Source organism: Notechis scutatus, chromosome 1 (genome assembly GCF_049901735.1).
Source record: "Notechis scutatus isolate UNSWTSFEM ecotype Mainland chromosome 1, rNotScu1.2, whole genome shotgun sequence".
Classification (NCBI taxonomy): Eukaryota; Metazoa; Chordata; class Lepidosauria; order Squamata; family Elapidae; genus Notechis; species Notechis scutatus.
This window is the reverse complement of record NC_142009.1, coordinates 156,811,938-156,884,026: the sequence shown is the minus strand read 5'-3', so window position 1 is coordinate 156,884,026 and position 72,089 is coordinate 156,811,938.

The window sequence follows — 72,089 nt, the reverse complement described above, 5'->3', positions numbered from 1 at the left end:
AAGACATTTTTATAGGATAAGTCCTACTTATTCATATACTAACTTCTAATTATTGAGTAGAGAGATTTATGAGAACAGTCCAACAATTGTTGGATTCTCTATATGTTTTTGTGATGTAGGGCAGAATAATATAAACCTATCATATCTATACTACATCTATGAGGTTTCAAAATACTGCATATTGCTTACCGCTTTGGAAAATTTCCTTTCCTTTCCTTCCCTTCCCTTCCCTTCTTCCCTCCTTTCCTCCTTCAAAATCAGCAAAAGAGAAAATTATTGTAAAGAGGACAGAACCAAACCATGCATGGATCATTCAATACTTCATATGCCATACATGCTGCAGAATCCCCATCCATCCACAGATCTTTCACACAGGCATACAAAGGTAAACTCTAAAATGTTGCACTTTGTCCCTAGAAATGGACAGCAGTCCATTCTCTGTATGAAAATGGCTCTGTCGTATCAGTATACAGGAAGGAAAATTCTACCATTCACATAATTGTGCATGGGAGTGTCAAAGTTTGGCCCACCAGTACCTCTCCTGAGAGACAAGGTTATCATGAAATAGATGATAAACCAAAATGGATTCTTCACTCAACACACATTCATTCATCCTTTGTTCATTCATTCATTCATTCATTCATTCATTCATTCATTCATTCATTCATTCATTCATTCATTTTAAGTTGTTTCATTGAAACCCCACATTTTGAATGTTTAAAATGTAAACCCACACCTCTGATGATCTTAGAAAAAGATGCACATAGACAAAAGATCAGAAAGGACAGATGGAATGACTCCTTACCAAAAAATCTGTGCTGAACAACTGCTCCCCATCTTCACCCAGATTTTTAATAAATCACTGGAGATGTGTTATGTTCCATCTTACTTCAAACACTCTACCATCTTCCTGGTTCCTAAGAAACCCTCCATTATATAAAACCAGTATAAAACCTTACTTTTCTTTTCTTTTTTTCTTTCCTAAGTGTAAAACCTTACACTTTTTCTTTCCTAAGTGTAAAACTTTCCTTTCTTTCCTAAGTGTAAAACTTTATTTTTCTCTACATAGGAGGAGCCCTTCTATTCTACCACCTCTTACTATATACAACAGCACAATATCAGCAATAGAGTCTTTCAGGTTTTGGGGTTCTATATTTCCCAAGATGCAAAATGGACACCTAACATTAGAACCATCATTAAAAAGGCACAGCAAAGAATGTTCTTCCTGCGTCAACTCAGGAAGTTCAGACTGCTCCAAGAACTCTTGATATAGTTTTACAGAGGAATTATTAAGTCTGTCATTTGTACTTCTATAACTGTCTGGTTTGGTACGGCAACCAAACAAGACAGGTACAGACTCCAATGAATAGATAGGACTGCAGAAAGAACCATTACAACTAGCCTGCCTTCCATAGACAATATTGGGCTGCTCAAGAGTTGGCTTGTTTGAGGTCCCATCAATTAAGTAAGTCTTCTCTGTAGCTGCATTTGCCATTTGGAACAGCTTCCCTTCAGAAATTTGTACACCCCCCTACCTTAGCAACCCTTAAAAATTCTAACCTTGGGTTAGGATGAGGATATGTGAAAAAATGGTGTATTGTTCCGTCAGATAGACAGTTGTTTCAATATAATGTTGTTGTTTTAACTTGTGGAGTTGGGTGGACTAGAAAAGAGAGAGAGAAAGGTGTGTGTGTGTGTGTGTGTGAGAGAGAGAGAGAGAGAGAGAGAGAGAGAGAGAGAGAGAATTTAAATGGATCTGCATTTGTTATGAGAAACAGTGTATGCCATATATAGATTTCAGTCAGTACATGAGATTTTGAAATGGAACAACGTGAAGTGATTTGGAGATCTGTCAAGTAGAACATTATGATTCCTCCAGCTCCAAGTGTTAGGCTGACATTTGAGAAGGATCATAATTGAAGCAACTGATGACTTACAACTGCTGGGAAAACTTGAAGCATGGGTCAGTTTGTGGAGAAAGAGGGGACTTGTTAGATATTGGTGGTACATGATGAGAAGACTGCCCATTTTCACTGCCAAACCAGGAAGAAAATTATCTTTTTTTCCCTTTCAGTCACCTGAACGTGATCTGTAAAGGAGAGATACAAGAGGTTTTAATGCATGATCATACACATACATGCAGTGTCCAAATACAAGAAGACTTGTATTGCTCAGCATTGGGGAGAGTCTGAGTTGTGGCTCTCTGAGCCACACCAATGAGAGGCACCAAATGGTCTCCACTTCACCTTCCTTCTTGTCCAATACTGGAGATATTTAATGACAATGGGGAGATTGATGGTTCTATTTAGAGCTGATTTTTGACCCTATCATGTTCCCAATAGCATCGGTGAGAGGAAATGATAAATGTGAAGTAATTACAAAACTCTGGCTTCTCTACTTCAAAATGCATATTACCTTTCTTCTGGGTTAATCTCATTGGGAATATAGCAAGGTGGTTTAAGGGGAAGAGATTGGCATTCTTTCTGCCCTGTTCTGTATAAAAAAATTGAGTGTGATAAGGGTTTTGGATTAATTAATATGTCTAGTTTGCATATATTAGTGTGGTTTCTTTTGGGCTTTGTGAAAGTGCAAAGTACCCTTTTTGCAAGATGCCATCCTGAGCTTTCAGGAGGGAGAAGTAAAAAACTGCTGACAGGAAATCATGAAGAAATTCAGGATTAGAGCATTCCTGCTTTTCTACCTAGCCAGCAAATAAAAAGTAGCAGCAAGGGCTGCAAGATTCCACCCCGCAGCTCGGCCCAACTCTGTGTTTTCATATGAAAAAGTGAGTTATGGTTTGTCACATTTTTCAGCTACCAGAAATGAGCCATTCTTGTAGGCAGTTCAGCAGAGGAAAAAGCTCTAGAAGAAAAATGTATTATGAGAGGTGCCCGACTCCAAGAAAGTGATTTCACTAGATCTGGCTTCACTAATGAACATGGGGGTGAATGTAATAACAGTAACTCTGAAGCTGATCCTTCCACTGAAGCACAACTTTCTCTGCTATTCTTCCAGTTTTCTTTTCTTTTTTTCATGTAAGAAACTTGGTTAGTCTTCCAATTAGTGCGACTCAATCTGGAAACAGCTGGAAGAGACAAATAATCCCTAGTAAATCCAAGAGACTCTTATTTCATTGTAGCGATCCTTTATTACACCCCAAACTATATATAACCGTAAGCAAAAACAGTAGTTCACGTGAATATATATTTTGAAAAATGGGTTTGAAACATAACTGTATGTCCATATATTACATATTGTGCTACAATCCATGCATATTAACATAACAAAAGAAAACATACAAAACAACCCAATCATACTAGATAATGTTAACACTCATTTGAAAAACAGGACCCAAAGCAAAGAGCTTTTCACATGATATCAGAAAGGATTACAGTCAGCACCTCAACTGCTAGGTTGGCAGGAGACTCACCCCACCACATGGCACTCGGGTCTCAAACCTGGGCTGCTGGCTTTCCAGCCGACAAACTCAGTGTCTTAACTGCTGAGCCACTGTGCCGTCCCTCCAAAGGTACATAAAAGAAAAGGCACAACATGTTTTACTTTGGAGGGAAGGAGAAGTACAGGGTGAGTACAAAAAGCATGGCATTCTATCATGGAGGCTCGGCTGTAATTCTTTAGGTACCCTGATCCTTCCAGTGAAGCACAAGCAGTAGATACCACTGTCAGGCATAGGAGCAGTGTGGTAGTTGGGGAAATTTGGCATTCATCCTTCCCACTAGCAAAAAAAATGATCTTGTTTGAAATTTATTTAAATTAAGCTTCATTCAAATCAGAGCACCAACATTCAATTATCCCATCATCTGTAATGTGTACAGAATATACTGATCAATGAGTTAGTTGACTGCAGAGCCAGAACTCATAGATACTGGAAACCAAACAAATCACAAACAAAAATTTAATTTGTATCTCACTCCTGCCACTGCAACCCAATCCAACCACAATCAAAATTAACTACTGTTAAAAAAAACCTGGCAACCAAGCCTGACAGCAATGACATTAATATACACCATGATATATTTACATTTGTTTTTTTGACTTACACCTATAAATATGGTACATGCAGAATCTGCCATATATAATGAATAACTTAGGATCTAAGATAAAGAATTGCAATACAATTGGTGAGAAGATAGATGGTCACCCTGAACCACATTTACTTCAGTAAATCAAGATATTAGCAAGATAATAAAGAATCGCCTCACCTTTTGGATGGGTTAGATGTTGAAATGTTGGGTAATTATAATTACCAAAAATAATTTTTAAAAAATAACAAAAGACATACCTATGATGTGGAAACCATAATAATCACACATGATATCAGTTCTATCCATTATTTTAGTTGCTACACATTTCTTTAGACCTTGAAGATGAGCAAACAAGGGAATCCTCAATAAAAGATAACAATATGACCAGTGAGTCCTGCTTTAATATCACAAACATTTCATAAAGTGTCCCTTGGATCACTGACACCAACAGAAGATATTTAACCTGTTTTGGAATGTCTTGCTTGCTTCTAAATTTAAAAATACAGTTTTGGGGTATAGTCTGTACTTTCTCTGGGGGTGTAATTGTCATGTACATATTAATACATGCAAATAAAATCAGGTTCTGTAGTGATTAGTTCTCCAATGATTAGACTGTCTAATTAGACCCCAAGCAATTAACTCAGAAAATTTTTATTCTATTTTTTTGCCTCCAAAAGGCCTTCTATTTTCTCTTTAAAACGCAATAGAATAAAAATTCATTGCTTCCTTCTTGTCACATGCTATTTTAGATGGCAGCCACTTGAAATTTTATAAGTACATAAGGATAGTTACACTGTTAATAAAATTGAAGCATCCCTCATCATTTTGACACTTTAAATCCCTTGTTACTGATTGATATGACTAAGGAATGAGCAGCAACTGGCCTTTGCCTTTTTAAAAAAATTAATAAATGAAGGAAACTCTTTCAATGTTGAAATTGTTGCCCTCACAGAACATGCCCTAATTTAGATAGGCACCATAGTGATAATGGACAGGGGAAGATAAGGCAGGAGACAAAGTGGACTACACTCAGGAAACAATCTCTGTGCCTTGTGCCTTGTCTCTTGGGTTCTGCACCACTGCCTCATCACTAGACCTTTAGCAGACCAAACCTTTGATTGTGGCTACTGTTGACAGGTCAACCTTCTAGTAAAGCTTCCCTCACTCAGGATCTAATTACAGATAACAGGGCTGACCTGGCTTGCATCATGAAAGTCTGGATGAGCATGGAGGACATGTTTCTTCTTGGAAGTATGTGTGCTACAGTTTAGATGCAGCATAAAATGAGATGCCCAAAGCAGGGGCAGAGGGGTTTCCAATCATCCAACTTTTTTGAAGTGCTGTCCCACAGATGTGAGACCCTATTTGTATACTTGGACTTTAGGCATTGATTGGGGATGCTGCTCTGATGTCAGTCTCCTTTTGGGGAAAGTTATTGAGAGAGTGGTTGGTATTCAGCTTCAGAGGATCCTGGATGAAGTGGGTTATCTGAACCCTTTTCAGGGTTTGGGTTTTGATTGGGGTACAGTATTGAACTGACAAGGAATGTGGTGGCTCAGTGGCTAAGATGCTGAGCTTGTCAATCAGAAAGGTCAGCAGTTCAGAGACTTCCGGTTTGGGCTTCTTCGGTGATGGACCGAAATTGTGATCGTGTGCGGTTTTGATCCATGCTGCCGCTGGAGCACCCCGAGCCACCCGGATTCAGGGCTGAAGCCACCCCGTAGAGGTGGTGAAGAAGGGGGAGCCATCAGCAGGGTTGAGGAAAGCTGCATCTCTCCTCCTCGGCTGGCCATTACTCCCTTTCCCAAAGGCGGTTGCAGCAGTGGTCAGAAATGGCCACCTCAAAGAAGAACCCGACTAGGCAAGATTGTGCAGGAGGAAGTTTAAAGGAAAAAGTTTGACTGACCAGGTTGAATGGAGAACATCTACTTAAGGTACATGGAACCTGAATTTTAAAGTCTAATACTATTCCTAAAAATGATTTTAAGCGGTGAAAGAGAAAGGGAAAGAAAACGGAATTGGCTTTTTTTCCTCTCACATTGACAATTTTAATTGACTTGGAATGTTAAGATGAAGAGATTCGAATAAGAAATAGATACTAATCCACTTTGACATTAATAGGCTATTTCTAGCTGAAAATAAAGTATCAAAGGGATAAAGATTCTTGGATAATTAAAAAAATTTCTTTAATAAAAGAAAGAAAGCAGCAGAGGGAAAAAGGAAAAAAGAGGGCAGAATCTGGAAAATGGAGGAGACCACCTGGAACTTAAAAAAAAATTGATAGTGGAATTTTAACAAGGCTTGCAAAAGATACATTGTAGCTGAAACTTTGTTACAAGATAACAAAGCCCCTGGAAAGAGAAAGTGAGAAAAGAATCAAGAAACAGTTTTGGATTATTGGATGATTCCTGGAACTTTGGATGGTGGATCCTAATGAAACAAAATAAAATCACTTGGGGGTTGTTTAAAATTTTTTAAAATGGCATCAGTCCTTGAAGAGTTAAAAATGAGACTTTAAAAAAAAAAAGAAGCACAAGAGGGAAGAGGACTTTTTGGCTTCGTATTTCAATTTTTAGAAATGGAGACCTTGAACTATGAAAAACAACAAGAAACGCTGGCAGAACAAGAAGGACGGGACAATGAAGAAGCCATCTTTAATGACCAAGCAATTTTAAGCGGGGTAAAAAAGGGAAAGGTGGGGGGAAGGGAGTTAAAAACTTAAGCATTGAAGCAACAACCAAAAAAAAAGAGTAATTTGAAAAGTAATCATAATATCAGGAAGAAGCAGAAGGGACGATCACAGAAGGGACAATAAGATAGAAAAGGGAATAAAAAGGGGAGGGAGAAGAAGAGAGGGAAGAGGGAAAGGAAAAGAAGCTACAAAGGACAGAAACAAGATATAGAAGTACAGGAAAAACGTACAAGAATTAAAGGTATAAACCTATTTAAAAGACACAGAGACAATGGTTAAAATTTAATTTAAGAAGAGGATTCTGCAAGGGTGCATGGGATAGCATTATTATATTAGAAATAGAAAGGGTTTAGAAAATAGGTTAGATGATTAAAGTGATAGAAAAAATGTAGTGGAAAAAATGTGTAGTGGAATATTTGTTTGTAAAGAGAATAAGGCTCTCAATGATTAAAAAGAAAGTTTAAAAAAAAACGAAAAGAAACATGGAGGATTTTTATCAGTTGACAAGATGAACTTGAATAAGAATAATAACTTTATTGACTACTGTTAATAACTATTGTTTGGTTTTTTATTTAAAGACAGTAATAAGTAAAATATGAAATATGATTAAAGTGAAAGACAACTGATATTACTAGGTAATGTTTGTTAAAAGAAATAGAAATGTAAAAGATTGTTATTAATATTAATGACAGAGCTGTACTTCAATAGAATAATTATTCCATTTATTATTGTTATACATATACATATACATATACATATACATATACATATACATATACATATACATATACATATACATATACATATACATATACATATACATATATATATATATATGGATCTTTGGTTATCGGGTTTTCTCCCGTAAGATTCAAAGTATCTGAAGCAGCGTTTGGGCGAGTCCCACTCGCCATCTTCAGGCTGGTGCTTTCGGCTTAGTGCCAGTGCAAGCAGTGTGTGACCGGAGCTGCCATCTCTCTATATATACAAGTGGTGGGGGATGGTGTGCTGGGCTGGTTGGCTGTGCTGCAGCCTCTTGATTGGTTGATGGAGTTGATGTTGGTATAATGGGCTGTGTAATGGCCTTTTGTTGTAGAGATATCCTGGATCTTGTGCTGTCATCTCCTGGGTCGTTAGCCTCTTGTGTTTTAACAGCTTGGGTAATGGGTTGTGTGATGGGCTTGTGAGTTCTTTTGTTGTGGTATCCTGGGTCTTGCGTTGTAATCTCCTGGGTCGTTTGTGTTTTGATCTCTTTTTGATTAGCCTCCTGTGTAGTAACAGCTTGGGTAATGGGTTGTGTGATGACCTTGTGAGATTTATTGCTGTGGTATCCTTGGTCTTGTGCTGTGATATCCTGGGTCATTTGCTGTGTTGTGACTTCTTGAGTTCTTGAGGTGTAATTTCTTGAGTTTTCTGATGTGATGTCCTGAGCGGGTGGCTGTGATGTAGCATTTTGGGTTTTTAATATGGCTTTGAGTTTGGGGTTTGGGTCTGTGTTCGTTTGGCTTGAGTTCGTGGTGGTGCCACATCTTCATGGTGGGGTCAGTTACTTCATGTATGGTTCAGAGGAGTTTGAAGTGGGTAGTGATGCAGCTGCAGTGCGGCTTCTGGTCTGTGGTCGTGTCTCATCTTCTGTGTGGGTGTGAGTCTGATTTTTACGTGGAAGTGTGGTGGTGGCATCTTGTGTGGCTTCATGGGTGTGGGTCTGGTGTCATTTATCATGTTGGGTACTCGTCTGTTCATGGCGGGTTTCCAAATGGCTGGTAAAGCGGAGGTGTCATCTCTTTTATTCATGCCTGTGTGGGCGTTTTTCTATCTCTCTATGGCTTCTCTGATTATTCTGCTGCTGTGGTGTTCAGTTTTGGCGATAGTTCTGGTATTTTTAAAGGTCAATCTCATGTCCTGTGGCTTTGAGGTGTTGGACCAGGAAGAGGTTGGTTCTTCTTTTTGATTGAGTTCTTATGTTCTTCAACGCGTGCACTTATTCTTCTGTTAGTTTGTCCAATGTATGTGGTGAGGCAGGCAGTGCAGGGGATTTCATATACTCCTTGGTTTTCTAACTCGATTTTGTCTTTAGGGTTTCTTAGGATGGTGGATATTTTTCTGTTTGTGCAGAATGCTGTTTTAATGTTGTGTTTTTGGAGGATCTTGCTGATTTTGTCTGTAGTGCCTTTTATATATGGGAGGAGGGCTTTGCCGTTCTCTTGTTCTCTGTCTTGGATTTTGGTTGGGGTTTCTTTTTGGATTAGGTGGGTGATCTTCTTTCTTTGAAATCCATTGGCTGTTAGTACGTTGGTTAGTACTCATCTCCAGAACAAAATGCTTAGCTGATGAACAACACCTAAAAACGAACTAAACACTCTCACCAACGTACTAACAGCCAATGGATTTCAAAGAAAGAAGATCACCCACCTAATCCAAAAAGAAACCCCAACCAAAATCAAGACAGAGAACAAGAGAACGGCAAAGCCCTCCTCCCATATATAAAGGCACTACAGACAAAATCAGCAAGATCCTCCAAAAACACAACATTAAAACAGCATTCTGCACAAACAGAAAAATATCCACCATCCTAAGAAACCCTAAAGACAAAATCGAGTTAGAAAACCAAGGAGTATATGAAATCCCCTGCACTGCCTGCCTCACCACATACATTGGACAAACTAACAGAAGAATAAGTGCACGCGTTGAAGAACATAAGAACTCAATCAAAAAGAAGAACCAACCTCTTCCCTGGTCCAACACCTCAAAGCCACAGGACATGAGATTGACCTTAAAAATACCAGAACTATCGCCAAAACTGAACACCACAGCAGCAGAATAATCAGAGAAGCCATAGAGATAGAAAACGCCCACACAGCATGAATAAAAGAGATGACACCTCCCGCTTACCAGCCATTTGGAAACCCGCCCTCATGAACAGACGAGTACCCAACATGATAAATGACACCAGACCCACACCCATGAAGCCCACACAAGATGCCACCACCACACTTCCACGTAAAAATCAGACTCACACCCACACAGAAGATGAGACACGACCACAGACCAGAAGCCGCACTGCAGCTGCATCACTACCCACTTCAAACTCCTCTGAACCATACATGAAGCGAACTGACCCCCACCATGAAGATGTGGCACGACCACGAACTCAAGCCAAGCGAACACAGACCCAAACCCCAAACTCAAAGCCATATTAAAAACCCAAAATGCTACATCACAGCCACCCGCTCAGGACATCACATCAGAAAACTCAAGAAATTACACCTCAAGAACTCAAGAAGTCACAACACAGCAAATGACCCAGGATATCACAGCACAAGACCAAGGATACCACAGCAATAAATCTCACAAGGTCATCACACAACCCATTACCCAAGCTGTTACTACACAGGAGGCTAATCAAAAAGAGATCAAAACACAAACGACCCAGGAGATTACAACGCAAGACCCAGGATACCACAACAAAAGAACTCACAAGCCCATCACACAACCCATTACCCAAGCTGTTAAAACACAAGAGGCTAACGACCCAGGAGATGACAGCACAAGATCCAGGATATCTCTACAACAAAAGGCCATTACACAGCCCATTATACCAACATCAACTCCATCAACCAATCAAGAGGCTGCAGCACAGCCAACCAGCCCAGCACACCATCCCCCACCACTTGTATATATGAGAGATGGCAGCTCGGTCACACACTGCTTGCACTGGCACTAAGCCGAAAGCACCAGCCTGAAGATGGCGAGTGGGACCTCGCCCAACGTTGCCTAGATACTTTGAATCTTACGCGGGAAAACCCGAATAACCAAAGATCCACATACAAATACCCGCGAGAACCTCAGAAAACAAATATTGCACCTCTACGGGAGGAAACCCACCATCTGACCAGGACTTATGAAAACTTGAAGTCCAAAGAGCTTCCATTTTATGTGACCTCGCATTCCTATGCAACTGCCGAGATCAAAATTTAATTCCCACAAGCTTCCAATTGAAATTCCACACCAACACAGCAGCCACCAAACGCATCCTAAAAGAACAGAATTGGCCCTAATTAGAAATGAACTTCACACAAAAAGATTTCTCCTAGACCAAATCAACAAAGATCTTCTTACACTTCACCTCAGACTCAGCAACAAGATTCACCCCTTACTTTGGGACAAATCCAAACAACTCGCTGTCTGGAGAGCCGAAACACAGACCACCCTCAAGACAGACACACACACCAACAAACTCAGAAAACTACAACAATGCCAGAAACCAACTCCCCCCTCACAGCCACACATGAAACAAACAGTGCACAACATCTCAGACAAGATCCTCACGAAGCCGAAACCAAGGTCCTTTCAAAAGGATTCAACTTTGCTGTTGCTCCCAAACACATCCCCACAGAAACCATCATATGCGGAGTTGAAACCAGCCTGACCAAAACCAACCCTGATGAGGCTAATAGAATCAGACTCGAAATCACCAACATCCTCTGCACTAGCAAACCACCCAAAAGCAACTTATCCAAAGAAGAACAAACTGCACTACGTAACCTGAAAGAAGACACCAGCATAATAATCCTACCAGCAGACAAGGGCAACGCAACAGTGGTTATGAACACATCTGACTACCAAACCAAGTTAACCCACCTACTCCTAGACCCCACATACAAACCCCTAAAGACAGACCCCACCACCTACCTAGAAAAAACCACCAGATCCAAAATAAAAGCCTCCCCATCAGTGAAGAAATCCAGCAAAGAATCATACCCAGAGAGAAATCATCCAGATGCCCTAAGCTTTATGGTCTCCCCAAGATACACAAAGAAGGAACTCCACTTAGACCAATAGTCAGCTCCATAGGCTCACCTCTACAAAACCTAGCCAAATTTCTCGCCAAACAACTACAGCCCTATGCAGAATCCATCAACTCACATGTAAGAAACTCATTCCAGTTCATCGAGATCATAAAGAAACAAAACTTACAACCCAGCGACCTACTAGTTAGCTTCGATGTCATATCCCTCTTCACCCAAGTGCCAATAAAAGAAGCCTTGACAGCCATCCAAAACAAATACAACCCCCAAGCACATCCTAGATCTGACCAACCACTGTCTATCCAATACATACTTCACCTACAATGGACAAAAATACAAACAAATAGAAGGAGCACCCATGGGATCACCCTCTCACCTGTCATCGCAAACCTCTACATGGAACACTTTGAAACACAAGCTCTAGAAAAATATGATCACAAACCCAAACTCTGGCTCAGATACGTAGATGACACCTTCATAATCTGGCCACACGGGAAAGAAAAACTGAACAACTTCCTCACACACCTCAACAGCCTACACCCCAAAATACAATTCACCATGGAAACAGAAGCTAACAATCAACTTCCCTTCCTAGATGTCTTGGTATACAAAAACCCAATGGCTCCCTAGGACACACCATCTACCAAAAGAAAACACATACAAACCGCTATCTACACGCACTCTCACACCACCACCCAGCACAGATCAATTCCGTAGCTGAGACACTCATCTCCAGAACAAAATGCTTAGCTGATGAACAACACCTAAAAACCGAACTAAACACTCTCACCAACGTACTAACAGCCAATGGATTTCAAAGAAAGAAGATCACCCACCTAATCCAAAAAGAAACCCCAACCAAAATCCAAGACAGAGAACAAGAGAACGGCAAAGCCCTCCTCCCATATATAAAAGGCACTACAGACAAAATCAGCAAGATCCTCCAAAAACACAACATTAAAACAGCATTCTGCACAAACAGAAAAATATCCACCATCCTAAGAAACCCTAAAGACAAAATCGAGTTAGAAAACCAAGGAGTATATGAAATCCCCTGCACTGCCTGCCTCACCACATACATTGGACAAACTAACAGAAGAATAAGTGCACGCGTTGAAGAACATAAGAACTCAATCAAAAAGAAGAACCAACCTCTTCCCTGGTCCAACACCTCAAAGCCACAGGACATGAGATTGACCTTAAAAATACCAGAACTATCGCCAAAACTGAACACCACAGCAGCAGAATAATCAGAGAAGCCATAGAGATAGAAAAACGCCCACACAGCATGAATAAAAGAGATGACACCTCCCGCTTACCAGCCATTTGGAAACCCGCCCTCATGAACAGACGAGTACCCAACATGATAAATGACACCAGACCCACACCCATGAGGGGCCACACAAGATGCCACCACCACACTTCCACGTAAAAATCAGACTCACACCCACACAGAAGATGAGACACGACCACAGACCAGAAGCCGCACTGCAGCTGCATCACTACCCACTTCAAACTCCTCTGAACCATACATGAAGCGAACTGACCCCCACCATGAAGATGTGGCACGACCACGAACTCGAAGCCAAACGAACACAGACCCAGACCCCAAACTCAAAGCCATATTAAAAACCCAAAATGCTACATCACAGCCACCCGCTCAGGACATCACATCAGAAAACTCAAGAAATTACACCTCAAGAACTCAAGAAGTCACAACACAGCAAATGACCCAGGATATCACAGCACAAGACCAAGGATACCACAGCAATAAATCTCACAAGGTCATCACACAACCCATTACCCAAGCTGTTACTACACAGGAGGCTAATCAAAAGAGATCAAAACACAAACGACCCAGGAGATTACAACGCAAGACCCAGGATACCACAACAAAAGAACTCACAAGCCCATCACACAACCCATTACCCAAGCTGTTAAAACACAAGAGGCTAACGACCCAGGAGATGACAGCACAAGATCCAGGATATCTCTACAACAAAAGGCCATTACACAGCCCATTATACCAACATCAACTCCATCAACCAATCAAGAGGCTGCAGCACAGCCAACCAGCCCAGCACACCATCCCCCACCACTTGTATATATAGAGAGATGGCAGCTCCGGTCACACACTGCTTGCACTGGCACTAAGCCGAAAGCACCAGCCTGAAGATGGCGAGTGGGACCTCGCCAAACGTTGCCTAGATACTTTGAATCTTACGCGGGAGAAAACCCGAATAACCAAAGATCCACATACAAATACCTGAGAACCTCAGAAAATATATATATATATATATATATATATATATATATATATATATATATATATATATATATATATATATATATATATATATATATATATATATGTTATGTCCCACCTTCTAAAATAAACAGTTAAGGCTGAAAGCAGCAGTCCTTGTAAAGAAAGGCAGCAAACAGGAAAATGTTATGTCCCACCTTTTAAAGTAAACAGATAAGGCTGAAAGCAACAGTCCTTGTAAAGAAAGGCAGCAAACAGGAATTTTCACAGATAGCTCCAATAAGTAAAAGTTCCAACGAACTAAATCCAAGACTCAACAAGATTCTTCAGATCAAAATCCTTCACAAAATAATTCCAATAAGTAGAAGTTCCAACGAATTAAATCCAAATCCCAACAAGATATTTCAGATCAAAATCCTCCAAACTGTGCTCTTCAGTTCTCCTTGCAAATAGACACTTTGTTCGGACAAAGTGCAAAGTCATATCTCTCCCTTTATAGAGTAACTAATTAGTCTAATTGCTGGTCTGCTCTCCTACTGTATCCTCGTTGGTTCCTCCTTGTCAGGAGACGTCTTGTCCTGACATCTACCCAGCAATCATCCAAATTATCATCTTCTTCACCTGAAGATATCATTGGTTCCTCATTATCACCCGTTCCCGGCTGACCACCTAATTGAAGGGTGGAGGAGTTTGAAGGTTCAAGCCGATCTTGCAAATCAAATGCATTCATCTCCTCCTCATCGTTAGAACTTGCTGATTCATATAAGTCCTCCTCGCTGGAGCTGTCATTCAAAAACCTGTAGCAGATGCCGGAATCACAACATATATATATATATATATATATATATATATATATATATATATATATATATATATATATATATATATATATATATATATATATATATATATATATATACACACATACATATATACATATATACTTTTTTCTTTTAAGAATTTAGTGTGTATTTTTAAGGGAATGTACCAAGCAGAATTCGATTGAAAATAGGAGTATGTTATAAAATAGAGGTTAGAAAATGAATATTATAACTGCAAAAGTGTAACTTAAATTTTTAAACAAGATTTGAAAAAAGATACAAAGGTGTTACATTCCAGTCTAGTTATTACAGGGAAAATTTGTTTTATGAGAAAAGATCATATGAAATTGTAAACAGGACAGACGAAAGTATAAAAACACTGATTAGAAAGATTTTAAAAATTAGAAAAAGATATCTAATTGAATTAAGAAAGGAATGAGATAATTTAAAATAAGGCTATAGGAAGTAAAGAAAGGGAAAAGCTATTGAAAAAATTGTGAAAATAGTTATAAGATATGGATTAGAATATATAAGATAAATATGTATTGAGTTTATGTCTGTATGGAGAAGTGATAACCCGGGGCCACACTGTTCTCAAAAAAAAGATATTTTATTTGCATTTGTATGTTTTGTGAAAACTTAAATAAAACTTTTATTAAAAAGGAAAGGAAAGGTCAGCAGTTCAGAGGTTCAAATACCTAGCACCACATAATAGAATGAGCTCCCGTTACTTGTCCCAGCTTCTGCAAACCTAGCAGTTCGAAAGCATGTACAAATGCAAGTAGGAAAAATAGGGACAACCTTTGGTGGGAAGGTAACACTGTTCCGTGCGCCTTCGGTGTCATGCCAGCCACATGAATATGGAGACGTCTTTGGACAGCGCTGGCTCTTCGGCTTAGAAACAGAGATAAGCACCGCCTCCAGAGCTGGAAATGACTAGCACGTTTACCTTTACCTTATTGAACTGGCATTGGTTGTTCTTGCTTATGACCTTTGGATTGTTCAGGAAAGAATAGGAAGAACTTTCCAAGGACTCAGTTATCTGCTTGCTTTCAGTGCTTTAGTGTCCCCACTCCCAGGCCACAGCCCACTACTGGGCCAAGGGCTATTTGCAACAGGGATGCATGAGCTTGGTGGCCCAGCTGAGGGGGAAAGGGAAACCGGGCCGCATGAACAATGGACCGGCATGCACACATGCACAGCTTAATCAGTCAAGCTGCATGCATATGCTGGTCTGTTGCTTGTGTGAGTTGAGCTGCGTACACATGTGTGTGTGTGCACCAGCCCACCACTCATGCAGCCTGGTTCCCCTCTTCCCCCCAGCTGGGCCACCAAGCTGCAAAGGTTTGGAACCACTGCTTTAGTGGTTTAGATTTTAAAAAAAATCTGTGCCTTATTTATTTATTATATGGCACATGTTAGCCAAGGATCATCGAAGTGGCTGGCTGCCTCTGTGAAAGGAATTTTTTTGTTTACCCAAAGGGGCACCTGCATGCCGGTAGGCATTCGGTGGAGGCTCTTTTATTGTCCCTACATGGTTTATTCGCTCACGGGAATCAAACTGCCAAGCTGCCGACCTCAGTGGTACACAGGCCTAGTGTCTTACCACATGAGCCACCGCAGCCCCAATCTGTTCCTGATGAGCATCTTCTAGTTTGGGGGATTGGGAATTATGCATGCCTGCCCAAATATTTCATTCATGGGTTCTCCCTTTCCTGGAGAATACCAAACAGCACAGAAATCAACAATGCCAAAATAATTAGTCCATTAGGTAGAGCTTAAGGCACCATAGGGATGAGCTGAATATCAGCACTGAAAATAATTAGCATTGCTGCAGAACAGAAAAAAAGTTACTCAGTTATTATGTCTTTCCTCTCCATACTTTTTGACTTATTGAAGCAAACATTAGTTGAACAACACAACTACATGAACTGTGAAATTTCCTGTATAACTCACAATGGTTCCCCAGCACTGACATTCCTCGGTCTCATCAATAATTCTCCTGAAATAATACCAAGAAATTTATAGGAAGCACATGCAGAATCAGACCCTTAAAACTCACAAGATTTATTCACATTAAAAATGAATATTAATATTTTAGTAACTTTTTTAGACTTAAAAAATGTAATTTTGGCAATGAATAGTACCAAAATTGCAGCATAGTCACATCTCAATCTCACATATTTATAAGTTGTGATTGCCTGATCCAAAGTCAGTGTCGGGGTCTTCATACAATAGCAATAGCACGTAGACTTATATACCGCTTTACAATGCCTTACAACCCTCTCTAAGCGGTTTACAGAGTTAAAATATTGCCCCCAACAATCTGGGTCCTCATTTTACCGACCTTGGAAGGTTGGAAGGCTGAGTCAACTTTGAGCCTGGTGAGATTCGAACTGCCAAATTGCAGGCAGATGGCAGTCAGCAAAAGTAGCCTGCAGTACTGCACTCTAACCACTGCGCCACCACGGCTCTTTTCATACAAGATGAAAAGAGTCTTCCTGATCAAGTAATGTTCCAGATACCATATCATATACAAAAACATCACAAGCCTTGTTCATTGGAGATGGTCTTCATAGCATCATTGCTTGCCAGACAGCTCATCCACTTCCTCTTCCACCCCAACAAGTATGAGAAGACATTGACAAAAACAAGCTACAATTGTTTCATGATTGGTGACCTCAGTATGTTTTCAGAATTCTATCAGTGTAATTTAAGCATAAGGTCTCTAATAATAATATTCAGAGTGAACATTTCCCAAAGCCACAATTGCAGTTTCTATGTCCAGATTTCTCTTAAATCTCATATAAATTTGTTTTATTTTTGCAGGAACATGTTTTTTTTTAATCATTGCAAAAAGCAAAGTAAACGGCTGATCAATAAAGTAAAATTAATGATAGTGAAATCTTTCACTGAAACTTTTAAAGTTTCTGTTTAAATGCATTGTTTGGTAGCAATTCCATTAGTTCTACTCATTTAAATGAAATAGTGCCCTAAGCCAATACAATTTGCTACCAAGATACTGGACTAGCAACTAGAAGGCCATTAATTCTAATCCTCCTTTAGACACGTAAACTAACTAGGTGACTTTGGACCAGTTAACTTTCTTTCAGCCCAATTCACTTCACAAGTACAGGGAAAATAGGAGAAAAGAATATTAGGTAAGTACAGCAACTCAAGTTGACCCAAAATAAAGATGAGATAAAAATTTAATAATAAATAATGCTGCAGAAATTCGGGTTTGATTATTAATGCCAACATACATAAAAGCTCACAGTTGAAGTACGTGAAGGAAGTGCCGCACAACTGAGGTAAAAAGAGTTGCTTTCTATCCCCTAAATGTTCCTTCTCTCAAAAGCATTATCCATCTTCTTTTTTTAAAGTTTTTCTTGACAACTTAAAAAAAACAACAACCTTCAATCCACTGTTAGTATCCAGGAAAAAAAAAGCAATAGCATACACATCAGTTACGTATAATGTAAATGATAGAAAGAAGATGTCAAACCATTTATTTATTTAGCAAATATTTGGTAAGTCACAGCATGCTTGAGTAAGGTGACCAACTTTTTTACAAGAGAAGGAGAACACAAATAAATTGAAGAGAAAAAAAAACAAAGCCACTTGCATGAGGTGCACTCTTGTGCACGGCGCACTCTCTCAAAACAATTCTCCTGCGTGAAGCACATGCGTCTCATAATCGTGTCTCGCTGCACTGTACCGAGCCTTGATGAATCGTCATGTCAAATACAAATATGTCACATCACACACAACGGATCACCTCACCATCAATCAAATACGGAGATTTACAGATTAGTCTTCAAATATCAAAAAGGAGGACATGTAGGAGGACACTTTTCGAGAGAGGACAGAACTTACAAAAGGAGGGCTGTCCTCCCTAAATGAGGACGGTTGGTCACCTTATGCTTGGGCACCAACTATTTCTGGTGTGAATGCCTTTTGAGGACTTTACATACAAAAATAGATACATTTGAGAAAAGGGCATATAAAATTAATATAATAGAGAAAATGTATATATACTGTATAATAGATACACAGCAGAAAACTAGATATGTGAGATGTATACAAAAGTTTGCTTTAGCGAAAGGTATATTTGAAGATTTTTCTCACATTTTTCATTGCAAAATAAAGCAAGACTGACAGAATGAAGTTTCAGAGCTTCTTCGGCGACAGACAGAAATCTGCGATCGTGCGCGGTTTCGGTCTGGGCTTGCTGCTGGAGCGCCCTGAGCTGGCTGGTTTCGGGGCTAAGCCACCCCGTAGAGGTGGTGAAGAGTGGGGAGACTGCCAGCAGGGTTGAGGAGAGCTGCATCTCTCCTCCTCAGCTGGCCATTACTCCCTTTCCTGAAGGCGGTTGCAGCGGTGGTCAGAAATGGCCACCTCAAAGAAGAACTCGACCGGAAAAGAATGTGCAGGAGGAAGATAAGAAGTGAAAGTTTCGGCTGACCGGGTTAAATTGCAAAAGCAACAAATAAGGTACCCTGGAATTTAACCAAAAGAAAAACAACATTGTTCCCAAAGAAGATTCTGAAGCAGTGAAGGAAAGTGAAAAGGGAAAGGTTTGGGTTTTTTTTCTTCTCTCCCTTTCCCTATACTGACAACTAAGAGACTTAAAGAAGAAATCAGAAAAAAAATTCACTTTGACATCAACAGGCAATTAAGCTAAAAATAAAACAAAATGTCAAAGGGATAATAAAGATTTCTGGACACTAAAAAAATTTTATAAGCAGGAAAGGAGAGAAAAAGAATAAAAGGGCAGGATCTGGAAAAAAGAGAGGAGACTGCCTGGGATTAAAAGGGATCTACAGTAAAACTTCAACAAGACTTCTAAAAGATACATTTCAACTGAAACTTGGCAACTAAATAGCAGAACCGCAGGAATAGAAAGTGGGAAAAAAAAGGCAAAAAGAAACAGCTTGCGTGTATTTAGATTACTTGGTGATCTTTGGATTCTTGGTTATTGCATTTGAATGACTAAAATTAATCGGGTGGTTGTTTAAAAATGTATACAATGGCACTGCTTCTGGATGAATTGAAAATGGAACTTAAAAAGTACAAAGAAGATGCACAAGAAGGGAGGGGTTCTTTTGGCTTAATTTTTCAATTCTTAGAAATGGAGATTTGGAACTATGAGAAACAACAAGAAACATCTGCAAAACAAGAAGACTGGGACAAAGAAGAAGCATCTTTAATGAACAAGTAATTCTATGTGGGGAAGAAAAATGAAAGGGAGGAAAGAGAATGGAGAATTTAAGACTTAAAAAAACAACCAAAGAAAAGAAAAATAGTTCGAAAAATAAGTATAATATTGGAAAGCAACAGAAGAGGGGAATACAGAAGAGAGAAATAGAGGCAGAGAGACAAGGGGGTAAAAGGGGGAGAGAGAAGAAGAGAGGGAAGAAGGAAGGGAAAAGAAGTTACAAGGGACAGACACAAGATATAGAGAAACAGGGCCTATTTAGAGATAATGGGTGAAAATTTAACTGAAAAAGGGATTCTGTAAAGGTACATAAGATTGTATTGTTATATTAGTAATAGAAATAATTTTAGAAAATTGGAAACAATGTACGATTAAAATGAGGGATAAAATAGTTACTGTAATCTAGTGAAATGTTTGTTAATAAAATAAATGAAATAAAATAAATGAGAGAATTGAATTAGGAAAGGACGGGAACATTTTAATTAGTTAATGTTTTATAAAATATAAGTGAAGGGGGGTGATTAATTATGGAAAGCTTATAACTGTTCCCATAGAAGTATGATATTTAATTGAAAAGTAATGTTAAAGAAGTTAAGATTTTAATGAATATTAAAATTAGAATTGAATTGGAATGGAATGTGTTGTTTTAATTACATATATTTATAATATTTGTTTTTTAAGAATATAGTGTGTATTTTAAGAATCTACCAAGCAGAATCCGAATGGAAGTTATGTATCATATTGAATGTTATAACTTTAAGGTGTATATTGAAGCTTAAATAAGAGTTAAATGGATAAAATTAAAAGATATAAAGGTGTCATACTCCAATCAGCAACTACAGGAAAAAAACTTTGTTTAATGAGAAAAGACAATATGAAATTGAAACAGGACAGACAAAAAGTATAAATATAATGACTTGAATTGAGATGAGATAATTAAAATAAAATTGAGTAAATTAAAACAGGGGAGAAGCTATGTAGAAAATGTAAAACAGTAATAAGATATGGAATAGAACATAAAAATGAGCATGAAATTGAATTTGTGTCTGTACGAAGAAATGTAACCCGGGATTACGCTACTTTCAAAAGAGATGTTTTATTTGTTTTGTTGTTGTTTTGGTGAAAACTCAAAATTTACAAAAAAAAAAATGAAGTTTCAGAATTTTAGAATCAGAATAGAGCTGAAAGGGACCATGGAGGTCTTCTAGTCCAGCCCCCTGCTCAAGCAGGAGACCCTATACCATTTCAGACAAGTGACTGTCCAGTCTCTTCTTGAAAGCTTCTAATGATGAAGCAGCCACAACAGAATGCTGGGAAAGCTCCAGGTCCAGATGGGTTGCCAGCGGAATTGTATAAGACTTATTGAATGTTCATCTTCTAGAAGTTATGAATGAAGTTATGTTAATACCAAAAACATGGTCAGAAGTGTACATTACACTTATACCAAAGGGAGGTACAGACCTGCAGCAAGTTAAAAATTATAGACCTATATCTTTATTGAACTCAGACTATAAAATCTTTGCCTCAGTTTTGGCAGAAAGACTAAAAAGATACTTAAATAATTTTATTCATACTGATCAAAATGGATTTCTGCCAAAGAGACAAATCAAAGACAATGTGAGAATCATTTTGGATACTCTGGAATATTATGAAGCACACCCTGAGAAGCAAATGGCCTTGATGTTTTTAGATGCTCAAAAGGTCTTTGACAATGTGAGTTGGCGATTTATTTTACTGCAACTGATACAAATGGTAAGAAATTTATCCAAGGTAAGAAATTGGTAAGAAATTTATCCAAGCCATTGAAACAATATATCATGAACAAACTGCAAAGGTGATGGTGAATGGAGAATTAACAGAATCCATAGATATAAGAAAAGGGACAAGTCAAGGCTGTCCATTGTCACTTCTGCTGTTTGTGTTAACATTGGAAGTGTTGAGCAGGAATATCAGAGAAGAAAAAGAAATAAAAGGAATGAAAATTAAAAAGGAGGAGTATAAATTGCAAGCTTTTGCAGATGACCTGGTATTTATATTAGAAGACCCAATGGAAACAACACTCAAATTAATAGAAAAAATAGAAGAATATGGAAAAGTAGCAGGTCTGAGAATAAATAAAGACAAAACAAAGATATTAACAAAGAATATGTTAACAAGACAAAAGAAAGAGTTGGAAGAAACTTTAAAAATACAGGTCACGAACAAGGTTAAATACTTAGGGATTTATATTACACCAAGATGCTGTTCTCTGAAGGAAGATAACTATGTTAAACTGAAACAGCAGATTGTGACAGACTTGATGAAATGGGAAAAATTGCAACTATCATTGATCGGGAGAATATCCACAATTAAGATAAATATACTGCCCAGAGTTTTATATTTATTCCAGACAATTCCTATTCGATTAAGGAAAGAGTTTTTTGAAGATTTAAATAGAATTGTGTTGAAATATATTTGGCAGGGTAAAAAAGCAAGAATAAAATTAAAGCTGTTAAAAGATGCAAGAATAAGAGGAGGGTTTGCCTTGCCCAATTGGGAGCTGTATTACCAGGCGACAAGTTTGATGTGGGTAAAGGAATGGATAACACTAAGGAACAGTAGATTATTGACTTTAGAAGGCCATGACTTGCTGCTGGGATGGCATGCCTTTCTCTGGTATAAGGAAACTAAAACACAGGGGTATTTTAGAAGACATTATATTCGTGAGGCATTGTTTTTGAGCTGGGAGAAGATTAAAAGACAATATTACTTAAAAATTCCAACATGGATATCAACTATTAAAGCTTTTTCTTATCCAATAATATATAAAAAGGAACAAACAGTTAGATATGGGGAATTATTGAATGAAAAGGGTGAACTTAAATCTATGCAAACGTTGCAAGAACAAGGTGTAAAAATGAATTGGTTTTCTTATTCTGCAAATGCAATCTAGGTTTGATAAAGACTCCAAGGCAGAAGGTATTTATGATAAGTTGACTGACAGATAAAATTTTGATGGGTACTGATGAAAAGGTAATTAAAAAACTTTATGGATATCTATTAGAATTTAAATTGGAGGAGGACCAAGTTAAAGAAACGATGATTGCTTGGCGGGGGGGGAATTTTGGATATGGGATTGATTTGGAAAAATGGCAAAAATTGTGGTCTCAAAATTACAAAATGACAATGTCAACTGCACATAAAGAAAATTTGTATACGATGTTTTACAGGTGGCACCTACCCCCAACGAGACTTGCGAGAATGTTTAAGAATAAATCGGATAAATGCTGGAAATGTCATCAGATACCTGGCTCATATTACCATATGTGGTGGACATGTTCAGACGCAAAGAAATATTGGACTAAAATCCACACATGGTTGGAAAAAATGATAAAACAGCATATAGACTTTAAACCAGAGATCTTTTTATTGGGAGTCATACCAGACATATATAATAAAGAACTGAAATATTTGAACTTCCGGTTTGCAGGCTTCGGCGGTGGCAGGAATCCGTGATCATGCTGCGCTCGCCGCCGAAGTGCCTCTGATCCAGCTGGATCTGGAGGATCTGGTTGCCCCGTAGAGGCAACCGAAGACAGAGGGGATCCGGGTAGGGGCTTGGGGGTATCGCAAACCCCTTCCTCAGCCGGCTAAACTCCTTTTTCCCAAGGCGGTGGAGCGGCGGTCAGCAATGGCCGCCACAAAGAAGCCTGCAGCCGGGTAAGACTGTGCAGGAGGAAGTCGGAGAAAGTGAAAGTTTTTGGCTGAACCGGGATAAAAGGAACTTTTAAACACCCTGGAAAGTTAATCGTTTGAATGATACATTGTTTCCCAAGAAGACTGTAAAAGCGGTGGAAGAAAATTAAAGGGAAAGTTATTTTTTCTCACTCTCCCTCCCCACAGAAATAGCAGATGGAAATCTGAAAAACCTGCTTGGGCATAGAAGGTAACTAAACTTGAAATTTAAAGACAAGGGGATAAAAGATTTCTGAACATTGGAATTAAAAACTATTTTTTTTTTTTTTTGCTATAAGTGGGAGGGAAGAGCTAAAGAACTTATTTTAAGATTGTACTGAAGGAGACTGCTTGGAGTTTATAAGACCAGAAATAAATGGCAATAAGACTTCTAAAAAATTACTTTGGAACTGTGTAATTGAATTTTACCCCAGGAAGAGAAAATATAAAAAGAAGAAGGTGCTAAATGAAACAGTTTGTTCTGATTTGGATTGCTTTGTGACTCTGGGATTTTTGGGAACTACTTCTTGAAAGATTAAAAACATTTGGGTTGTTCTTTTAAAAAAATGGCATTATCTGTTGAAGAATTGCAAATGGAATTTCAGAAGCTAAGAGAAGAGGAACAAGAAAGCAAGGGCTCTTCTGGATCTATTTTTCACTTTTTAGAAATGGTGATTTCTACCTACCAAGAAATACAACAACAAGAGGGCTGGGATGAAGAAGAAGAAGCCATCTTCAATGGACAGTTGATCTTAGTTGAGGAAGAAAAGAGAAAGGGGGAAAAGAAAATGGAGAACTCAGAACTTAAAAAAGCAACCAAGAAAGGGAAAAATAAGATGAAAAATCGATACAATGTCAGAAAGCAACAGAAAAGAGAAATACAACAGAGAGGGAAGATTAAGAGAGTGGAGTTTGAGAGATGGGGGGGCAAAAAGGCTAGAATTGATAAGAAAGGAAGGGAAAAAGGAAAGAGAAGTCATAAAGGTTTAAAACAAGATGTTAAAAAACAGGTTTTTTTCAGAGACAAAGGGTAAAATATAACTTTAAAAATGATTCTGCAAAAGTACATAAAACTGTATTGTAGATATTAGTATTTGAAATCGAGTTAGAAAACTGAAATATTATATGAGTTAATAATGCATTAAAGGGAATGTGTAAACATGTTTAAGATTTAACAATAGAGTTTAACTTCCTATGGAATATTGTTTTTACTATATTATAAACTTAATTATCTTTTTTTGTTTTATTATTCTAAAATGTAGTACTTAGAATGTACTAAGCAGAATCAGTATGGAAAGTATGTATTATTTTAAGTGTTAAATTTAGGGGAAAGATAAAAAGTTGTCATACTTCAACCAGTGATTACAGGAGAAATATTGTATTAGAAAGAAAAGATAAATAGATAATTGAAAGAGAATGGACAAAAGATGCAAGTAGTGAGCATGAATCTGATTTATGTCTGTACAAAAAGATGTAACCCAGGGTAAGCCGCTTTCCAAAAAGAAGTTTTATGTATTTATGTTTTGTGTTTTGTTTGTCTATGTTTGAATTAATAAAACGCTAGAAGAATGTTGGAAGAGAATAACAAAATTGTAAATAAGACAGATAGATGCAATGAATATATACAATCCAAGGCAAAAGAAATATAATTGAATAGAAGGAAAGGGAGAAATAAAGAGAAGTTGGGAAAAGATATCAAGTTGAACAGATAAGATAAATATACATATTAAATTGTGCTTGTATGGAAATGTGATAATTTGGAACTATCCTGTCTTTAAATAAGATGTTTTATTTGTTTTTCAGAAAAGATGTCTTATGTTATTATATTCTACGTTTTGTTTGTTTGTGTAATGTTTTTAAAAATTAATAAAATTTGTTTTTTTTTAAAAAAAGAACTGAAATATTTGATTGTAAATGTCTTAACAGCAGCTAGAATTGTATTTGCGAAGAATTGGAAAAATGACAAAATACCTATGCAGGAGGAAGTTATCAAAAAATTATGGACTCTGCTGAAATGAGTAAACTGACATTTGAAATTAGAGAACAAGAAGATAAGCAAATTTATATGATATGGGATTTGTTTTATCAATGGTTGGATAAAAAGGCATGGTAAAATAATAGACTAGATAATTTTGTGATAGAAATCTAATAGATTGATATAAAACATAATACAGATATATATATCTGGTTGGTCCACTGGTTGAAAGTATAACATAAATTTTAAGATAAAATGTGGAACATCTTGTATAAAACGATGGAATAAATAGTTTAGTCATGGATGATTAATAAAAATATAAACATATGTTAGTTTGACAATGTGAAGATTGATATAAATTGTGAGTAAATGACTACAAAAGTATAGCACAAAAGATACGTAACCAACTGACACACTGTATTTATATAAAATGGAAGAGGATTTTATATTTTTATGTTTTTGTATGTGTATGTTTGTGTTTAAAAATAAAAAAACTTTATCTAAAAAAAAAAGCAGGAGACCCTATACCATTTCAGACAAGGGACTGTCCAGTCTCTTCTTGAAAGCTTCTAGTGATGAAGCAGCCACAACTTTCTTCTTAATTCCAGGCTGTTTGTTTTCTTGATTAGTTTCCATCCATTGTTTCTTGTCCTGCCCTCTGGTGCAGTTAGTACAGAAGTTAGTATAGAATACAGAAAAGGGACGCAGTGGATCAGTGGCTAAGATGCTGAGCTTGCTGATCAGAAAGGTTGGCAGTTCGAGTCCCTAGCACCGTGTGACAGAGTGAGCTCCCGTTACTTGTTCCAGCTTTTGCCAACCTAGCAGTTCGAAAGCATGTAAAAATGCAAGTAGGAAAATAGGGACCACTTTGATGGGAAGGTAACAGCGTTCCATGTGCCTTCGGCATTTAGTCATGCCGACCACATGACCATAGATACGTCTTCCGACAGCGCTGGCTCTTTGGCTTTGTAATGGAGATGAGCACCGCCCCCTAGAGTCAAAAATGACTAGCACGTAGGTGTGAGGGGAACCTTTACTTTACCTTTATACAACACAGATGGATCTATATCACAAGTTCTACTTTTTTTGCCATCACATCTCCCTTCAGAATAATCTCAACCTACACTTCCCCTAAAATTTCAAGCACCATACATAATGAAAGCAATACAGTGAAACTTTGGGAAAGAAAGATTTATTAACTACAGTAAAAGGTCCTTTACACCTCCTCTGGATTTGGTCTGCTCTTCCATAAGAGAGCTACTCAGTGGTGGGCTGCTGCCAGTTTGGATCAGCTTGCCTGTACCGGTAGTTATGACCACAATTTTGGCCCACCCTCCCGCCCGCCCAGGCACTATCCTGTCCTATATATTTCACCTTTTGCTTGTGCGCCCCACCCTTGCAGCCCAGCTGCTTTTCACACCTCACCAATCTACTCACCCTGGCTGCTGCGCGCAGGAAATTCCCTTGGTTTTGCAGCCATGCGAAGGGGGCGTGTGCGTGCACGCTCACATTTTTGGTGAACCGGTTGTTAAAGTATGTGCAAGCCACCTCCGGAGCTACTCCTCACAGCCTGGGAAATCCTGATCTACATGGACAATATCTAGATTTCGGAAACAAGGGATTTCTAGTTTTTTCTGCTTTTTGGATTGTAAAATGACATACGATGCTCCCAAATACCCAAAGAGCATTACTTCCAGTTAAGCAGAAGCTCTATTGCCTCTAGCAAACTTTCCCCGCCATTGGTTACCTCTCTTTCTCCTACAAACCACAGGTTTTTTATTTTATTTCTTTCAGTGAAATACTTGTATGTAGTGGCAGAAAAAGATTTTTGGTCCAGCTGAAGTGGAGTCTTTTGAACTTTCCCAGTTGTATATTGGCACTCACTACTTTGTTGCTAGTCTAGAGCTTTAAAATATTCTACTACATCTTAGCACTATTTCAGAATCTTCATCATTAAGGCAAAATTAGACTTTACTATAGAAACCTAATATTTAAAAAAAAAACTAAAGATGCTTTTGAATTTGCAGGACACTGAATTTGTCTCTCTCTCCTCCATTCCCACTCCCAGACAGACAGACAGACAAATGTTACTTTATCTCTGCAGGATCTTTTGGCCAATCTTGAGGGCATATGATGGGCACTCCCCGGAGTGTCCCCCTTGAACTGTTTATATTGTACATGCATTAGGCTGTCTGCCTCATGGAATATATTTGTTATGTAAATTACTCCAGATTTACATATTACTCAGAACTAATCTTCATTGCCCTCCCTCTTGATGGATCAATTGATAATTTTTTTTCTTTCTGTCACAAGCTTTCATTTTACCCAAATGCAAAATACAATTTTAAAATCCTCTTAATGGGTTTACAACTATTTTAGAGAAAGTTGCTGATTGTCCCACTCTTTTTATTAGTTGTCAAATACAGAGAAGTGATTTATGTAGAAGGATACTGCTTAAGACTAGTATATTATGGAAATCAATACAGTATGTAGAACTTTATTCAAAACAAATTACTAACCAATATGTAATGGTATTAGTCCCAGGCTATTTATAACAGAAGTTCTAGTTTCCATATCTGGACCCCTTTTATATTTTCTTCATTGGAGATGATTATTTGCTAAGGATAAGCTGATCTTATTAAAAAGCAATTCATTTTATTTTAATGGTTCTTTCCCGTCAAGTAAGTTGAAATCAGCCATGGTAGATTTCAAGCTGAATCCATTCTACAATTGATCTGGCGAATCATTTTATGTGTTTGCTTATTTGTTTGATTTCTATAGCTGTCCATTTTCAGTAAATGACTTTGAGCAGCTTCCAACTCAAAAACGTGTATTACAATTAAAATCTTAATAACTTTTAAAAACAATAAAACCATCAAAACTCTAAAAAAAATTAAGCTGTCTAATTCAAAATATATACAAAGCATGATGTCTGTCCAGTACAGCCAGGAGGTGGGGCCTTTGGCACATATAGTAGCCCAGGCTCAGAAGCTTAGTCAGGTTTTTAAAACTTTATGAAAGGCTAAAAGGATGGGGCCATTATAATCTCTGAAAGAAAAATGTTCCCCAGACCAGGGGCCACTGCAGAAAAAGCTCACCTCCTAGTCCCCACCAGCCAATATTCTTTGTCTGACAGGATCTGTAGCATGCCCTTCCATTAAACCCAGTTGGACAGGTAGGGACTCTTGAAAAAAGATAATCCCTCATGTACCCTTGTTTCAAGCCTTGTAAAGCTTTATAGGTAACCACTAGCACGTAGAATTGCATCTGGAAACACACTGGTAACTAGAGGGGCTCACTTATTAATAGTTTGATCATCTAAAATAAAACAAAGTCACTGCCAAACTACACTTCATGGTCCTATTTGTGTAGATTTTTAATATCAGTGCAAAAACAACTTGCCATTGATTTTTTGAGACTTTTTTTATTCCCTGGATAATTGCCATCCATGTATTAACCTGGTCTGACCCTACTTAACTTTCAGTCTGTGACATAAGATAGCTTTCTATGCAGATAACACATTATAACAATGTGATAATGCCCAATTTGGCATTATCTAGTTCTCCAGTTTCACCTGAGAAAAAGCAGGTTCTACATTACAGCATCTGGGTTAAAAGGGGTATTAAGGAGCTGCTTTTCACACATGCATATTTATCTGTGTGAAAAGGAGTTTGAGCAACAAGTTTCTCCACAATCACCATCCCACAGGTAATAAAAATGTTTATCATGAATCATACTATCAAATCATGTCCATGAAGATTAGAACTGTTGTTGGGATTCCATTTAAGTACGAACAGAATGAAAGAGTGGATTTTAGCCAAAGGGAGATAAATATGGCATTAAATCGTTCTCCAAAACCAGGAAGACTTTATTGACGATGTACTTCATTTTTAATAATGCTGTTTCAATTTATTATGGTATCATTAACCAATAAGACATTCTGAAGTTGGTTCTAAATTTCCTACCGTTTCTCATTCCATGTTAGCCCAGTGGCAATTACTGCAGGGCTTAGGCTGCAATATCTAAGCACAGCTGAATTTCATCTCTTGGAAGAAGCTTTTGAAATCTGAAAGTGCCAAACTACCTTATGTTTTATTTAACTTTTTTTTAAAAAGAAAGTTGAACCTAAGGTTATTCCCCTTCCAATAAGCTAATTATTTATTAACTTTCAAGGCTTTTCTTTAAAGGGAATTGAAAAGAGAGAGGGGGAAAAGAGAAAAAGTCAGGGATGGCATTACAGGCAGGTATTATGCTGCCAATAGAATGTCCAGGGTGAAAAAAAGCTTGGAAAAAATGCATCACAGAAATATAGCACAAAGGAATGCTCCACTTTGCAGAAAAGGTTTGTGGGTAAATGTTTACCACCTACCTATTATTCCAAAAGCTACATTTACATTCCAAAATGTAAGAAGTGTTTTACATTTCATTGCAGTGAGAAGATCCCGATCTAAAGGACTGTGAGGTCCTTGGTACTCTCTGAGCTTGCTTGATTTCTCACAGACATTTCATTACCGAACTACGTAATATCATCAGTGCTGCAGATCTAAAGGCCTAATAAGCAATTTCAAGATTTTCCATCTCCCTTATAGCGGAAGGTCTTTTATCTTAAGAAATCCCCCAATTTAAAGCATTGGGCATTGGGTAGAACTATAGGGGGGGAAAAAACCTTGACGATCAGATGCAGGAAGGGGAAGAGAAGAATCCATTCCCCAGTCTTGAATAAAAACAAATATCTGAAAAACTACAAGCTTGTTGGATGATTCACTAGCTGGCTGGTTAACTGGGACTGACAGAGAAAGAGGATGGGTAGTAAGCAGTCCATCCCTCAAGAGTCTAGAGCAAATAAACAAATAAACAATAACATGCATTTTGTTTTATTTTTCAAAAATAGGAAAAAATAAGATAAGTGTCTGATGAAAACTTGAAGTAAACCAAGGGCCTGTTCAGTGTAAAATACTGCTCTGACAACAAGTCTGCTCCATTGAGAAAGACAGAGATTTCTGAATTAAAGCAGAAGAGTTCTCCTGCTATTAAAAAGACCTTAGTAGTCAATCCAAGAGAAGTCAGTAATAAATATGTTATAGCAATTCCTCATAAAAGTAGCTTGCTTTTTCAGAGGGTAACTGATATGTTAAGTTCCAGTACCTAATAGGAGCAATTAAATATTGCAGGTGATAAATGTTTAAGTATTCTAAACTGTTCTTCTTCAGTGTGGATAAAAACTTTCTGTGTGTGCTTAAATTAAGACCAGGATTACTTAAACTGAGATTGTACTAACCCCTGTGATTCTTCCTGCCAATGCTAAAAGTGTGTCGGGAGGGAGATCTAAAAATGAAAACTGGTCTGATGCAGTGCCGTGAATATCTGCTGTAAACAAAGTTTGTTCTGTGACTTTGAAGTCTTCCTAGTGGCTTCCCCCAACTTAGGGGAAATTGCAGTATTTATAAAAGTGCACAAATGTAATTTAAGTTATAAAAAAGCCTTGAAAATTTCATCAAAAGCATTCAAATTAGTCTCTCCCCAGGTCAGCTAATGAGTTGTCATGTGCTGGCCTCATAGAGCAAAGCACCTCCTGCAGACTAAGACAGTTAACCATGTTTTCATCAAAGAAAATGCTCATTAGTAGAGCTTTCAGAAACTGATTTGATTATAGTTTCACTTGTTAAAGTGAAATATTTTGAGCTCATTAGGATGATTATGATTCAAGGTCATCTTTTGAAGCCAGCCCTGTCAATACAAGATAAATGGGGCCTCATCTTTTTCCCTTCTTTCCGTCTGTGCTTTTAAAACTCTTCTGTGTAAAAAAGTTCCATAGTCATAATTAATTTTTAGTTCTTCTGTTACAAAGCTGCTTAAAAAGAGAGAGAGAGAAAGAACAAAGATTTTTGGCTACCAAAAAGGCATTGAAGAACTATTAAGAGGAGGAAGAGGCTATCTTGTTTTATAGAAATCAGAGAAAAACCTTGAAAAGTTCAGCTTTTGAAACCCAGTTATTTTCTCCTTGACCTTTTTCCAAAGTTTCTGAAAGGTACTTTGTACATATTTTTGCATTAGCTTTTTATCTCAAAAGTATAAAACTAAACCGAAAAGGGCTCCGAAGAAGAAGTACCAGTGGCTTATTAAATATCTTTTCTTTTATGCTACATGATAAAGTTAATACCTTTTAAAGTCCCCCCCTTTTTTTCCCTTTTGTATTTCCACTTAATCTTTACATGGTTAAAGAGCCATTTAAGCATAAAAGGAAATGGCATTAACTTCTACACAAAGATGAAGAAATTATGCATTTGGATAGGGCTTGCTTGGTCAAATACTGCCTCATCCTTTGGCTTGAAAAGAGAGGTCAGGAGGAAGGGTTTTCTGCCGAACACAAAAGAAAACTGAACTATTTTTCAACTGGCACATGATATGGAATATCACACATTTTCCCAGGGAAAAAAGAACTACCCTGGTGGACCACAGAAATACTCCATCCAGCCTGAGATTATTACTTGGCTAGTGGCTGAATCCAGATGCTTGAAGCCCTCTGAGGCTCCCACAATTATTTATGCTTGTTCTTTTAAAGCTTCTCATAGTCTCTGTTTGGGTAGCAGTGAATTTAAAATTCACACACACACACACACTTAATTAAATGTTTAGCAAGAAAATTAAAAATGGCTAATGGCTAATCCATGGAAAGGTTCAGACTTTGGCAAGATGACAGCAGGAGAAAAATTCAGAAGTTTATGGTAGCTAATGAGAATGGCTGGCTGGCTGAGAGACAGTGACCTCAATGTAATATTTCCCACTGCTGTAAGGCATTAGAAAAGGAAGAAGAAGCACCCCTTAAATCCTGGGAAGGGAGAGGCATTAAGAAGGCATTTAAGAAGAAATTAGAAAATAGTTTTAAGCATCAGTGCTTGCATGAATTAAAAAGATGCAACCTAAAACGCAACCAAAATCACATTTACTTGAAGCAGGCTCCTGTGGTTTAAGTGTATTGCCTTGCAAACTTGGAAGCGGCTTGCAAACAAAAATGGTCATGCCACCCAATAACAGAAGATGATATTTTCTGTCAAAGAAATATTATTATACATGATGTAACATGAAATAAAGCAGATATTAAGGGGAAGAGTCATCGGGAGAGGAGGAAAAGCATACTCAAGACTTTCAAGATTTAGTTAAATTCAAGAAAATGAGTTAAGAAAGAAAACTCAATAGAGAAATCTTCCTTCTGAGTTTGTTTCCTGATCTGGACTACCTTGAAGGGCTGATAGGTCAGGATTATTATTAATATTTTGTCATTTTGGAAGTAGGGGTGTTTGTTCTCTAAAATTGCATGTTTGTCAATGTAGCGAAAGAATGTGGAAGCTGGCACCATATTGGAACAATGTTGTTTACCACCTACAACACTCCTGGGTGACTCTGGATCAGTTGTGTTCTCCTAGCCTCACAGAAATTGTATTGGAAAAGCTGAGGATGGCGTGCTGTATACACTGTATTGATCTTCTGGAAGTGAGCCAAGAGACACATTTAACAAATACAGCAAGAGGCAAGGGAGCTCTGCAGATTCTAGGCTGGAAGTTGCTTACCACTACAAGAAAGCCAACCATCTTACCTCTAGTGGTGGTACGAGTATTGAGAAAACTAATAGCAATACTACTTAGACTGGTATACCACTACATAGTACTTTACAGCCCTCTCTAAACCATTTACAGAGTCAGCATATTGCCCTCAACAGTCTGGGTCCTCTTTTTACTGACCTCAGAAGGCGGAGTCAACCTTGATCAATCAGGATCGAACTACTAGCAGTCAGAAGAGTTAGCCTGCATTCTAACCACTGCACCACTGCACTCTAACTCTAATGGTTTAAATGATTCAAATCTAATGATTTAAATCTAACGATTTAACCATGTTTACCTGATAACAGTAAGATGGTTCTAAAGACTGGGCAGTGATATGATGGGATGGGATGTTACTGAATGCAAATTTTAACATGAAAACACAATTTCAAAAATGCAATGTAAAATCAAGTTTTGGCATTTGGTTGAATGAAATTTAATAAAGGAGATCCAATTAGTCTTAAAACAGCGGAGTGAGAATGCCATATATGAGAGAGCATATTTTTTTATTTCAGTCTTCATGATCTTTGTTTATATTTTATTCTAAATATGGAAACAATTTTTATTCTGATTGGATGCAAGTTAAGCTAACAAAGGTTTCCATGAATTTGACATTGTGCTTTCTTTTATATTATACCATGTATATCAATATTTCTTTGATAATCATTACTTGCTACTGGATGGCATATTCTTTATTTATTTGTTAATAAATAAAAATATGGGCTGCTGTCTCTGAGACTACAATCCCACTTGATAAAGGGCCAGGAGAAAGCACTCTGTGGTTTGAAATTGATGTTTTCTCATAGACTTATTATGTGAATATCTTTGGCAGTGTCCATTGACTTTGAATTCTTCCCCCTATGAACACTCCAAACATTGTGTAGAGAGCAGAGTCATCAAACTCATTCTTCAAGCAATATCTCTGCTGATTTTATCTTTCCTGTTTATGACAAATGGGAATAATAGGCTTTAGTTAGTCTTTTTGCATATTCATGGGCACACAAGGTACAACCTCTACATTTTTACATTTTTCTTCTGCAGTATAATATTAAATTTGACAGTTCAAAAAAAATTAAGGGTATTGAAAGAATCCGTCGTTTCAAGTTCAAACTTCTTACATCCTGATGGTGTTGCCAGATCTGGAAATCTCAATAAATCCATTTGTAATTATTAAGTTATTTCAGTTGATTTACTGATTTAAATTGAATCACTAGTAGAAAACATCTGTGCTCAATCTCCTTATTCTTCTCCTGAGCTCAGGAAGGCGAAGAAAATCAGTTTTTCCTCAGCTTTTTCATCCTTCTCTTTGATCAACACCTTAAAAATAATATATCTAAATCTAGATGGGCCATTTTAATTGGGCACATGATTTTCTTTTCTGTCAATTTACTAACTCCATTTAGGAAGGGTCTTCATCAATGAATTTCTTTTCTATATGTCTTTTTCTTTTTTATTACAAATTCAGTCTCTATAAATTCGCCTAAATCCTTTACCCAACAATTACCCAATTCTACTTTCAAGTCATTTAAACTTTTCCTTTCCTTGTCTCTTCCAAAATCAAACAATTCATTGATATTTTCTTTTCTATAATGGTTCTTTTTCCAAAAGAAGTCAGATATTTATCTTTACCAAAAACAAGATAGATTTTTTCTCAAGCCCTCAAACTGTAGAAGTGTTTTTATATTTTTATTGGTTTTTTAATGTATGATTCTTATTCCCCTGATCTAAAAACATTCTCCATTTAATGCGTGATTTGAATTCCCTGGGTGTAAGTTTTGAATTTCTTTAATCTTTAATAAATAAATTACTTGTCAAGATTAAGCATACCCAGTTTCCTCATTTTCTCCTCGCAGGTTGTCTGTTCGTTCTTGTTGCCTTCTTCCATGCCAATTCAGTTAGTCTGAATTCTTCTTAGAGTGTGAAGTCCCAAATTTAACATCATGCTTGAGGTGCATTAACTCTACCTATTCATTCCCCTTTTCGCTTTGTGCACCATGGAATTAAAACAATAAGTACAAAATAAAATATTTTCCCACCATGACATAAGACATATTCTGTCCTGGCTGAAGTATCTTGGTACAAATATTTAGTAGGTGCCAATGGTCATGGTGTAATTAGGAAAGGTACATTAGAAAACCCATCCAGCAGGTTTTAGCTGGTGGTAGAGCATAGAGAGTGGTTTTTTGTTTTTTGTAGGTTTAAGGTATTAAGACGCTTTGATTTAATTGCTGCCACTAGAATCATGTCACTCAACCACCCCAGTGTATGGTACGAAAAAAGCTTCCATCAATAGTCAGTGCAGCTGTTTTAAATACCTAAGTAGGTGGTCAAATGGGGTGGTTTATCAGTTGCCTCCAGCCTACTGCACCCTCTTCCTAACTTATAGCAAAAAGTATGAATGTCTCAATCATGATTTTGACTAAAAGCACATAGGGAGGAAGATGGAGGGCATTTTACCCACTAGACCAATCAAAATGTATTTATGGGCCAAGACCAAACCCAGCAAAAGACCAACAAACAACTATAAAAGGAAAATTAAAAATTATGAGAAAATCCTAAAGCAGCTAGCAGCTAATAATGAACATCACAAGGGAGGAATCAGGCAGCTATAGTCTTTTTCTTGGGTGATCACCTTTAGAAATTTCTGCAAAAATTCAGTGAGTCTAACTGTTGGATATCTACTGAGAAATGGGAAGCTCTCGTTTTATGCTTTTGCTTCCTTTTTTCCCCCTTCTATTTTAAGACCTCCTCAATTCACCTACTTTTAACAAGTAAGAATAGAAGGTACTATGTCACTTATTTAGTTAGGGGTTCTGTACTCATCTTTTTATCATTTTTAAAAGAAGTGCTTAATAAATATCTCCCTGGACATATTTCAGCAACTTTGTAAAAGTACTAACGTGGTGATTAATGTCTGTTTTAAATAGTTCCTCCCATGGCTCTGGAGCCTCATGAGGTTCTGCTGTGGCTGCTGATGCCGCTGCTGCTGCCACCTCCATGGCCTGCCCGCCATGCATAGAACAGTAAAAGTTAGCATGCTATAAGTTTTGCTATAAGTTAGGAAGAAAGTGTAGTAGGCTGGAGGCAACTGATAAACCACCCTATTTGACCACCTGCTTAGGTATTTAAAACAGCTGCCCTGACTATTGATGGAAGCTTTTTGCATACCATACACTGGGGTGGTTGGGTGGGGTGATTCTAGTGGCAGCAATTAAACCAAAGCTTCTTAATAGATTTCAGAGAGTCTCTCAACATAGATGGGGAAATAATTATGATGAGATTTCTAACACTTGTAACCATCTAAATAAAAAATTGAAATCAAGTACATGTTAAAACATATTTGATAGATGTATTTGAGCATCATTTCCTTTGTAATACAATCTGTAGATTTTATACGTTTAAATCCATTTGTCTGAGAAGAGTCCAGATTCTTAGGGATCCTTGGAACAAACCCAGTTTAAATAGTAAACTGTAAAGAATGTATATCACTGTCAGTGGATTTTTTTTTTTTAAAAAAAAGGCATAGTAGAAAAGAGAAGACAGAGGAAATTATTAATATGTTGTGTGAATATGCTTGGGCATGAGAGGTTGAGTATGTATCTGTCTACTTAGGGGAGATTGCACAGGGTGCTTTAACTCTTATTGATTTTTGACTATACATTCTTCTCTCCTCTGATATCTCACAGAATTTCCATAGACAAAAATGTCTTTTGGATTACTTTCTGAAGTTCATTTTGTCAAAAAAAATAAAAATCTTTTTAGAGTGTTTGAACTGTGCACATCAAATGACCCTCTTTCTATGGGAGCCTGTTCAGGCTTACCTATCAAGCGTTTCTCTGTTGGTTATGCTTTTGTATTTTTTCAGCTGTGGCCACTGGCAAATTGGTGGAAGAAGGATTTAGACTCTTTCCTTTATTCTGGAAGCCACAGTAATTTTCCAGACCAAAGATAGCAGTAAGGACTCTAAATTAGCATACCAGAGGCATATGCCAAAAAGGAGTGTACATGCCAGAGCAAAGTTAAGTTTGGTTTCATTTCATTCCGTGTTAATTAAATTTAATATAGATTAAATGTAGATGGTATGATTACAGCCCTGCCATGTATGTACTGATGTTCTCATTCGGTCACCTTAAAAATTCCAAGTTGGAATAGAATATCAAAGCTTCAACCCATGCAACTTTGCTGTAGTCCAATCTGAATGAAGTTTTCCTATGGCTGCTATTCATAAAAAAAAAAAAAAAAAAAACAAGTTAAGAAAATAAAAACTAGCTTTTGCCATTTAGCTAGAACAGATTTTTTTTAAAAAAACCAAATATTTCAGTGAATCAAGTGTTATGGAATAAGTGACAGATTGAAAAAGAAGTTGTGTCATACTGTAGAGCAGTGGCCCCCAACCTTTTTTGGACCAGGGACCGGTTTCACAATTATTTATTCTTCCACGGACCGGTACCTGAGTAACGCGAGACTCCACTGCCATCGGGATGGCTCTTCGTTCGAAGCCACACACCCCTCTTCGACGAAACTAAGGCGCGAGCACCCAAACGCCGCTTTCCAACTGAAAACCCGGAAGCACTTTCCAATAGAAAACCCGGAAGCAACCAAAAACCTGGAAACACCGTCGAAACAAGATGGCGGCGCCCAAGCTTTGCGGCCCAGTAAAAAATGATCCACGGACTTTCCAATCGAAAACCCGGAAGCAACCAAAAACCCGGAAACACCGTCGAAACAAGATGGTGGTGCCCAAGCTTTGCGGCCCAGTAAAAAATGATCCACGGACCGGTACCGGTCCGGGGACCAGTGGTTGGGGACCCCTGCTGTAGAGGAACCTTTCCAGTTCTGTGGACCTGGAGTGGGGGAAGAGGGGATGGATTTACGTGCTCACTTGTGCAGCATCGGGCTGCGTACTGGGGTTTGGAGACTCCCAGTGTAGAGAAAAGAATTAGAAATTAGAAAATATTTTGGAAAATCAATACCATGAATAAGTATGAGAATCAAATCACATGAATATCATTTTCTCCATCTTTATTTACAGACCAGTTTCATGAGCAAATGTATCAATTCTACCAAATTAGGAACAAGCCATGAATAATAAAATAGTAAAGCTTTGAGTATTGAGCAACACTTAATTCATACTTGAAATTTACCACCAAAACTTAGATTCTTGAATCTCTGTGGAAAATGAGCACACTGCATTCAGAATAGAAAGATGCAGAAAACAAAAGAGAGCTAGTTCGGGCATACCAAGTGATTAACAGATTTGACCTTTAAGACAACTTTCTTAAATGTCAATCTGCAAATTACTCACTGAACAATAAGTAGAACTTGCACACTCGTTTTCCTTAGCTAGTGCTTTGCCCTCTGAACCACAGTCTCCGGTTCCCTAATTGGCACTGATTCTGCAGAGTGAGAGAAAGAAATATCTTTCTCTTATTAGGAGTCAGTTCAGCTAAGCACTTTCACCCTGCAAATAATGAAAAAGAACATTCATCCCTTCCCACAATCTCAGCTAAAGAGGTTAAAGCAAAAGGAGTAAAATAGGGAGAGAGAAATGCAAGAAATACTGAACAAACCTTGATATTTATTACCAAGTGGGAGGACTGCTTAGACAATCTAGTTACAAAAAGATAGAAAATCACTTTCACCCATTCATTCATTAAGTGTGACACAGATGCCCAGCAGATCACAAGTTATGTCCAATTTAAATATATTGTATAATGCCAATTTTACCTGTATTTTCCATGGTTTAAAGTTTAAACCATGATTATGAGATAATGTAAAATCTGTATGTCTCTATTTTGAGGGCTTAAGATAAGGTAAATTGTATATTATATACCATTCTAATAACTTCAAAATCTGCATGTTCCCCATTAGTGTCAGCCTGAACCTGGCATTCATGCCTCATTGACCAAGATAATCGCAAAGCCAAATTATTGAACGTATAATATTAACAATCCTAGTTGTCCAGAGATATATCAGTAAGTCCAGTCACATAGCATCCCAAAGGCTTCTGCTGGTTTGCTTGTTTCAGTTAGCTATTTAATGTTAAAACTTAAATCTCTGAACATTTTTCCTACCTGTTGCAAAAGTTAAACTCTACACAGCACTTCCAAGAAATCCCACTTGAATTTCCTTCCCCTAGTTTTCCTCTTGAATTCTTTAGCAGAAATTGCTAAGGGAATGGGAAGCTTTTAGAGAACTGTTGCCTACTCTAACACAAATTTGATAAATATTAAAAAGAACAGCACATTTTAAAGCAGTCAATTTGAGCTATGCTCATATTACTTCAATTTTATATTAATCAAAGGTAAACCTTGTTGCAATCCAAGAAGACTCGTGATGGTGGCTTACAACAAGGTTAAAACACAAACTATACTGTATAATGCAAGAAACAATATCACTGCCACCATTCCAATAACAACCAATAAGTGGTGTCATGCCTCATATGGCCTTTGGACAGTTCCTTGTTCAGCTACTTCAATAAGTAGATAATGTTGGCATTACTAATAGGATGTCATTCCATTCTGTAACTTAGAAAAGCAATGTTTCTGGATTTTGGCTCATTTGACCTTCCCCAAAATGGGGAATAGTCAGCTGCTTTTCCCAGCACAATTCAATTAATCCAGCCAATTTTATTAGAGAAAAGTGGTCCTGCAAGTAATTTGGAGTCGGCCCATGAAAGACTTCATAGGTTAAAAATGACATTGTAAGTTGCCTATTAGCATGGAGAGCAGGCGTGATGTGATCCTCCCACCACTGCCTATGATTGCCTGGGTCACTGAATGTTGTACCAATTGAATTTTCTGAGTGATCTTTAAAGGAAACCCCATATAGAGAACTCTACAATAGCCTAAGTGGGTGCAACACAAGATGCTGTGACATCCTAAATTAGGTTTCAACTGGCATACTAGCCAATGCTGAGCAAAGCCCCATCCCCAATACAGTTTCTATTGATCTAGCAGAAGCACAAGCCTTCTTTAGAGGTAGTACAACCCCATTCTGTGTCACAACAGGGACTATAGGAGAACCTTGATGCACAGAAAAAGTTCTGTCTTACTAAAGTTCCATTTAAGCAATCTCTCCTATCCATTTATTCAGCTTTACACTTCAGTTTCTTACCGTAATGAAATAATAATAATAACAGTAATAATAGTAATAATAATAGTAATAATAATAGTAATAATAATAGTAATAATAATAGTAATAATAATAATAATAATAATAATAATAATAATAGTAATAATAATAGTAATAATAAGAATAAGAATAAGAATAATAATTTCAAATGATTGAGAATTGCTTTCAGGATTCTAACAGAATGATCAAATTCTTGGTCTTCCTTCTTTTAAAGAGACATGAAGGTATTAAGACAGAAAGCAATCAATGTAATTATTGGCTTTAGCTATATTAAACTAACAACAGAAGTTCATAGCATTTCTTACAGCTTCGGTTAGTCCTATGACAGACTGTTAGGGAAAACTAGTGGCCATGGCCGCAAAAGTGTCAAACTGTTCTATCATTAGTTAGCCAGATGTTTACACCTTCAAGGGATTTTGCTTTGCCTTGCCAATCTGTGAAAACTACTGGTGCTTCACGGTAGGTGATCAAGAGATGGGATTTCTCACATAATAATGAAAGAGACCAGAAAAACCTGTTTTTTCTAAAATGAAGAATATGCTTCCTAAGACCAGGATAAACTACTGTGATATAATTTTTTTTGAATTTTTTAAAATAATTTTTTAACAAAAACAACAAATAAAACCATCTTTCAATTATACAGTGTGTCGGTTGGGTACATATATCTTGTGCATATAATAATATTGATATACATTTCTTATTGAGTTTACATTCATATTATATTATAGTCAACATTATACATCTTCTTATATCATTATTACATTGTCATTAAGTTTTTATTTCAATTTTAAACTATCCTTAAAAGCAGATCCCAAATCTCACTAAATTATATTCATATTAAAGATAATTCAAAAATAATCAATTTTAATATATCATTATTAATACAATATCCTTTAATTTCTTACTCTGTTTTCTAGCCATCCATAAAATAACATCCAAATCTTATAGTACTCCTTATCTTCTTGTTCTCTAATTGCTAATGTTAATCTACTCATTTCTGTACATTCAATTATTTTCTTAATTACCTCCTCCTCTATATTATGATAGATTTTTGTGACTATGAGGTAACTCTCCATAGCAGAGAGCTAGGTGGGTGGCTTGTAATTTAATGTTTTAAACTATTCATGGTTTAATACAGGGGTGGGATTCAAATTTCTTAACAACCAGTTCTGTAGGCGTGGCCTAATTTGTGGGTGTGGCTTGGTGGTCATGTGACTGGCTGGGTGTGGCTTGTATGCAAATATTGTAAATATTTATGTAAATATTGGTTTTTTTATTTAAAAAAGAGCAACTTTTACGTAAAATCAGGCAAAGCAGGCAGGCAGATTGAGTTGCTCACAGAATCACAGATTCACTCAGAGATCTATCTTTCTGCAATCTGCTGCCTGAGTCTACACTGAAAAATAGAAGCTTCAGTCCTAAGGAAGGTTCAGCTCTGCTTTTAGATTAGCTAGAAAGCAAGAAATCCAACAATTTCCTGCTTTCTAGCTAATCTAAATCTCCCGGCACAGCAGAACAGCTGATAGTTGTGGGGGGAAAAGGTAAGCATAGCAACGTAGCAGGCAAGTTTGATGGTGCTCATGCCAGGTAAGGAGTGAGTAGACAGGGAGGGGAGGAGCCAGTTAGTAGCACGATTTGCCGGTTCTCTGAACTGGGCAGAATCATAACAACCAGTTCTATAGAATTGGTCCGACCAGGTAGAATCCCACCCCTGGTTTAATTCCTCCAAATGTTGCTTAGTTTGTTTAATTTATAAAGAGATCTGATGTATATCTAATTTATACTTTAATAAATGGCTTTTCTAATTTCAAAGAGAGAATTAAGCATTGTTTTCTATCTTTTCTATACCCAATAAAATGAAAATGTGCCTTCTGAAGGTCTCCCAAATTCCATTTAACATTCATGCTAAGATTGTGGAAATTCCTGAAAAATATTTTTGCTTTCATGAAGGCTTATGAGGAACATTTTTCAAAGCTACTTTGCAAAACAATGCGGGCCCCTTGCTTCTAAAAGAAGAAGAGAAACTGTTCTCTTTGCTCATCTCTGTGTCAGTTCCAGGATCCAGAGGAGATGTCTGAACATGACAAAAGTCTCATCCAGATATTGTCACTGACCTGCTGGTTGTAGCTTTGAAGCTATGTGGAACACCTTCATAGTACAACTACATTGTCTCAAGGTCCTATTCGGAGAACCGGCAAATATCACCTCTGACTGGAGATTTTACAGTATCCTTCCCCTGCCACGCTCACCAAGCCACGCCCACAGAACTAGTAGTAAAAAAATTTGAATCCCACCTCTGGTCTGCAGTGTATAACATCATGCCAGAGTGCCACATCCCAAACTGATGAAGATTTGGTTTAAACCCTCTTGGTTACTCCCAGCATCTCTTTTTTTTTATCTGAGATTTTGGAAACTCTAAAGTTTGCTGGTTATTTTTGCAAAGCTTCAATTTGCTTAAAGAAGGTACTTTCATAGGATTCTGGACTTTTTAGCACAAATAATAATGCTTTATATGTGCAATGTATAGTTCCAAGAGTATGTGATTCAGTTTCACCCTGGAAACTTGGAGAATTAGGTTCAAAACCCCACTCGTATGTTTACTAACCACAGGAACAACACCCTTATTTCAGTGTTTGTGCATGGGGAAATTAAAATTGTATAGGATGGAAGGGGCATAAACATAAGTTCTGTAGCTATGACTATATTATTAATGGATTATAAAACCCAATAACCTCATATACTTGTAGGAAGAATACTGGAATAAAAATGTGAGGATATGATAGATGAAATAAATGTTTCATAAGGTAGGGAATGAGAGAATAATAACTTGCTCATACATAAGCCTCTAACTGATGAGTGGTTTGAACTATTGATTTCCCAGGCAAACTTCTATCAGTGAATTATTATTACCATGGTTGGTCTCAGAGTCAACCAGACTGAGCTTGACATTTTTCTATCTATCAAGCCCTTTCCAAGGAGCTGAAATAGGCAAGGTATTATATATTCAAAAATTAAATATTTCCACCTTCGGATTTAGCAATTGCTAGAAGACCTTGATCCAACTCTGTTTATGACAAAAGAATCAGGGAGTATCCCAGATAATATCCTAAACACCTTGAGTCAATTAACAAATTCTTCTTTACTATAACAATGGCAAATTTTATAAAGTATTGAGGTATAATTAACACCAAACTTTAGGTAGATAGGGTTGGCTCAGTATTCCTCCTTCTTTCCTTCCCATAGAGAAAATGCTCAACTAGGAATAACAGGAGGTCTGGCATGATGTTCATTAGGTTAGAACTGGTCAAATTCCAGCTCAACCTGGCCTTTTCTGGGTGGCTTTTGGTAATGGCCTTCTTCATGGTTTCAATTCCACCTATCACTTGCCCAGCTGCCTGCTTGCCTCCTTTTACTGGTTTGTTATGTGAGTGGGAAATGAATGGAAGACCATTCCTCCAGAGCCTGTAAAGTAACATTTGTTCCCCATTGTTCCTTTTGCCTAGGTCAGGGGTCCCCAACCCCCAGGCCATGGCCCACTACTGGGATACAAGCAGTGGGTAAGCACGTGTACAACCAGTCCATTTATGTGAGGGGTATGCACAGTGATGGGATTCAAATAATTTAACAATTGGTTCTCTGCTCTAATGATTGGCTGGGTGGACATGGCTGGGTGGGCATATGACTGGTGGCCGTGGCCAACTTAATTAGTCTCACCCTCATCCTTAGTCCAACTCACAATAAAATAGCACTGTTCCAATATTTAGAATAGAATAAAATAAAATAACAGGGTTGGAAGGGATCTTGGAGGTCTTCTAGTCCAACCCCCTGCTTAGGCAGGAAACGCTACACCACTTCAGACAAATGGTTATCCAATCTCTTCTTAAAAACTTCCAGTGTTGGAGCATTTACAACTTCTGGAGGCAAGTTGTTCCCCTGATTAATTGTTCTAACTGTCAGAAAATTTGAGGGGCTCCTACAAAATGAGAGAGTCAATCTATTTTCCAAAGCACCAAAAGGCACAAAAAGAAACAATGGATGGAAACTAACCAAAGAGAGAAGTAACTTAGGACTAAGGAGAAATTTCCTAAGGGTGAGATCAATCAACCAATGGAATAGCTTTCCTTCAGAAGTTGTGGGTGCTCCATCACTAAAGGCTTTCAAAAAGAATGAGGGAAGTACACCCCAAAAGGACAGTGCCAGGAAGCACTAAACAATGCAGAAAACTTAAAACAGCCATTCCCCTTTTAAAAAAAAAGTCAACCCCAAAGCAAACACAACAGCTGAAGGGAAACTAAGAGCAGCTGCTCATGCTAATTGAAAGCCTGGGCATGCTGCCAAAAGCCATTAACCCTTCCAACTCTATTATTCTATTTTCTCTATGTTCTAAATTGGGTGCTTCACAGCAAAAGCAATACATCTGGCTGGACCACACATGCATTAAATTCACGGCCTCTATGATCAAGCTGCATCATTGTCCCCTCCTATATCTTTTCTCCCAGGGAGAAACAAGAAGTAGCCACCACTGCAGCAGCTATGAAATGTCTTGGGGAACTCCAGGGAGTGTCAGCTGATCATAGAAGTGTTACTTAATACTCTTTATAATGAAAATGTTTGTAATCTTGTCCCTGAAGGGAAGAGGTCCCATCCTGGGATGGGTGATTGATGGGTTTCCCTGCCCTAATCCTGTCAGTTTCTGTTGTTTATTGATTTGATTCAGCATGTGTCGGCTGCATTCCACCTGCAACTGTTAAGTGGTTCTTGGCTGTCTGCCTGGAGCTATTAAATGAAGGGAGAGGGGGGGGGAAACCTCTCTTGCACTTTATTTTTAGCCGGTTCTCCAAACTGCATAAACAATTTTGGCTCTCCAAACAACTGCATAAACTGCATAAACAATGGTTTGGGCGAACCGGTAAGAACTGGCTGAATCCCACCACTGGGCATGCATGCTTGCCTGTTGCTTGTGAAATGGAGCTGTGTGTGTGTGCCATGCTTGCCTGCCACTTGCACAGAACCATTCCCACTCCCCATCTGCAAAGATGGACAGGTTGGGGTATTCTAGTCTAGGTCATTCTGATGACACACTCACCATTGTGCTCTTTGTTGTGTTTGAGGAACTCTTTGAGAGTAGAAATTCAACAGTTAACTGCTGGACTAAATCCATTGTTCTTAAAGGATTGTTAAGTCAAATAAGGTGTGTTCAATTTTATTCCTTCAGTAACAGAACTTAAGTTATGAATATAAGAAACATATCTTTCTCATTTTTAGACAAATGCAGTTCAAAATGATAAACACTCTCTGAGTTTTCTGCTAAATGAGCTTGCCCAAAGTCTGAGCCTTCTACTGTTCTGAATTTAGGAAGTTGATGACCTAGGAATTACCCTCTGCTTGATTTCCATCCGGAGGGATTCAAATGGTGCCAACTTTAATAACATTTCAGCACGAAGGTAACCTTTTAACATACCATATAGATCACCTTAAGTATTCAACCTGCTAAAAATTAAATTACCATTTCTAGCATTTTCTTTTTTAGGACTGAATTGTTATTCCTTGTAGGCAATCCTCAGAGTGTTAATTAATGGGTGGCACAGAAATGTTCAAAATTGCATTAATGTGAGTTTTTTCTCTCCCAGAAATAGATGTGAATGCCTTTCGGATATATTGAAATTTCCACACTAACAATTCCCCAAGATGGATGTAAGGCTGGGGAAGACATCTGTATTCAGTTGTAATGGGACACACACAACCATAGCAGTAAGTTGTAGATTAGAACCAGAGGTGGTATTCAGCAGGTTCTGACCAGTTCTGGAGAACCAGTAGTGGAAATTTTGAGTAGTTCAGAGAACCAGCAAATACCACCTCTGACTGGAGATTTTATAGTATCTTTCCCCTGCCCCGCCCACCAAGCCACACCCACAGAGCCGGTATTAAAAAAAATTGAATCCCACCAATGATTAGAACCACTGGCTCCCAGAAGGGTGTCCCTCAATCCACTATCCACATAGCAAAATTATAAAAACTGAATTATAAAACCACCATATTAGGGTCTCCTTTATGCAAAAACTCATGTGCCATTCTTGAGAATTTCACCACAATTGTTGTGGTTCGCCAGCAGCAGGTGCAGATGGTTGAGGTCTCGGAGAGTGAGGACTTGGATGAGGGGCCTGTGTGTGATGCAGGGATGGGGCCAGGACTATCAGAAAGTGGAGTGCTGCCTTCGGAGCTTGTGGAGGCTGGCAGCAGTGATGCAGAGGACCCTGAGGAGCCTGTGCCCAGTGCATGTGCACGCAGGACTGCTTGAAGGAAAGAGCAACTGCAGCAGCACAGGTGACTCAGGAGTAAGGCTGCAAGGTGATGGCCCCTCCCTTAATGGATAAAAGCCAGCCCTCAGAGGTGGGATTCTTTGCAGGAAGCAAAGAAGTTCTTGCACTTCAAGTCTTGTGAAAGTTCAGACTATCCTGGTTTGTGTTTGGAGACTTTTGGTTTTGATTATTTCCTTGCAATTTAATCTAGTGTTCTTGGCAGCTTTGCACAACCCTGGCAAGGCTCGTTCTTATCTGGGACAATTAGTTTTTAATAGCATGTTAGTGAGAATGAGCGGAATTCACAGAGAAGCATTAAAAAGGTTTTGCTTTTACCTCTCTCTGTCTGGTGTTTGTTTGCTTTGAATGAGGCTTGGGTCAGAACAACAATACACTCCCTCTGCTAGGTTGCAGGAGGCTTAGCACTTCATACTTCCAAGAAAGGTTTTAAAAAATGGAACTTGGTGGAAGACACCTGGTGCTTTCTTGGTCCAGCCTCCTTTAACGGATAGAATATGTAGTGTCTCAGATAGCATTCCACCCAGCCCCTAAAAAAATCTGCCTTATATTGATTTTGAGCCTTTCCTTTATCTAACAACTTGTGCCCTGCCTTTCTAGGGTTTCACAGAAGTCTTGGAATAGTCATGTATATGTAATGTATTTTTTGGATATAAATCCAAAAAATACATTAAGAATGAGTTAAGATATTGAACTGGGGAGTAGGGACCAGGAAGACCCATGTTTGAGTCCATTCTGACTCTTAGAAGACTTGTGGTCATTCACTTTTTTAGCCCAACCTCACAAAAAGAAGGCTGTATATCTAAAAAATATATGAATAGAGCTACTTTTTGAAAAACACTAACAGTAACAATTATAACACTGATATTACTATATCACCAGATACCTTGCACCTATCCATAAATTATCCCAAACTTCCATAGACAATGGAAAGATACTCCTATTTCCAAGGGTTGATCTGTAACCTGTGTCCTAAGACCCAAAGGTGGTATGCAAAATCATTGATCAGTGGCTCCCAGCAATTAAAGTTCTTAATTTAAGTACCTACCCCACACAGAAACTGGGCCTTCTTGCCATTTTCTGCTTCCCCAAGCCACAGCTCAGGAGAGTGGCAAGCAAGCGGAATGCTGTCAATCACAAGTGGCCTTAAGAGAGTCCCAGGACCATTGAGTAGATCCCTGAGGCAGATTTAAGTTGCCCTGTGCAGAATATACCTCTTTCCAGTCAATGTGCTTGAACAAAACATTTGTTGGATTTTGTACAACCCTTTGGGAAGCAGGGAGAGGGAGGACAGTCAGTTGTCAAGTTCCATACAGAGAGTAAGTCTAGAATAACTCAGAAGAACCTTTTGACCGTGAAACAATTTTTGCTGCAATGAAATTTTCTGACAGCAGTAAGTGTCCTGCTGGAACTCAGCAGCAGCCCATTCAGAGGCTCTAGTGGACTGGTTTTTTGTGACAGCTGTCCTTCATTCTCACAAGAGGGGAGAAATGGCCTCAAAGAGAATAAGCAATGCTGAAGTCCCCTACAAAGCAATGGAAGTTCAGGTTCACTCAAGCCATCAGTGACTACGAGAGATTCATGTCTTGGTGTTGAAATGTGATATGTTGCCAACCTCAGAAGCACCAAGGGGAAAATAAATATATTGAGTTTCAAGCTGCCCTTGGGCAAATCTGCTTTTCATAGTCATGGTAATATTAATTAATGGAATTCCAGTGTTTGCAGGGAGAGAAAAAGCTATCGCAACTAAAAGTTTCAGGCTGACAGCTCTGTTTATAAATTGTCAGAAACTTCAAGATTGTCATGTAAAACTAGTGTATCATTCATAAGAAATCTCAAATATCACATGAGAATAATAAATCGCTTTACAGGTACACATATACGTACATTAAACAACTCAGTATTGTTCTGATTCCCATCCTTCTAAGGAAAAGACTAAAACTGATATCATAGAACTATAAATGTCACTACTAACAAGGATGTCTAATAATTAGAAGTTAGAAATCCCAAGTAAAACCCTGACACCATGGAAAGTGGTTCTTCAAAGAAGCCAGCTTAGCTCCAGAACTGTGAATTTCAAGAGGCTTTCTTTATAAAAACACAGGTATTATATCAACTCTAGTGTGATGTGCACTGAATTCTTGATATATTGACTGTTAGCATTTTTATCTGATAATCTCTGACCGAATTTTGGTTTAGAATTTTAATCAGGAGTGATAGTTTAATGGCTATTGGTGGATTATCCCCTTGTCATTTTGGTTGAGGAATGGGGAATATCAAAGGAGGGGACAGTATTATTGGTTTATAAGAAAATTATTTTTTGTTAGATAGCCTATTATAAAATCACCCATTTTCAAAGTGTGCACCTTTGATGGAAACTTAGGACAGTGCAAAGAATTTAAAATCACTCTACTATGCATGCAAATCATTTAACTATACTATATTAACAGAGAGCATGACTGTCCTAATCTATTACAGATAAACCATAACTACTGATAAGCATATAGTTTTACTTATCAAACCATGATAGAAAGAATGAAAGCAAAAAAAAAAATACTCATATTCAGTGACTATTTTCTACTTCTGATCAGCACAGATGTTGTGTTGCACATCATAATGTGTTGCACATCAGGCTGACCTACACCTATCATATTTCAGAATGGCCCCACAATAGGCCAGACAATTGACAGATAGCCAACCATGGTAATTTTTACCAAAAATGTGATGTTATCACTTGCATGGGCAATATGAAAGGTTATTTATAATATTACTAATTGTGCCTTAGCATATGAAGCATCTGATCAGTTTATCTGCCTCAGATTCGGATCTGGTTAATTTTTGAATGAGAGAGGTAGCTCCAGAATTAAAGGCCAACTATTAAGTTGTGAGGAAAAAAATTAGAAGACAACAATGACAACCGATTTCTGTATTATTGCAGAGAAACTATATTGATCTGTTCATAAACTCACCAGTATTTGAGTTTAATTCAAGGTTGTCTCTACTTTTTAAAGTACTTTCAAACTCTTCTTGGGTAAGACACAAGCATCAAGATAAGTAGCCATGAGAGCATTATATTTCTTCTATTTGTTTAGTTCTCTTTTAACATTATTAGAACTAATAGCCATTGTGCATCATTGCATCAGTGAATTATCTAGTTTAAATATTTTTATAAAGAATTATTTGAATTTTCCCCGTTTAGTTTTTTGTAGACAGCCTGTAGAAAAGAGAAGAATTCACATTTATTTGCATTTTTCATTCCAAGTATTGCTATTTTGGTGCATATATTAATTTTGGAAGTACAAGTTGGGACAATTCAGTTGAAGATGTAAACTAAACAGTTTATACCCATCCTATTTTAGACAGTGCTTTTTAAAAAAAATATCCTTGACTCTTTTTCCTCAACACTCCCCTCCAAATTCTTAGTTCATCCAGTCTTTGATATATCAATCTTTACTGAAATATTGGAAAGATGGCATGATTAATCAGCAGTTGTCCAAAGCTGCTGAGAGAAATCAACCCAAAGTTTGGCTTGATAGATGATGATGGTGATGATGATGATGGTTGGTCACACAATCAGCCAGATGTTCAGACTGGATTTGGCATTTTATTCACCTATTGTGTCATTTCCAAAGACTTGGGATAGACAGATGTTGTTTGATGGTGTTAAAGTTATTATCATTATTAAAGATCTATCCCACCCACCTCTCAATAATTCTGGGAAGCTATATTTTTCAAGCCCCAATGACATTGTAGAATTCTGAACAGAATGTGATAGCTATTTTGGAACTGATAAAATCAAACAAGCTGAGGTTTCATCAAGCAAAATGAATAAAAACTAGAATTTGGTATTGCACTTACCTTGAACAACCACATGTACATTTTGGGATTCTCCTTAAGTCATCAGATGGGTTGAGTTGCCATCACTGTGTTGATCTGCTTCCATTGATTTGCTATTTTCTATATATCCTAGTCTGAAGAAAGCAGATTTTTCTACAATGATCTGTACTTTGATGATATCTAAAAATGCTAACATGCTCTCTATGAGTCTCCTTCTAAAAACAGGTTCAACAGGTACCTTCAGGAGTTGCAATAAGGGATCAAAGCATCAAATATAGACTGTCTTATTGTCTCACGGTCGCTAATGAATTTCCAAGTTCAATTAAAAATTCTGAACTCCATGGGCAAGATTACTTTGCAAAACACCTTCACACATATGAATGTGAGTCAACTCAGCCCTAAGATAAGGATATTCTTGTGTGCCAATGATTGATTAAGACGCTGGGGACAAGGGATAGGCTTCTGTTCTTCTGTTTAACCCCCTTGACTGAAAATTGGTACTATTTGGTGGAGCTGCCCTCTGACTTTTGCTATGAGTACAAATAAGAGAATGATAATCTCCCAGATGACTTGGGGAAAAGCTATACTTTGGCCCTGAGTGGGCACCCAAGTAGTTTTCTGGATGCAATTGAAAAGTGCTGGTTTTGACAATGTATGAGGTTGACCTTTATATCTGTGGGACCAGCTTGTCCAATGATGCCTTAACTGGCTACCATGGTGCTCCAGGAGACACTGCTACTTGTTCTCCATTTTCATGAAGTGGGGGAGCAAAGGAGCAGAACGTTGCTTCTTGGAAGCCAAGTTTACCCTTTATAACAATCTCCTAGGTAAAATCAGACTTGCCTGGTGAAAAGCTCAAAACTGGAAAACGCTCAATACTGAGCAGTTCTATAGAGCTTTTATGGAGCTTTGCAGTTGAGTATAGTGTTACAGTCTTTACTGGGGTTGTTATTTCATTTGACTGATTATTGTTACTGTTTTGTGTCTTACTTTTTTCAGGGATGCTTTAACTATGCTTATGATTTCTAACGATTGTCGCATAATGTTTGTGAATGTTAATTACAGAACTTTATCAATGTCTGAGATTCATAGAGTATTCAGTGGTATACAATAAGAACAAGAGCAACAGCAAACTAGCAGTAGTACTTCGATAATATCTTGTCTCTTGGGAGTGGAAAACACTGAGCAGTGAGAACAATTTGACAGCTTCTGCAATCTTCCTCCAGTACATTTGTCTGATGGGCTATAAGATGATTCCCTTTCACTGATAAAACTCTTGTTTGAATGTGAAGAAGAGATCGCTGGTGCTTCTGAAAAAGAGGGATGTCTTATCAAAATTTGGCAAAGAATCCCTGTACTTGGGGAGAATATTTTTTTTCTGTGAGCTGTGCTGTAGTTATTCCAACATATCATATGCAACAAAAGACCGCACCCAGTAGATCACATTTATGTGATCTACTGTTTATACACTCTGTAAGATATACACTGATCAAGTAAGTTAGCATTTTATCACTAGCCACTAACTTAAGATCACTAATATAAGATGCATGGATGCTGGTTTATTCTCACAATATGAACTTTTAATGGGTCATTATTTGCAACTAGATAAAGAGTAAAAAAAGTTGATTTTACACACCAGAGAATGTTTCTTGTACCTTTATATGTGCTTTGAATGTTAAAATTTAAAATGATTTTATAACGGAGAGAAAAACTCAATTGCAGCATATACAAATAAATGAATTTAAAGCCTGAACTTCAGATTGCTTATCATAGCAGGTAGGAGATGCATGGATCAGATTTTTTTTTAAGCAGGTCATTGAGAAATGTATGAATGTGAGAAATGACGTTTGTTTTTGTTCTTTCTTACTTATTTTTACATGAATATGAACTTGTAGGTTAATTGTTGGGTGTGATAAAAGCACTGTATGATGGGAATAAAGCATGAATGAGAATGTGGAATGTTTTGCAAATGATTCAATACTGAAGACAAGTAGGTGTGAATTTGGGAAGAGTTGTTTAATGCATTTATGGATAAATGTGCTGTATAAGAAATGCATTAGAAATGTGTTAGTTGAGGATGTAAACAAGCATTTATTTTTTGACTAAAAATGATGTTAACTTGTTGGCTGAAAACCTGACTGATTTGCAGCAAAAGTTAGATGGTATAATGCAATGAAAAGCATGGATCTGAATATTAATTATCAAAAACCAAGGTAGATATGTTTGATAGGAAAAATGAAGAGATTGATTAAAAATTATATATGATCGCTTAAAGCTAAAGCAAGTAATTAAATGAGTTACTTCATCAATTTGGGCAGATATCATGTAACAACTGAATGGATGTTAAATGAATATAGCTTAATGAAATGAATGAGCAGTACAGAAGAAATGCATTGCAGCAATTTGATCACACAGAGAGAATTAATGAAGACTGAATCACAAAACATATATAAAAGAAAAATGAGTGGGTTGAGAGGAGGGAGAAGACAAAGAAAATTATAGCAATGGCACTTAGACTTATATACCACTTCACAGTGCTTTACAGCCCTCTATAAGCTGTTTACAGAGTTAGCACATTGCGCCCAACAATCTGGGTCCTCATTTTACCGACCTTGGAAACATGGAAGTCTGAGTCAACCTTGAGCCTGGTGAGAATCGAACTGCCTAACTGCCGGCAATTGGTAGTCTGCATCAATAGCTTGAAATACTGCATTTTAACCACTGTGCCATCACATTTTCATCCCAGATGAAAATTATAGATGAATGGAATTGATGACAGCCTGAAAAAGAGAGGTGACAGGTTTAAAAAACAAAAGGAAATGTGCAAAACAGTGTATGGATGGATGGTTGGAAGCAAGGCTCATTTAGAAGGATAGTAAGCAACTGAGACAGAATGTAAATGGTGTTGGTTATGCTTCAAGTATAATCCAGTTTTTTCACTCAAAGTGGAAATATTCAGTTTTACCAAATGTTGTTTCAAACATTCCTTATATTTAGTCAAAGATATAGGCCAGCAACAATATTGTTTTTTTTTTAATCAAGTTTTTTACTTCAATCTACACATACACAACAATACATTAACAGTGTGGCATCAATATATCATATATTTTAGTACAAGCAAAGTTAATAATACCAATCATATCTCTTAATACACATATTCACATTAAGTCATAATCCTTCATTGCTTATTTTCAACATTTCAATACTCTCTCCTAATGTCAACCACCATATCAGTTAAACATATCTAGTAATTTCATTATTCAATTTCCTTTCCAATTTTGTTTTTTAAATAAAAAATTCCCATTTGGCAAGCAGTGTAGTTCCATGTTTCACATCTCAATACAAACATTATAGTTACCTATTCATTTTATTTATTTATTCATATCACATTATCCTTATTAATATTAAATATTAAACTTATCCAATTCCAGTCATATTATAACTTGTTTCATTTTTCTTAGGGTATTCTCATATCTTATTTTACAATGTTATCTAAAATTCTTGTCTCATTTCTATGTTTATTTCCCATATTACCTTTTTCTGTCACATTTGCAATTTTATCAATCCTTATTCTATTAATTCAAAATTGTCCCCTCTGGTTAATAATAGCCACCTTCATTCTACCTTAATACCAATCTCCCTATTTACTATATATCACAAATACATATAATTTTTGTCAGATTCTGCATTACATTTTCTCAATCACCTTATAAGTCACCTATACATTACAAAAATATTAATCTAATCAATTAATTATAGCAACTGATATTAATCTTTCCATAATGATTCTCATTTCATCATTTCATTTCATTTCTTATACATTGCTAATCATCAATTAATGCATAATATTCCTATATATTCTTATTCCCATTTCCATATTTATTTCATTAAGTTCCATGTCTAATGTAGCAATAATCCTTTAATAAAAAGAAGAAAAAGAAGAAAGGAAACTAAAGAAAAAACCATATCAGTTACATTCTTATCTATTTTCAGTACTCATTCTTATATTTCACAACATATTACCTTGTGGAATCTCCTTCCCTATCCTTTTTTTTTTTCACCCATTATCTCTGACTCTCCTTGCAATGTAATTCCTTTTCATCCTTGTTTGCTTCCTGTTTCTCTTTATTTTTTGGTCCCTTTCTCTTAATTCCCCTTTTCCCCATTCTTATTCCCCTCCATTTCTCATTCCAATTATTAAATTTATCTCCCTCCCTCTTTCGATTTTTCTTTTGTACTTCCCTTTTCTGCTTTTTCCCTCTCCTTTTTTTCATTTTCCGAATCATTCTCGCTTTTGTTATCACATCAGACCACAGATTTTTAATTTTAATTCCTCCCCACCGCATAAATAATTGTTGTTCCCTTTGTTCTTCAAAGTTGGCTTCTTCTTTGTTAAACTCCTCCCCCTCTGGTTTTCTTTGTTCTTCTACAAGCTGAGTCACCATTTCAAATTTCTAGTATATGTAGTTGCACATTTCAAGTTTAATTTTCACCATTTCCTTTTTATCTTGCAAGTCCAATCTTATTTCAACAAATAATTCCTCCATTATATCTTCTCCTTTTTTCCTTTTCTTTCCTCTTCCTTAATAGACGTATTCAATCCCAAAGTCCAGTATATTATTTCAGCCAGTGTCTTTTAAGTTTATTTTCAACAATCAATGTCCTTAAGTCTTTGTTTCCAGGTCTTCTAGTTGGCCCTTTCCCAGCTGTTTCCCATAATCACCAGGTGGTTCTATAACAATATTTTTCAAGTATCTTCCCCTTTGTAATATTCTAATGTCACTTTCCAAGGTTTTTATTTTATTATAATGGAGTTTCTTTTAAATTCCAAAGTCCAATTTCTTAGAAAGACCAAGCACTTTTTAAAGAGTTACTGAAATTTTTCCTGTATTATCAGGTGGCACTCTTGGGTCTTTTCCACAATCCACTCCTTCCTTTACTTTTACTTTCTTTGTTAAATATAGTACTTTTATTAAGTTCGCTAATTTCAATTATTAGCTATTATTTCTTTTCTTTTCAACACACTCAATTCCAGCATTTAGTTATGCCCTTTAAGTGCCAATAATACAATAGTTATCCAATTTAATTTCCAAGCCTTTGTGGTGTTTAAGTATTTTCCTTTAAATTTTCTCCTCCAAGTTAATCCAATACAATAATTCAAGCCAATTTTATAAGATCCAATTTCCTTCTCACTTTCTCTGGTCGCCACTTCCACACACTTTCCTCCAAAATAAGTCCTTTATTTTTTAATACCAGGGTACCTCAAAATCCATGTATTTTGCCTGGTTCACACTCTGCTTGCTGTTTCTCTGCTCCATCACAGCCTTGATTTCCTGGACTGCTGTTCATCTTTATGGTGGCCATTTTGGACCACAGCTATAGCTTGCCTTTGGAGGGGGTTTTCCCTGTCAGGGAGGGGAGTTGCAGCTCCTCTCAACCCTCCAAGTGATTCCCCCTTTCTTCACCACCCCTCCAGGGTGGTTCTGGTCTCAATTGGGACCCTCCAGCAAGTGAGCTCAGAGCAAAACTGCGCACGATCACAGATTCCATTCCAACTTTGACAACAAACAAACCAGAAGTCCAGCAACAATATTGTTGAATATTGTTTCCCTAACAACAAAAAAGTATATTTAAGAAGGGATATTACAAAGCAAATGGGATATTGCTAAGTATATGCACATATTCACATCTTACATAGTGAATGGAAAACTTCTTTTTTTTAAAAAAAAAAAGGTGCAACTTAAAAAAGATATAAAAGTTGCATGGAACTCTGTGTAACATGTAGTTTGGCTCATGGTCTGATATAACCACAATTCTGCTCACAGTTGTGGCTCAGCATTCATTGCAAAAGCAGAAGCTAGGACTGGCCTTGAGGTCAAAATATATCATCCTCAGTCTTGCTGAAATTTTCCTGTAGAGGGATGCTTTATAAATCATTCAGTAACAGATTATGTTATAACTAAAGCAGTGGGAGTTTTGAAATACCTACATCAGATTAGGCTTCTGCTTATTTCAAAAAAAACCTCTGATCTGCCCTGGATTTTTGGCATAGTTAACTGAGCCCAACATGAACTACTATAAATCAAAGCATATTTTGAAAGTCAAACTTGGAATGCTTCCAATTCCATTTTTTGAAAGAAAAAAAATAGGTCTTTTGGAGTTCTTTTTTTAAAAAATGTGAAACCTTTTCTTCCTACAAAAACTTGTTGAGACTATGCTAAAGCAGGCCTACCAAGATTGTCTGAAAGTACACCCACTTCAAACCTTTCTTCTCTTTGTTAAGATTAAAGTTTTTTTTTTTTTTGCCATTTCCCCTTGCCACAACATCAAAAGTAAAAGTGTATATAATGCATATTCTGTATTGGATAATTCTACAAGTAATCAATAGTGCAAATGGTTTGACACAGGATCAGAAAGAAAGAACTCAAAGATGAACTGAAAGGAGTTTCTAGTGGAAATTTTGTTGATAATTTCCTTCCAAGATATTCTTTTACCCAGAAAATTATTGATTACTCCTGTGCATTAAAAAAAATGAAGGGCATGTACAATTATAATACTTCAGTAATAATTTATTTTGAGACTTTGTTGCAGAATTCACTGAAACTAATATAAAATAAATAAATAATTCAATAAGAATCATGCCTTGGAATGTATCACTAAATTTTGTTGATTTTATTCCCATACCTTATTTGTACAGTAGGTGATCAGTTGGTTCATATCCCATTTTAAATATTTCACTAACATCTAAAGCAATCACCCAGTTTATTTAATTCACTACAATTTTCATTACGAGTCATACAGAAGCCTGGAATAAAGGATGGGCCAGCAAAAAGATGATATGCTCATGTTTATGTGTATTCCTAACATTTCTTCCTAATCACTTTCTAAATATGCACAAAAGATCAAGCAGTAGGATATTGTGTTTGGTCAAATTATAAAGGTTCTGAGCAAAATATCAAAATTAATAGCTCAATTAACTCCTCTAAAAGTTTAGGACAGGTTTGTCAAACTCATGGCGTCACATGACGTATTGGGACTTTTTCCCCCTTCACTAACCTGGGTATGGGTGTGGCCAGCCCATGACGCATATGGCCCACAGGCCGGGAGTTTGGCAGCCCTGGTGCCAGCTCTGGTGGCCTAGAGGTGGAGCTCTCATCTCACAATCAGGAGGCTGTGAGTTTGATCCTAGATAGAGGATAATGTTTGGATTAGACTCTTCTACTGGTTGAAAGGTGTCAAAATGCCTTTCTTTCGAGGATTCGATTTTCCCACTGGGAGAGCTCCAGCGCAAGGATATGGACAACTGCTTGAAAGCTGGATCTTTTTATTTTTCAGGAAGGCGGAGAACAGCGAGAAGTCTGCGTTCCTGGGCTAGCTAGCTTCTTATGCTAAGCCCCTGTTTTTTTATACCCTTTTCTCCCTTTGTAAGTTGATTTTGTGTGAGTGTTTGTATTTGTGCCTAATGTTTCAAATCCTGTTTGAGTTTGTCTTTATTTCCGTCGGAGGGCAAACTCTGCGAGGTGCAGAAGGCAAACTCCATGGGGTGGCCAGATTGTATTATTAGTTTTCTGTAATCTCTTTTAGCTTTAAGATAGTTTTTCATATTTGTTCTGTGACAATCTCCTGTCTGTCCCTTTTGTAATTTATGTTTTGTGTCTTTTGTCTGTTTGTTTTGCTTATTTGGTATGTCCTGTGTTTGTAAGGGTTTTCTAAATTATCTTTTGTTTCCTTTTCCTATTTGTCTAGTTTTCTTAATTACTTAGGCTTTTGTCTATAGGGATTCTTTAATGCTTTTTATTTGATTCCTTTTCCTATGCAAGTTTGTTTTCTGGCTGACCTGATGTTCCCCTTGGGCTTTTCCTGTTTTTTGTGACACTACTGCCTTCGTGAAATTCCCTTTCCACATACTCAAGCAGGGGATTGGACTAGATGACCTCCAAGGTCCCTTCCAACTCTTTTATTCTATGTTCTATGTTCTGGTTTAGAGGTATAACTTCTTTCTGAAATTTTCTGAATTATCCTTGCACTATGCTTTATCTTCTTTCCCTTCTTTCCTGTTCTTTCTCCCTTTTTCCTTCTACATTTCACAAACAACAAAATTCAGATATAGAATTGGAAAAGCAATGACTTTTAGATGTCCCTTTTTTTGTTATGGTAGAGCATTACAACAGCAACAGCAGCTGGATATAGGATCCAATCAAGCCACCAATATCTTTCCAGATTTAAAAAGCGATCTTGAGATAATCCATATAACCCTAAACCTCTGCTCCTCATGAGTAAACAACAAGAATCACCATTTTGCACTTTACTTATGGGTTGAGCAAGTAAAAATCAAGGGAGGAATCTTATTTGCTCACAGTCATCAATACATCCTTTTTAAAGGACATTTAAGTTTAACTGAGCCTCAGTTCTTAAACCTTTTGTGTTTGTATATTTTCTATTGGTAAAGAAGGATTAACACTCTTTGGAACAATAAGTTATACTGCACTCACTCAAAGATTTTTTAAAAATACAATTTTAAAGCCTTTTAAAAATATTGCTTTCCAGATTAAACAGCAAAAGAGTTCTTAGAATATGGATTTTAGAAAGTTTAACAACAGATTAAGGACTCAGATGCACTTAGAATTACAATTTAAAACTTTTGAAAGAATTCTTCCTGTGAAAAAGTAGTATGGCTTATCCTTTTGTTAGTCGAAGTAAGATAATGGATGGTTAAAAAAATTGGACACTAGAGGGGTAAGGAAAGGCAATATTTTAACCATGAGTCTTTGATTGGAAGCTATGAAAAACTTATGAAAATTTGTGACAAATGATGCAGAAATGGACAGATGCAATGGAAGAAGAATGAGAAACTCTGGATAAATTTAAAATCAATCTGAATATTTATATAAATGTGGCAAGTAATGAGAAGGATGCAGAAAAGTATTACTGGATTTTCAAATGAAACAGGATGATGCTTCAATGCTCAAGGAAATACATAACTATCAAGCCAGAAAAGAGATAGATGATGATGATGATGATGATGATGATGATGATGATGATGATGATGATGATGATTATTATTATTATTATTATTATTATTATTATTATTATTATTATTATTATTATTATTATTATTATTATTATTATTATTGACTGTACAAAAGAGAGCTTTATAATTTGAGAAATGCTATAAAAATCCTCCAACTGGACCTTCAGAACAGATTTGCTAAAGTTCTGAAAGATTTTTCTGGGGGAAGGATTAATAAGAGATAACAAGAAATCAAGTTGTGGCGCTGCTTGAAAGGGTTAAGAATTAAGATTGTTAAAAGAATTGGGAAAGAATACAAAGTTGCCCTATTCAATCAAAATTATGAGAGGTAATTAGTTATGTCTGACAACCCTTACTACACTTTTCTGATTAAAAACTGAATGACAAGAATTTTGGATTGGGTTTTTAGCTAATAAATGAGGTATGGGGGAAGAGTATATGTTGTAAATTAAGGGATGGTGTTAAATTTTCTTAAATTGTGTATGCTTATTGGGATGAAGGGAGGAAGTTACTCTTTTTTCATTTTTTGTTTTCTTATAGATTTTATAGTTTTTGTAAACTTGGATAGTTTGTATTTTTTTTTAACTGTATTGCTAATAAATTATTTGAAGAAAACAACAAAAAACTCATGGAAGGCAACAATGACATCACCTACTTCAGAGGTGTCAAACTCGATTTCATTGAGGGCTGCATCAGGGTTGTGTTTGACCTTGGGGACTGGGGTGGGCGTGGCCATGGTTGGCATGGCCAGCTTGACATCATTCGTGTCGGGGGTGCCTGTGGTGGCCCAAGCGCTCTGCCAGCGAAAACAGGCTCCTGAGCTCCGTTTTTGGCCTCAATGGCCTCCTGTCGCCCTCTGCCAGTGAAAACGGAGTTTGAGGGGCCATGTGCGGGCTGCATTTTTACTGACAGAGGCACCGCGGGCCAGTTCTTCACTGGTCTAAGCACACCACAAGCCAGATCCACACCCCCGGACCTTGAGTTTGACACCCCTGATCTACATGAACAGTTGACAATCTTTTTTCCCCCAGCCATGCTCCAGTTTGGGCAGGAAAGTAATATGGTAAAAAATACCTCAGAATACATGATGGTTTTGATTGGAACAGCATAATAATAGCTCTTTCTGAACCAGGCTAATTATTTATTCTAATGAATAATGATTAAAATTCAAATCCTTGAATCATATGGCAAAAGACAATACTAAACTGATTAGTTTTTCTGAAATATGAAATGTTGAAGAGCAAATGCTAGGAATTAGATGAAAACTTTGTTGTACTTCTATTTCAGAGACCAAAACACACAAAAAAGCAAATGTGATTCTGGAGATCAAGAGTCGGGGACCAGTTAGCAGAAAACGAACCAGCATGATATTGTTGGTGTCAGGTTTCCAAGTGATAAAATCCATTTTTAAAAGAAAAGCACAAAGTCCATCTTCCAAGACAATTTCTTTTATTTAGGAAAGCATCAAATTGGCAAAGTCCATGGTGATTCCAGATCTGACACAACCCGGAATTACCCCACATTTTAGAAATTAGAAACAACCCCCCAAAGGTCACATTATCCAATAGAAGTAATTCAACATTGCTTGATGTCATAAATGTCCACCTCCATTGTCTAGGCATGGACAGCACGGATTTCCACGGGAAGAATGATCACTTAGCCTAAACAACTCTCTCTATCTCCACTCCTCCCCCCTTAGGAATGTGGCAAGCCTGAAACCCTTCCCCCATGACTGCCAAAGAGAAAGTAAGGAAAAGAATATACAGTATATTAATCCTAACTAATATGGCTACAGATATGTCAATACCAGGCTTGACAGTTGGGTCAAAAGCAAACAAGGTTCATGAGCTGAGAATGGACTAAGACAGTGGTCCCCAACCTTTTTTGTACCAGGGACCAGTTTCAAGCACAAACACTTTTTCAAGGACCGGCGGGGGGGGGGGAAGAATCCGAGTTTGGTGGTTTGCTTGCAGACGTTTCATTACCTGACTAGGTAACATCTGATGTTGTTACCTAGTCGGGTAATAAAACGTCTGCCAGCAAACCACCAAGTTCAGGGAGCGCCTCGGCCCTGCCTCCTTCAGCCCCATCCCTCAGGTGTCTCCCTCCCTCCCTCAGGTGTCTGCCTCGTTCCTCTCTCAGTCGCTCTCTCGCTGCTCCACCAGCCCAGGAAGAAACTGCTTCAAAGAAGCGGGGGTGAGGCTTTTCCTGTCGCCGCAGCTCCTCCGAAGCACCCGTTTACCCCACCCCCACCCCGCCCGCCCACCCACCCGCGCGGAGTTCAATCCACAGTGCTCCGTTCTGCCTGCCTGCCTGCCTTCTTCGTTTCGAGCAGCTTAGGCTGATAAAAAGAGGCGAATAGTTATTATTCTCAGCCGAAGCTGCTCCCAAACAACCAAACAGGCAGGCAGGCAGAACGGGGCACTGAATTGAAGCGCGCGCGGGCGGGCGAGGTGGGGGTGAACGGGCGCTTCGGAGGCGCTGCGGCGACAGGAAAAGCCACCACCCCTGGCTTCTTTGAAGCAGTTTCTTCCTGGGCTGGTGGAGCAGCGAGAGAGCGACTGAGAGAGGAACGAGGCGGGAGGAAACCGAAGCCGCTGAGCCAGAGAGCAGGACAGGCTTTGGTTGCTTCCTCCCTCCCCTTCTCTCATTTGTGTCCTTGATCCCCGATCCCAGCAGCATTCACCAAAGGCGAAGAAAGCCGCCATTTTTTTAATTTTTTTTTTCTTTGCGGCCTGGTACAGAGTGCTCCACGGACCGGGACCGGTCCGCGGCCTGGTGGTTGAGGACACCTGGACTAAGAGAAATGAATGGAGGGATGCTAACTTGCCAGTTCTGATCATATTTCTAAAACTGGTGTGAAAGGGATCATGCAAGAATTCTATTGTATATGAATTGTATCCATAACATTTCTAAAGGCAGTTCTTACTGCTTCAAAAAAAACAACAACAATTAATTTCAAATGTGTAATCATTTGCCAGCAAACCAATGAACTGATTTTTAAATAATTGCACTGACATGAGTGCCCATATAAAAAAAATGAGCATAAGCAACATTTTTGAAAAATGGGAAGTATGTGATAGATTGCATTATTGAGTAGAGGAAAGGAATAATGGGTTGCTAGAGTGAAAGCTTTTCTTTCATCCGTTTTTTCTTCTTTTCCAGTTGTAGAATAGGAAATGAAATATATATACTATATATATATATATATACATATACATATACATATACATATACATATACATATACATATACATATACATATACATACATACATACATACATACATACATACATACATACATACATATATATATATATATATATATATATATATATATATATACATACACACACACACACACATACACAAATGCTCTCGCAAAGCAAACATAGTTGGCCCACTAATTAATACTTGCACTCATGGATTAACCTAAGTCCTGCTGATCAATCAGTGAAAAATTTAGTAGATTGATCAACTGATTGAACTGACTGGCAGCTTTAAAATCCTATAATGATAGCAAAAAAGGAACAAAGAGCTATAGTCCCAAAGCCTTCTATAGGTGAGCCCCAGGTCTCCAAAATGAAAGTCTCTTCCCACAGGGCCCCCGCATATAAGGTTAATCAGATTTTTTTTTCTGTTTTTCATCAGTTGATTTAAATAAGCTTTTTGTTCTTTGTTTTCCTAATCACCTGGGTAGCAAGCAGAGCACTGGAAATTTCTACAGTATAGATTCCAAAGAACAGTGTTAAAAAACAGCAGCTCCCATTTCTGAGAGGAACTAGTTTAATGTTGTTATATATTTTGATGATTTGTAGCCTGTGGGTAGTAGTGCAATCATTTACTATGTATAAGTTTTAATAAGTCAATTATAAATGTAGCATATGTTTCAAATCACACTGCAGTAACAGCTTAATAAACAGAATGTTTAGAAATCTTTTCCACAAAACAAAATTAATGTACCATTTCCCTATTTTATAATCAAAATGCTAAACAAAACTCAGTGCAACTGTTACAACATACGTAAGGTGTTCAGTCTCATTAATTTTAGACACCTAAAGGCAAATCTTTCCTTTTAAACAACAACAACAAGGGAGCAATATAACACATTCACAGTATGCATGTGAATGAGCACATGATGCAAGTGAGCTTCTTCAAAATACAGTAGCAGCATATGAGACGAGATGGAGACCAAACCTGGGGAGACAAACTATTTTTTTTAAAAAAAAATATTCTTTAAAAACAAAAAATACAAAAATCTCATATCCATTAACAGTTATTGTGTCATTGTATATACCTGTTTCTTATTTTTTGGCTATACATTTATCCTTCACCCATTCATACCACCTCTCCCATGTCGCACAGTATTCTCGATCCTCTTTGCCTTTCAGTTCCTTAGTGAATTTATCTAGTTCAGCACAGTCCATTATTTTTTGAATCAAAACTTCATCTGGTGGTATTTTGTCACTCTTCCAATTTTGTGCGAATGTGATTCTTGCTGCAGTTAAGATGTGTACAATAAGGTATCTTTTATCTTTACTCAAATTCCCTTTGATCATACGTAATAAAAATGTTTTGGGTTCCAAATTCAATTTATATTTTGTACTCTCAAAAAGCCATCTCTGTATTTTCTTCCAGTATTTTTTGACCTCTATACATTGTCACCACATATGAAAAAAACGTTCCTTTCTTTTGTTTGCACTTCCAGCATTCTGGTTTCAAGGTTGGATACATTTTCGCCAGTCATGCCGGCACTAAGTGCCATCTACAAAACATTTTATATTGATTTTCTTTGAATGCCGTCAACAAAGTCAGCTTCCAGTTCTCGGTCCAAGTCTTCTTCCACTCATCCAAAGTTATATTATGACCCACATTTCTCGCCCAGGCAATCATTGGTCCCTTAACAATTTCCTCCTCTAGTTCTACCTCCAGTAAATAATTATATGTTCGTGTTATAAATTTTATGTCCTTGCCTGTCAAGATTTGATCCAATTTTTGTAAATCTTTATCTATCCCTAGCTCCTTTACATCTTTCTTAAATTTAGTTTGAATTTGCAAATATACCCACCAGTCTAATATTATTCCTTGTTCTTTTAGTTTATCCAGTGTTTTTAATTCCCCCTGTTCATCTACCAATTCTTTATATCTAATCATTTTTTTAATGTCCCTTGTATTTGGATATAATATAGCTTCCATAGGTGAGATCCAGTTTGGTCTTTTCAAATAATGCTTTTCTTAAATTTTCTCCCATGTTTGTAAAAGTGAGTCCCTTATCAAATGTCTATAGAAATAGGAGTGGATCTTATTATTTTTATCCCATAGAAAGGCATGCCACCCAATTTGGAGGTCATGACCTTCTATCACCAGAATTCTTCTTCTTTTTTTTTTAAGATTATCCACTCCTTAATCCATAGTAAAATTGCTGCTTGATAATATGTTTCCCATTTTGGGAGTCCAAGGCTGCCTCTGGTTCTACTATCTTGTAACATTTTCAATTTTATTCGTGCTTTTTTCCCCATCCATATAAATTTCATTACCATCCTATCTAATTCCTGAAAAAAAATTCTTATCCAATTTTATAGGTATTGTTTGAAAATAGTATAATAGTTTCGGTAGTATGTTCGTTCATTTTTATGGCCGCTATTCGGCCTAATAGTGATAGTTGTAATTTTCCCCAATTGACCAGATTTTTCTTTATCTGTGAAAGTAATTTCATATAATTATCCTCTTTTATGGAAGAGCATCTTCCTGTTAACCAAATTCCTAGATATTTAAGTTTTTTGACACTTTGTAATCCCAATTTCCTTTCCAATTGTTTTTTTTTTCTATCAAGTTTTTGGTTATTACTTTTGTTTTATCTTTATTTTTAGTCCTGCTACTGCCCCATATTCTTCTAATTCTTGAATTAGATAGGTCCCTGACTCCATTGGATCTTCCACAAAAAACACTAAGTCGTCCACAAACACCTGTACTTTATATTCTTCTTTTTTGCTCTTCAGTCCAATTATCTCCTTTCTTTGTCTAATCTGATGTAAAAGCACTTCAATGGTTAAGATAAAAAGCAGAGGTGACATTGCACATCCCTGCCTAACACCTTTCATAATCTTAAAGTTTTCAGTAATCTCCCCATTTATAATTACCCTAGCTTTTTGGTTCAAATAAATTGTGCCAATCATTTTCTTGAATTTAGATCCAAATCCCATATTTTCAACCTATTGGATCAAGAACTGCCAGCTGAGATTGTCGAAGGCCTTCTGAGCATCCAAGAAAATCAACGCTGCCTGCTTTCCCGGGTGGGCCTCATAGTATTCTAATATGTTTAATACTATCCTTATATTGTTCCTTATTTATCTAGAAGCTAGAAAACCGTTCTGGTCAATATGAATAAGTTAATTTAATATAATTTTTAGTCTTTCTAACATTATTGTTGTGAATATTTTATAATCTACGTTCAGGAGTGAGATTGGTCTATAATTTTTAATTTGTTTGTGATCTAAATCTTCTTTAGGAATTAGTGAGATATTTGCTTCTCTCCATGAATGGCAAAGTTTAATACCTCATTGTATACATCTAACATCACTGGTTCAAAACATTCATAAATATATTTATACAGTTCCACTGGAACACCATCCGGCACTGGCATCTTATTATCTTTCTGCCTTTCAACCGCCCTTTTCAATTCCATCACTGTTATTTCTTTATTTAATATCTCTTTCTGTTCCTCTCTAATTTCTGGGACACCTTTCCTTTTCAAATATTGTTCTATATTCTCAGGGTTTATTCCATCCTCCCTATATAGTTGTTCAAAATATTTTTGTACTATTTTATTTTTCTCAGTCATTCGATATTCTAATTTTCCATCATCATCCTCCAATTCTTGTATCAATCTTCTTTCTCTTTCTAATCTTAATTTATGGGCTAACCACCTCCCTTTATTTGCATGTTTTAAAAAATTATGTTTTGCCCTTTTCACCTTTTTAATTCTCTCTTCCTGATTTATAATGTTCAATTTATGCCTAGTAAGAATAATCTCTCTCCTCAATTTTTCATCTTGTGGTTTTTTTTGTAATCTACTTTCTAGGTCTTTAATCTCCTCCTGTAATTTATTCTGATTTTGCCATCTTTCCTTATTCCTTTTCTCTGTATATGCTGTTACCAGCCCCCTCAAGACTGCCTTTGTTGTATCCCATATATTCTGTAATGATGTTTGCTCCACTGTATTTTCCTTTTAAAAAAGTTCCATTTCTTTCTTAATTTTCTCTACAAAATCTTTCTCCTTTAAAATTTGGGGATTAAGTATCCACCTTCTACTCTTCTTTTTCCTTCCTTTCCAAATTATTTTTAATGAGTTATGATCAGCCCATACATTTGTCATAATCTCTATCATATCTAGTTGGTTTCCTAGTTCTGCGTTCATCCACGCCATGTCTAATCTAGACCATGATTTGTGTGGGTTAGAGTAGAACATGAATTCTTTTTTCCCCAAATTTATTCTCCTCCATGGATCTATCAAATTTAGTGGCTGTGTCATATTGAAAAAGGATCTGGGCAAAATTTTCCTTTTTTTTTTTTTTGTTCTTTGCATTACTAAATTAATCCTTCCTTATATCTACTATTGCATTAAGATCTCCCACAATGCATACATTATCTTGTCCCATCTCAACGATTCTCTCATGTAAATCCTTATAGAATTGACTTTGGTTGTCATTCGGTGCATAAATTGTAACTAATAACATTGGCTTGTACCCTAATTCTAGTTCAAGTATCAAAATTCTCCCTTGTGGGTCTACATATTTTTCTACTGCCTTAATTTCTTTTTTTAACATATACCGCTATCCCTTTCTGTTTTTGATCTGCCAGGGCTACAAATAATCTTCCTAATTTAGGATATTCTAAACATTTCCAAAATTGTTTTTTAATATGGAGTTCTTGCAGGCATATTATTTCTAATTTCTGTTTGGCTAATCTAGATAGTATCTGTTTCCTTTTAATGGGTGAGTTTAGACCATTTATGTTTAATGATAATAGCTTCGTTTCCATTTCCGTCTTTCTACTTGTAGGATATTATCTGTCTTCTGTTAATTCTACTCTCTCTTTGTGGGTGTGTTCTTAATCTTCTTCCTTCCATCTCCTCCTTGTTCTCTCCTTCTTGTTCTAGGCCTCCTATATCTTGCTGTTGTTCTTCTTGGCTTTCTGTCTCTAGCTCCTCTCTACTGCTGCTTTCTTCTTCTGTTCCTCCAATCTGCTCATAGAAATCTTGCACCTTGTCTAAGTTATCTATCCTGATCCTCTTTTCCTGCCATGTTACCAACAAGCCTTCTGGAATTAACCATCAAAACATTATGTTCTTCTGGATAAGTTGTGTTGCCAAAAACTTATAGTCTTTTCTCTATTCACGCATCTTCTTGGGAACCTGCTTCAGGGTTTGCACTTCTTTATCTTTATAAACCAATGGTTCATCTCACATTATCTTGTATATTATGTCATGTACTTGTTTCCTGACAAATTGCATGTGGACTTCCCTGGGTAACCTGTTACGTCGAGTGTAACTCGTTTGAACTCTATAGGCCTCGTCGATTTCTAGCAGGATCTCTCAGGTCTCCCGTTGTAAAGCTGGCGCAAGTAATTCTGCCATAAGCACATTCAGATCTTCATCTCTACTTTCAATGATATTTTGAAACCTCAAGTAATAGGCAGCGTGGCCCATCTCTAGGTGGATAATCTGTTCTTCTAATCTTTTGTTTATTGTCATCATCCTGTTATCCATTAGTTCCAGTTTCTTTTTATTTTGTACTGTTCTAAGTTCCACCTCTTCTAGTTTCTGCTCATTCTTTTGCATTGTTTGCTGTATAGCATCAACTTTGTCTTCTAATTTATTAATATTGCCTTTCAATTCCATATGATTTTGCAAAATATTCTCTTGTGTTTTTATCTGTTGTTCTTGCATTTTAAGCATGGTTTCTTAAATGGTCATTAATGAAGCCTGTATTGTTTGCATATTGGCAGTTTGTTTTTCCGCCCCTGACATTCCCTCAATTGCCTTTTGACCGGCCAGTGATGTAATTGTCAATGTTGGACTAGAAGTTGTCTTCTTTGCCGTTCTCCAGGCTGATGTCATGGCACTTGTCTTATTTTCAAGCTCTATTTATTTCTACCTATTTTATTATCTCCTTTGCAATATATTTTAAACTAATCTCCTACTTTCAATTTATTCCTTCTTCTTTTCAAATCTCTTTATTATAGAATTAGCACCACGTTATCCCTTTCTCTATCTCAAAGTCAATATCATTATATATCTAACAATATCCTACTCAGACAAAGCCCTCCTGCCTTTCCTTATGCACAAAGTAATAAATTTATTCTTTTTTTCCTTTTATCTATGATAAAAGGGGGAATCTAATTTCCATTTATATATAATCACCTAGATATACACTCCCCTTAATCTCTTAATATTGTAATCAAAACTTATTTATCACTATATTTACTTAGTTCAATACACAATACTTAATCAAAGTAATTATAACCTCAAATATCACCCCAATAGAGAAGGAAAGACAAAAAAGCTCCCCTTTTTAGTTTCTTAATTCACTTTTAACTTAGAGCAGTAATCCAGTAGTCAGGTATTTGTCAATTGAAAGATCTATATTTGCATGTATCTCTATATATCTGACTCAAACACAACTTTTCTATTTCTTTCTATACACAATGTATTGTAGTTTCTCCTTTATAAAATAAAAGAAGGGTCAAGGTTTAGATTCTCTATACTCACAACAATATACTGTATATTCTTCTTAAACTCTTAATGTCCTACTCTAAGATTATTTATCACTATGTTCCTTAACCCAATAATCCTATTTAGTCAAGATAACTATACCATCAAGTTATTTCAAATTAAAGGAGAAAGCCTCCTTTTTGATTTCTTATACCCACAATCGCCTTAAGACAGTGCTCTAATAGACAAATACATTCAAATCATATAAGTCATACAGATCATGTTAATCATATAAATCAAACTTATATTTCAATACCAGCCTATTTTGTTATCTTTAAAATTTACAGTTCATACACCTCACTCAAAGATTTCCTTTTCTTTTCTCTCCGATCTCACCATCTCAGTCCAAACCATTTTCCACTCTCTTCTCTCTTCCACTTTGTCTTTCTACTACTCCCTCCAAGTCTCTCTCTTTATGATTCCACTCGTACCTTCTCCGTTTCTTTCCAATCCTCCTTCGTCATCTCTTTCAGCCCACTCTCCGCCAAATTGTCTTCTTCTCTGCTCCCATTAATGTCCTGCCATCTCATTCCATTTGAAAATTGCTCAGTCACTCCTTTCTCCATGTCTCAACTTTGTCACCTCCGTCGTCCCGACTTTCCTTCTGATCCTTTCAACTCTCTCCACTTCCACTTCAACTCCTCCTTCCTTCCAAGACTTTCTTTTTGTATCACTCTCATGTCCCAATCAGATTTCACTTTCTCCTTCTCCACTCGCCACATTGGTCTCGTAATTGCCCTCCATCCAAGAAGCAGAGAGAAGTCCTCTCCTTTATCACCTTCTTTTTGCCACCTCCTCCTCTGGCTTCCCTGGATTTTCTTCTTCTCCCACCAGTTCTCATCTTATTTCAATCTCCACCTTTCAACTTCCTAGAACTATTCATTTACAACTTATACCCCCTCTCCTTCAGTCTCTTTCCGTTTGTAAAAAGTGCTGAATCACAGCTCTTTCTTACTGTCTCACTACTACTATGGGGTTATCCTCCCTCACTGGAGCTCTTTTTTCCTCGGAAACAAGTTCAAACTTACTTTTGGCAAATCATCACAGTTGCAACTTTGGGATTTTAACTTCAATGACACTTTCTGTTGGTAATCTTCTCACTTCCTCCTCATTCAGGTTCAGCCATGGCCTCAGATCTGCCATAATAAAATGACAGACACTTTCACTTCGGGTTTTCAGGGGTTTCCCTTCTTGCCAGCTGGCAATCGCGTTTTGCCTCGTTGTCTTCCGGGCTTCCCCTCTTCTCCACTTGGCTCTCCAGGCTCCTCATGCCCCGAAAGGTCCCCAAAAGTGAAAAAACGGGATCGAGAGACGGAGACCGCTCTCCCTTCAGCCTTTCACCAAGGCATCACCGCCAGTCTAAAAGAGACAAACTATTTTAGATGGCCCTGTTTTCCTCACAAACTATTTAAGGAAAGCAAAGGGAAAATTTGAAACCTATAGCTGGAAAAGATGTCGCTCAGAGGTTCCATCCTCAAAGTCCTTGGAAGTCCGCTGATCAGGCCACACCAGCCCTTATGTTTTCTATCATACTCAGTATTGAATAGACCAGGGATGTCAAACTCAAGGCCCAGGGGCCAGATCTAGCCCGTGGGGTGCTTAGATCTGGCTCACAGGATAGCCCTGGAAAAAGTGAAGGACCAGTCTGTGATGACTCTGCCAGTGAAAACAGAGCTCTGTTTTCACTGGCAAAGTTTCAGAAGGCCATTGCAGTCAGAAATGGAGCTTGTGAGCAGTGGTGGGATTCATTTTTTTTTACTAATGGTTCCATGGGCATGGCTTGGTGGGCATGCAGGAAGGATAACTTAACTTGCTTTCCAGCTCCATTCTCCTGTACAGGACAACAAAAGAGGACCTCGCCGATTAGCTGGGACTTGGGAGGCAGAGAAGAGATGGAGGCGGGGCCAGTCAGAGGTGGTATTTGTCAGTTCTCCCAACTGCTCAAAATTTCTGCTACCGGTTCTCCAGAACTGGTCAGAACCTGCTGAATACCACTTCTGCTTGTGAGGGTTGTGGGTGGGCATCCCAAGCTCTGTTTTCACTGGCAGAGGGTTGCAAGAGCCCGTCACAACTGAAATCAGAGCTCAGGAGCCCGTTTTCACTGGTAGAGCACTAGGGCCACCACAGGCAGTCCTGGCATGAGTGATGTTGAGCTGGCCTTGCCGCCCTTGCCACACCCATCCCGGGTCCCCGAGGTCAGACACAACCCTGATGTGGACCTCAATGAAATTGAGTTTGACACCCCTGGACTAGACTTTCCAGCTTTTTCTGGGCTTGCCATCCCCGTTATATCTCTTTCTCTTTCATCCAGCAAAAACAGAATGGCGCAAAGTGGTGCTTCCCAACCTGACATTATTTCACAGCTGGATAACTTTTGCAGGCCTCTTCCTTGTCTTATACAACTCTGCAAAGGCCTGGGTTCTGAGTCCTCCCTCCCAGGACTCAGATATTTCAAAATAGTGAAAGTTCATCAGATTCATCCAGTTTGCCCCAATTCAGATGGACTATGGGCAGTGAACAGGAAGTACAAAATACAATAATTAAAAACAATTCATAATTCTAAAACCATTTGGAGGGGAAATGTTAGTGGCCTTTGCTTTATCAACCTTAGATTTTCCAAGGTGACCTTTCTTACTCTCAATACTCTGTGTTGGGTTTTTTAACCAACCAACAGACTGGTAACTGGTAATGTCACTTATTTTGTACTTCCTTTTATTGGGATAAATAAAAGACTCAGCTGGATGGCCAAAATATGTGCTGTAGTTGAATCCTCAGGCAACTTGCCAATGACTTTTGGGCCTTGTTAACATTTTCAGCTGTGTTTGGGCCTTGTTAACATTGTGTCAATTTTTGTTTGCA